The sequence below is a fragment of the Ceratotherium simum genome, chromosome 13 (genome assembly GCF_057802395.1).
Source record: "Ceratotherium simum simum isolate JZ-2026a chromosome 13, ASM5780239v1, whole genome shotgun sequence".
NCBI classification, from domain to species: domain Eukaryota; kingdom Metazoa; phylum Chordata; class Mammalia; order Perissodactyla; family Rhinocerotidae; genus Ceratotherium; species Ceratotherium simum.
In genome coordinates, this window is record NC_141912.1 from 29,525,465 (window position 1) to 29,597,553 (window position 72,089).

Below are 72,089 nucleotides of genomic sequence, written 5' to 3' on the forward strand. Positions count from 1 at the left end.
ATGTATTTTTTCCTGAAACATCTCTCCTTCTTGGATCTATGTTATGTTTCTGTGACTGTACCAAGGTCCATTTGCAACTCTTTCATGCATAGTGGCAATATTTCCCTCTGGGAATGCATATTACAGTGTTTTGCTTTCACTCTCTGTGGTTGTGCTGAGATGGCCATGCTCACAGTGATGTCTTATGACCGCTATGTGGCCATCTGCCTTCCACTGCGCTATGAAATCATCATGAATATCAGCACCTGTATTCACGGAATCTTAGCTGTCTGGATCAGTGGGGTTATCTCTGAATCATGCACACAGCCGCTACTTTCTCCATCCACTTCTGTGGTGCCAATATCTTTCACCAGTTCTTCTGTGATGTGCCTCAGCTCCTGAAACTTGCTTGCTCTAACAAGTATGTCAGTGAGCTTGGGGTCACTGGCTTCCTGTCCTTGGTGGCATTTCTTTGCTTCATCTGCATTGAACTCTCCTACACGCACATATTCTCTACCGTGCTGCTGATCCCATCTGCTGAAGGCAGAGCCAAGGCCTTTTCCACTTGCCTGCCCCACCTATCTGTTGTCCTATTGTTTATCTCTACGGGTGTCTTTGATTTTCTAAAGCCACATTCTGACTCTCCAACTGTATTAGACTTTTTGCTCACTGTTTTTTATACTGTTCTGCCTCCAACACTCAATCCAATGATCTATAGCCTGAGAAACAAAGCCATGAAGGCAGCTCTAAGAAAGGTGTTTAAAAGAAGAAAAGCCTACCTCTTTTGCTGAGTCACATCTATTCATTCCTCATTGGGAGACAAATCAAAATATGTTGGAAAAATGTTACAGAACCAATCAGGAAAATAAAGCTCAAAAAGAACTTGTTATAGGGAAAGTCATATGAATGAACTGTCTCTGAGCAATGAAAACATTGGCATAAAGTTACATAAAAATCACTCTTTTAAATACATTAGATTTAAATTTCACTCCACAATGCCAAATATAGCAAAAATGTAAATTTATTTAATTCTAAAGACTCCAACTTAATTTTCCTTCCAGGCTCATTTCTATCAAGGTGAAAGAAAACTTTTCATTTTTTCCTGAGTTACTATCAAGTGTGGGATATTACATAGTATGCAAGCATTTAGGATAACCACCTGGCTCTCAAGGTTCTCTGGCTCTTTAGGGGTCTATTAATGTTCTATTAATCTCTCAGGGCTTCAACTGGTAATACACAATGGTTACTGTGAGAAAGTATCCTTATATCATTTGTGTTGCATCTTTGCCACTCATGTGAGTGGGATGTTTAAACAATACAACAATCTTATAGTGACTCAGAAAATGAATAAAACAGGGAGGCCTAGTGGTTAAGTTCACACGTTCCACTTCGGCAACCTGGGGTTTGCCAGTTCAGATCCTGGGTCCGGACCTACTCACTGCTCATCAAGCCATGCTGAGGTGGAATCCCATATAGAAGAGCTATAACTATGACACACAACTATGTACTGGGTCTTTGGGGAGAAAAAGAAGAAAAAAAAGAGGAAGATTGGCAACAGATGGTAGTACAAGGCCAATCTTCCTCAAAAAAAAAATGAATAAAAGAAGAAATGCAAACACAAAATAATATGTTTAAAAAGTCAGACTTGAAAAATAAGCAAAAAATCTTATGTAAATATAATATATAGTGACTGAAACTTAAAACTAACTGGATGGTATAAGCAGCAGACAAAACACAAGAAAAGACATAATTAATGAACTGACAGATAGGTCCAAGAATTTCCCACAGAATGAGAAAAAAGAAATAATTTTTTAAAAAATATGAAAAAGAGATTAGGAATCACGAAAGATAGAAAAGAGGGGTTTAATATTTGTCTAATAATAGTTCCAGAAAGATTTATTGTCCATGCATTGAAGGAATGTGTTACAGGCAATATTCAGAGAAAGAACTTTTTTGTGTGTGTGAGGAGGACTAGACCTGAGCTAACATCTGATGCCAATCTTCCTCTTTTTTGCTGAGGAAGGTTGGCCCTGGGCTAACATCTGTGCCCATCTTCCTCTACTTTATATGGGACACCGCCACAGCATGGCTTAACAAGCAGTGCATCAGTGTGCGCCCGGGATCCGAACCTGTGAACCCCGGGCGGCCACAGCGGAGCACGCACACTTAACCACTGCGCAACCAGGCCATCCCCCAGAGAAATAACTATTAAGGGTTTTTTTTTCCTAGGTTTGAGAAGCACAACAAAAATTGGTTAGTATAGGTAAAATGAATACACATATAGTAATATCATCCTAAAACTAAAGAAAAATGAAAACAGAGATTTTTAAAATCTTAGAACTGATTTAAAAATAATACCATGTTTTCCTAAAAACTTTACTGTTTCACCTTTCATATTTAGTACTATAATCCACTGGAAAATAGTTTTATTGACGGTTTAAAGTAAATGTCATTGTTCATTTCACTAACTGATATCCAATTAACTAGCCTCATTAATTGGAAACCAATTTTTCCCTCAAAGAACTGCAGTTGGTGCCTATGTAATAAACTGATAACTGTATATGTGTGGGAATCTCTTATCTGTTCAATTGATCTATGTAGTCATGCTTATTCTATCAAGCTCTTTTAATTACTGTAGCTATGTAGTAGTTTTTTATATTGAGTAGTGTAAGTTTTCTAACTCTGTTCCTTTACATTTCCTGGTCTACTCTAGGTCTTTTGCTTATCCACTTAACTTTTAGAATAACGCTTTAATTTTTTAAAAATACCTACTAAGATGTTGACTGAAGTACATTGAATCCATAGATCAAATAATGGAGAATTGTATTCTTTAAAAGATTGTGTGTTTTAAATCATAAACAGGGTACTTCCTACATTTTTTTAGGTCTTTAAAAATTTTGTCTGAAATGATATATAATTTTGAGAGCAGTGGCTTTGAACATCTTTTATTAGATTTATTTCTATGTATTTGATGTTATTATACATTGCAATTTTTGAATTTAATTATCTCGTTTTTGTGATCAGATTTTAGAGATACAATTGATTTTTGTATATTGACCTTATATTCAGTGACCTTCCATTGTTACTTGTAAATTCTAATAAATCTTTAGAGATTCTTCTAAATTTCTATTTCACATTGTTATTTGTGAATAAAGATTTTCATTTCTTACTTTCTAATTTTTAAAACTTTTATTTATTTTCCTTGTTTTTGGGCTGGCTAGGAACTGTAGTCCAACATGAATAGAAGTGGTGATAGTGGTGGATAATCTTATCTTATTACAAACTCAAGAGACACACGTTCAATATTTCAAAGAGGTTACTGAAGAGGTTTTCAGTGTTGAAGCATCCCCAGTGGGCTCAGGAATGTGTCCAAAGGAAACAGTTGGCTTTAAATATCTGATATGGCCAGAGGAAACATGCCAAAGAAAGTCACTCTGCTGTTTAAATATGACTACTCTCACCCTTCACATTAACTGTCTATTAGCTTCAACTCTAACGGAATCAAAGGCAACCTAGAAAGTGTGAGAAATGGCATAGAAGTGTGAGATTGGTAAATATAAAAAATGTGACAATGAGCCCTGCACCCTCTGATGACTTCAATTCTGGAATAAGCCCAGGTTGGTTGAGGAGATAAGCTTAACTTTGCATAACATTCAATGTTTTTGATTATTACATTGAGTTTAATATATTAATTACTAACATGATACTATTCTTGCAACTAACAGTGATTGTAGGATTTTTATTAAATATGAGTGAGAAGGTTAACTACAGGGTCCCTGCAGCACCATAAATATTAATACTATAGAATATTTTTAAATGCAGCAGTGTATTGTCAAAAACAATATAGAAATCAGAGAGTGGATGTTAACAGCTGTACATGATACCAATAAAGGCAGACCATCCCAAAAGCTATGAAGGAAGATCAGAGAAAGAGACAGTAAAAGAGAGCCCAGCTAACATCATAGTCATCTCTGGTTGTCTAAAAGACTGTGCATACAAAAAAGGCACAGTCCTAGAAGGAGCAGTGAAAGAGAAAGGAGCAGAAAGCTTAGTTAAAGAAATAATGACACAAAACTTCCAAATCTGGGGACAGAAATGAACATCCAAATCCATGATGCCCAAAAACACCAAACAGAACATGAAAAGATCTTCACCAAGGCACAGTATGATCAAATTGTCAAAAGTCAATGACAGGTAGAGAACTTTAAAAGAAACAAGAGAAGTGTGACCCTCACATACAAGGGCACCCCATAAGACTATCAGTGGATTTCTCAGCAGAAACCTGCAGGCTAGGAGAATGTAGGATAATATATTGAAAATGTTGAAAGAAAAATACTGCCAACCAAGAATACTTTACTCAGCAAAATTGTCCTTCAGAAATGAAGGACAGACAAAGACTTTCCCTAGCAAACAAAAGCTAAGAGAATTCATCACCACTAGACCTGTCTTACAAGAAACGCTGAAAGAAGTTCTTCAAGCTGAAACAAAACAATGTTAATTAGCAACATGAAAACATATGAAAGTATAAAATTCACCGTAAAGTTAAAAACATAGTCAAATTCAATTCCTTTATGACACAATGCTCCAGTTCTTACTTAGATGTACATTTGGCAATGTGGTTGGAATGTATCCGGCTCAGAATGATGACATACCAAACCTCACTAAACACGTGAAGAAATTAAACAGGACTTGGATGCCAAGACGGTATCCCTAGTTCATGAGGCTGACTCCAGCACTGCCTTCTGGACATACTGATCCTACTGCTCTTGAGGGCCTCCTTTATCACCTGAACAAAATCTTTTGTTTTTATCTCCAGCCTCAGAAATTTTCTTCTTTGCTAGACCCTTCATTGCCTTAGAGTATAAATGGGGCCACCAGTTAAGAATTACCCTTACTTTTCCAATATCCTCACCTCTTCTTTTCCTGCTTTTAGCTGCTTTGGAGGTTCTAAGACTGGAATTACAGTGCTAGATTAGTAAACATGACCTTCAATCAGTAGTTTCTTCTTTATTCCTTGGGATATCTATTACCATTTTTCAAAAAAAAAAAATTGATGAGTTTTGTATAGCTGATCAGATATAAATAATTCTTATTTCATAGCTTAGCAATTATAATGGGTGTTACTACCCATTCCCCTCCCCTCTCAGCTCTAGGTAACCACTTTTCATTTCTATTGATTAACCTATTCTGGACATTTCATATATGTAGAATCCTACAATATGGAATCTTTTGTGACTGGCTTATTTCACTTAGCATGATGTTTTCAGTTCATGTATGTTGAATCAATACTCAGTATTTCATTTCTTTTTATTTTAAATAATATTTCTTTGTATGAATATACTATGTTTTGTTTACTAATTTATTGATTTATGTGCATTGGGGTTGTTTCCACTTTGGGGCTCTAATGAATAATGCAGATATGAACATTCATGTGCTTATCTTTACTGGGAGACTGGGGCTGTGTGGGGACTCTGCAATCCACATTTATGCATTGCCAACTGGTTTACTAAATTCTGCTAAAAGGAGATGATAGACAGAATTGGAAGATTTGAGGAGGGAAAAGTGATTTTTTTTCCTGCCTGTTTCATTTCCTGTGGGGCTTTTTATCTATTTCTTGTGACTTTGAGCATTATCACAGCATTGCTTCTTTACCCTGGCGGTGACAATTCCTTCTGATAGCAGGAATTGGTTTCAGCTTGTAGTTTTTTCAACACTTGCATAACTAGCTTTGTCATATCCCTTCTCAAGAACACTAGCCAAGCTATCCTTTCCTCCATTTTCATAGATCTGGGACCCAGCTACAAAGAACCACTCTTCTAAGTTTAAGGGCACGAGCACTAGCTGAGCAATACTCCATTTTAAAAGTCTGAATTACAACTCCATAGATCCTTTCCTCTAAAATTCTAAATATCAACAATTTCAATCTCTTTTCTTTGTCCCCCAGCCCTAATGGTGGCAGATGTTTCTGTAATCACTACCTCTGTGATAACTTAGTGTTTTATCTTTGTTTTTTCAGTTACTTAGTCAACAACTTTACATCTAGTTAAGAATTTTCTAGGTGACATCTCTATGCTCAAAAACTATATAGTCTGTCCTCTGATGGAAACTTTCCATTTCAGATGATTTTTCCTTCTTCCTGTAGAACACCTACCAATATTTCTTTCAGTGCAAAGTTGTTGTAAAATTGTCTCTTTTTTAGTTTGCACAAAAATATCTTTGTTTCTTTATTACAAGTTACTTTTGCTGGATACAGATTGGTAGTAAGCTCCATTCATCGCTTTAAATCAGTTGTTCAATTGTCTTCTGGAATCCATTGTTTCAAATGTGAAGTCAGCTGTCAATCTAATTGCTAGATCTTAAAAGACAATCTCTTTTTAATTCTCTGGCTATTTTTAGGATTTTCTCTTCAACTTTGGTTTTTGTCAGTTTTACTACGATATGCTTAAGTGTTGATTTCTTTTTATTTATCTAGATGATAGTTCATTGGGGGGATTGTATGGCTTCTTGGATCTGTGATTGTTCTTTGCATTTTTGGAAGAGTTCTCAGGCATTAACTTTACAAATATTGCTCTTTCTCTCATTATCTCTCTCATCTCCTTCTCACAATTATACATATAAAACTGTTTCAGTTTTTGTACTTTTCAGCTTTAGACTGTTTATGTTTTATAGTTACAAATTCCTCAATCTTATCTTATATCCCCCTGAATTTATGAGGTATGATTTTTTGTAAGTGTGTTTCTGATAACTCCAACATATAGTACTCAAGTGGTTCTGTCAAATATCATTAATATTGACTTGTATACATGTGTGCTGGTTATTTCTTTTACAAGCCAAACACTGCACTTGCAAAATTTTTTGTAGAACTAATTTGAATTACTCCAGAGAGGATTTGCATTTGTTTATGCAACGTGTTTGGGTAGTAGTATCCTGAAATCAACTCAAGTCAATCTAGGTAATAGAAATGATTTGAAGCTGTGCATCAGTCACTATGAGAATTATACTTGGAATGCAGATATTTGAGGTTTCTACACAAAGAGGTTGTAAAAATAAACCAGCTGTGCATCCACTCAGCCTTTAGCTGTCCCCTCTGAAATCAGTAAATTCTCCCCAAGAAAAAGCAGGTGCAAATATACATCTTACCTCCCTGAGCCTCCAAATTCCTCCAGACTTAGTAAGATAATTTTTCACTACTTTTTTACTCTGGGATGCCTCAGGCAGCTGTTTTAGGTGAAGAAAGAGCTGGAAAAAAAATCAAAACCTCTAGTGGCTAAGAAGCCAAAAATTAATAATAATAAACGAATTCCAGGTGAATTCATAACTGGATTTGATAGATTTTTTAAACCATTAATAATAGCTAAGCAAGTGTAGCTGACCAGTTTCCATTTTATTTAATGTAATCAATAAAATGATCACATTTTTTAAAGCAAAAACTGAAAAATAAATGGACACAAAAGCACTTCCAATAACTATTCCTCCTGCCTCAGCACAGAGCAAGTGGGCAAAAGTACCCAGCTCCCAGTTTCTCCCTGGAAAAGGCAAGAGTGCATATCTACCATCCTGACTTTTCCAACTGTTGCCTGAAGGTCAAGGTTACAATTAGCCTGTATCTGGGAGCTGATGGGGCAGGCAATTAGTAATCTCCTGGGAACCTGAATTAGCATGTGGTCGCATCCCTTATCTTCAGGGCACTGTGGGACATGGCACATCAGATCTCATGGGGTACCCTAAGAACAGTACAGTGGTTTGATAAGCAAAGGTTTCAAAAGCCCCTATAATCTTGGGCCAGGGTGATTGGTGAGATTCATCTACATGAAGCTGTAGGTGAGGAAGACAATTCCTTTACCCTCTAGGTCCTTCTGGCTGGTATAAGAATTAAATTGACATGAGACAGAATAAGAGGAGAAAATCAAACAAAGTTTAATAACATGTATACACGGGAGAAATCCAGGAAAACTGAGTAACTAGCCAGAATGGTCAAAGCCTGCCACCTTAAATACCATCTTCAGCTAAAGACAAAGATACTGGTTTGGGACTTCAAAGGGGAGGGAGGCAATTCACATGGAAATGGAAAAGCAAATGTTTGGTAGACAGAACTTTGATAAGAATGGGCTTAGCCAGGACCCCTCACTGTCTCCTGATACCCAGATTAATCCTGGGGACAGGGCTTCTATCTTAAATTCTTTGAGGCAGTTAGGGGGAAGGTCAAAGTTTCTTTCAGAGTCTCTTGTCCTTAACCAAAGAGACACATTCTGGGGTGGCCAATTCCAATCTCCCACAAAGCCAATCTGTCAAGACTGAGAGAGGTGGCTGTTTTACCTGCTACACAGAAACCAACATGGAGAGTTAAGGAAAAGGAAGAAACAAGGAAATTATATTCCAAACAAAACAAATAGCAAGAGAAAAGTGACTTAGTACGTACAAGGGACATCTAAAAGACTAATGGGTGATTTTTCAGCATAAACCTTGCAGACCAGGAGGAAATGGGATGGTGTATTCAAAGTGCTGAAAGAAAAAAACTGCCAAGCAAGAATGCTATAACCAGCAAAAATGTCTTTCAAAAATGAAGGTGAGATAAAAAATTTCTCAGACAAATAAAAGCTTAGGGGGTTTATCACAACTAGATCTGCCTTATAGGAAATGCTAAAGGAAGTTCTTCCAGTTGAAAGGATGCTAAACAGCAATACAAAAATATAAGAGAGTACGAAACTAACTAGTAAAGGTAAATATATAGAAAAAACAGAATATTTAAACTATAAAACTCCTAGAAGAAAACACAGGGAAAAATCTACTTGACACTGGCCTTGGCCATGATTTTTTGGATATGAGACCAAAAGCACAAACAACCAAAGCAAAAATCAACAAGTGGGACTACATCAAGCTAAAAAGCTTCTGCATAGCAAAAGAAACAATCAACAAAATGAAAAGACAATCTACAAAATGGGAGAAAATATTTGCAAACCATATATCTGGTAACGGGTTAAAATCCAAAAGATATAAAAAATTCATACAATTCAGTAGCAAGAAATCAAATAACCTAATTTTTAAAATGGCCAAAGGACCTGAATAGATATCTTTCCAAAGAAGACATAAAAATAGCCAACAGGTACATGAAAAGATGCTTAACATCACTAATCATCAGAGAAATGCAAATCAAAGCCACAATGAAATATAACCTCACTCCTGTTAGAATGGCTATTGTTAAACAGACAAGCGATAATAAGTGCTGATGAAGATGTGGAGGAAAAGGAACCCTTGTGCACTATTGGTGGGAAAGTAAATTGGTACAGCCACTATGGAAAACAGTATGGAGGTTTCTCAAAAAATTTACAATATAACCACCATATCATCCAGAAATCTCAGTTCTAGGTTTTATCTGAACTAAATGAAATCACTACATTGAAAATATATCTGTATCTGCCTGTTCAGTACAGCATTATTCACAATAGCCAAGACATGGAAACAGCCTAAGTGTTGATAGATGAATGGATAAAGAAAATGTGATATATATACACATGTTATTCAGCCATAAAAAATAATAATATTACGCCATTTGAGAAAACATGGATGAATCTGGTTGACATTATGCTACGTGAAATAAACCAGACATAGAAAGAAAAATACTTCTTGATTTCACTTTTATGTGGAATTCTAAAATGGTTCAATACATAGAAGCAAACAGTAGAACTTTGGTTAATTAGAGTGAGGAGGTGGGGAAATGGGGAGATGCTGGTCAAAGGGTACAACGTAGTAGTAATGTAGGATAAGTCTAGAGATCTAATGTACAGCATGATGAAAACAGTTAATAATAGTGTATTGAATACTGAAAATTTGTGGAAAGAGTAAATTGCGGGTGCTCTCACCACAAAAAAAAAGGTAACTAGGTGAGGAAATGGATATGTTAATTAGCTTCAGTGTAGTAATTTCACTATTATTTCAAATCATTGTGTTGAACACTTTAAATATATGCTTATTTTATTTTTAAAAATTTAAAATTAATAAATATTAGTATCTAAAATTATCCTCCTACGGTCTACCTAGAGTGGGCATTCATTACTTCTGTCTTCTCAACATATATGCATACTCTCACTACATTGTGATCATTCCTCAGATTTCCTAGCAGCTGGGAGCAGGCATGGGAAATCGGTTGTACCAATCTGCAATACAACACGCATGTTATCAGGCATGAATTCAGCCTTGTCTTCATGTGGCAGAGGGATATTGTCCTTCTGGGGCATCAGTGACAGATCTATAATTTAGGACCAAGAACTCTAAAAGCTGAGTAACGACAGCAGTGCTATTTTTTTCCAATAAGGCCTTCTCAGTGTTCTGGGGTCTCGTGACTGATAGAATAATTCAGAGTCTGACTCTCTTTACCTCCAGCATAGTCTGAGAGCTATCAAATATGATTTGATAAGTAATTATCAGCTTAAATTAGCCAATATGGATTATTTTGTTTGAAAACTAAAAACTCACCAAGAAAATTCACAACTCTTCTCTATGACTTAATCCTCATTTAATTAGCACACACACACAATGGTTGGACCTAAAATTTTAGCAGAAATATATGGTTTATTATACTGGAGGATCTTCTTTTTCATGATAATGGCTCTATCTTATCCAAGAAACTCAATCTCTAGGGGGAAGTTTTTGTTGAATCAGACTAATTGGCTTCTAGGCCTCCTTTCATGAGGAATGAATGATTTGTCTTTGTCTTTTTCTTAAACACAATTAGATAAGGATATAATTCTGGGTGGTGAGGTGAATTGTCCTACAACTAAATAGCTAGCTATATCCTTTAGTTCTTTATTCTCACTATTATCACTCCTCTCCCTATCTTTGAGCCTCACATAATGGAAGGAAGCTCTTACTTCTATTTGCTCATATTGGGTGAAACATCAGTAGGTACTTGCCACATGTGTGGCCACATTCTCTCCTAACATTCATCCCTAAATAAATGCTTTAGATGGCTTTTTCCCTTTCCTTCTAGACCCTAGTTGTCAGAGATAAGAATAAAAAATGGTGCTTAGCTTTCAAGTTGCTAATATTAGCCACTAGATATTTCCATAAAAGCAGTTTAACATGTAAGATATTTTCTTATAGCTGGACTTATGACATGGTTTCATCAATGTATGCCAAGGCCCTTGATTCTCTGGTCCATCCCACCTGCACACTAAGAGCATTAGATAGAATAGATATTTCTAAGATCATCATTTAGAGGGTGGATATTAGGTAAGTGTGCAAGGGGGCATTTGATAAATGGAGTAATGAGATCAGATTTCAAAGTGGACCATAGAGAGTGCAGTTCTGCATTTGGTGGGTTAGATATCCTTGAAAGTGTATTTCATTTGTGTATCTATTTCCAAAGCATTATGTAAATCAGTCCAGATATAGGAAAATATCTTACATGGTAAAACTGCTATTGTGGAAACATCTGGTAGGAAGTTGAATATATGAGTCTAGAGTTAATAAAGAAGAATTGAAAATATAATTTGATGGTTATCTGTTTATAGATATATAGAGCATGGAATTGGAAAATAGACAAGAGGAGAGGCACAAAAGTGAATAATAAGAAGGAGGAAGAACCAGCCAAGGACATGAGAAGGAGTCATCAGTGAATTAACTGGAAACCCAAGAGAGTGCAGTGTGTGTCCCGGAAGCAAGACAAGGAAAGAGTTTGAAGTAAGGAAAGAAGGATAAACTGTCTCTTTTTTTTTTTGAGGAAGATCAGCCCTGAGCTAACATCAGATGCCAATCCTCCTCTGTTTTTTTTTTTCCTACTGAGAAAGACTGGCCCTGGGCTAACATCCGTGCCCATCTTCCTCCACTTTGCATGGGATGCTGCCCCAGCATGGCTTGACAAGTGGTGCATTGGTGCGTGCCCAGGATCCGGGCCTGTGAACCCCGGGCCACCAAAGCAGAGGGTGCACACTTAACTGCTTGCGCCATGGGGCTGGCCCAAGGATGAACTGTCTTAAATCTTGTTGAGAGATCAAGTAACTTAAGGACTGAGAATTAAACTTGGACATTGACAAGACAGATTTCAGTGAAATGATAAGGACAAAATCTTGATTGAAGTGTATTCAAGAGAGAATGGAAGGCAAAACAATGAGTTTGGAAAGTAACAGACAATAAGTAGTAGAGACAATTTGAATTTGAAAACTTTGTCATAAAGAGTGAAGAAGTGGGCCACTAGCTGGAGAAGGCTGTAGGGACTCTCTAGAGTATTAGGATGGTCCATCTGAGGCTGAAATTTTAAAGATGGATAGAAAGGAACTTCACAACTTATAGATGTTAAAATATCATTTAAATAACTTCAGTACTGAGCCACACCTGGCCTGAGATCTAATGTTAACTATACATTTTCCAGACGAATATACTGGAGATGGATATAACAACAGTGAGGGAAATCAATCAAAATCAAGAAGATACAACCTGGAAGAAGATTTAAAAACATGAGAGGTTTAGCCCTCCCTAAGCTGAAGGAAGTATTGTTCAGAAGGGATAAAGGAGTAGGGCAAGACTTAATCTTGTATGTAAATGGGGAACTTCCAGTTTCCAATAAAAAAGATTGGAAACTTCCAGTTTCCAATAAAAAAGAAGTAGAAGGGGACTACTTAAAGGAGCATAATATATTCCCCTCTCTTGCCTTCAGTATCCATTAACTAACTTACTAATTTAGTAACAAATACTATCTTTTTTATTGGGGAAAATGGAAATGGAAGGAAAAGGAAAGAAAGAGTAATAGAGATAATAAAATAGTATATTATGCTATATATTTTGAATTCTATTCAGCAAACTAGTAGCATCCACATCACCTGATGTCAGAGCATGTTAGAAATGCAAATTCTCAGGCCAGCCCCATGGCCTACTGGTTAAGTCCAGCTCATTCTGCTTTGGCAGCTTGGGTTTGGATTCTAGGCACAGACCTATACCACTTGTTGGCAGCCATGCTGTGGCAGTGACCCACATACAAAATAGAGGAAGATTGGCACAGATGTTAGCTCAGGAAGAATCTGCCTCAGTGGAAAAAAAAAATAGACAAATTCTCACATCCCACCCAGAAAGTCATATGATTTCTGGCAGATGCTTGCAGCATGAATCATAGTAATTGGAATGGAATCAGTGAAGACAATCAAGCTGCTGATGAAATAAGCTAGGAATGAGTTGATGAAAGAAAGTGCAAAGAAAGTACTTGTGAAAACACTGAGAAAGAGACTGAAATCAGGAACATTTTATAGGAAATAAAAGTTATAGCACTTAGTCTGGACTTGAAGGATAAACAAAATGGATGAATCGGTATTTTCAACCCATGATGAAATATTGGTGAAATATTGAAGTAGAAGTGGACTACTTAAAGGAGCATAATATATTCCCCTCTCTTGCCTTCAGTATCCATTAACTAACTTACTAATTTAGTAACAAATACTATCTTTTGTATGCCAAGCACTGGGGACACAATGGAGAGGAAATAACTGACTTGATCTCTGCCATAACGTACCTTAGGGCCTTGTGAAGGAGACCAATATTAGTTAATGACTTAAATATTTACACAAAATAAACATGATTACATCTTCCATATTGCAGCTTTGATAATCTACGAAGGTGCTATGACAGCATAGAAAAGGTAGGGTTGCCTTAATCAAAGAAGCAAAGGGAGACTTTTCTAAGCCACCAATAGATCTGATATGGGAAAGATGAGCAGGAGTTGACCCAGAGTGAATAGAAGGAACATGGTGCACATGAGGGAGTGCAACACAACCAGTGTGCTGGGGGACAAGGAATGAGTGGACTGTGGTACAAGATGAGGCTGGTGTGATACCTTGAGGTCAAAACATAGTGAGCTTTGTTAGACATAGTAAGGTTTTGTATTTTTTATAAAAGCAATGTTTCTCCAGAGACCTACTTTTAAACAAGGAAGTGACATGATCAGATTTTCTTTTCTGAAAAGATTACTCTGGCTGTGGTGTGAATACATTGGATGGGACAGGAGTGGGCATGTTAAACTGGTTAGGAGGCTAGCAGTACTCAAGCCAATCAATGATAGCTTGAACTAGAGTAGTGACTGTGTAAATGGGTAGGAGCATTTATTGAGCTCTTACTATGTGCCAAGCACTAAGCTAAGTACAGAGATGCAGTTTTTGCCTTCAAAGACTCATGGTCTTGTGATCAAAATAGACTCACAAACAAGTAGATATACCATCCCATAATACAAAGTTCAATTAAGAGCATTCTTTCACACTTAAAGACATTCAGGAAGTCTCTGTTGTTCCCTTCATTTCCTCACCTTTGGCCTCCTCACTTTGGCCATCGTTTATGAAGACAATGCTTGTCCCTCTCATTGTTATTTTAGTTTCTTTTATCCTTTCTTCACATTGGTGGTATGAAAGAAACCCATTGGCAAGAGACGACTTCAGTTGCTATCTGCTTCAGTAGCTGACAGTCGGTGAATCCTCTTTATGCTGATTCCTTCCTTGCAGCACACCACGGCCCAGAACAAACTGCAGCAAGAACACTGACTTTGTCCTCTCAGGGCTGTCCAGTGACTCAGAGAAACGGCAGTTCCTTTTAGGTCTCTTCCTGGCCCTCTAGTTGCTGAGCCTCCTAGGGAACTTGCTAGTTCTGCTGGCTTTGGTGCTGACATCCACCTCCACACTCCCATGTACTTCTTCCTCAGCCAGCTCTCCCTGGAGGATCTCTGCTTTACTTCCACCACAGCTCCCCAAATCCTGGAGTCTTTATGGACAAGCAGCAGATCAATCTCTTTTTCTGGATGTCTGGCCCAGTCATACTTCTTTGCTGTTTTTGCTAATACGGACAACATGCTTTTGATTGCCGTGGCTATCAATCACTATGCTGCCATGGCCATCGTCTGCACTATCCACTCCTAATGACTCCTTGCAGATGTGGGCTGCTGGTTAGTGGGCCATGGAGAGTGGCCCACTCCAACTCTCTTACCCATGCCCTGTTGCTATCCTTCTATATTAATCAAGAGATTACTCACTTTTCCTGTCATCTTGGTCCACTCTTACAGCTTTCCTGCTCTAATACTCATGTAAATGAGGACCTAATGATGGTTTCAGCTGGATTAAGAATCAGCCCTTTCTTCCGTGTCATAAATTCTTATGTCCATGTTTTCCAAGCTGTAGGTAAGGTTCCATCAACATGGGAGAAAAAGAAAGCCCTGGCTCTTTGCAGCTCCCACCTCTCCATGGTCATCCTGTTTTATACTACAGTCTTTACCATCTACCTGAAGCCACCATCAACTTCTTATTCCTCTGTTTACTGCTGTAGTGTAAACCCTGGTAACTCCCACTCTCAACCTTTACATTTATAGTCTCAGAAATAAGAACATGAAGAGTTCACTGAAAAAGATTCTTGGCGTTCAGGATAGGGATATCCCTGGGGATTAGTGATAATCCCCACAAACAAACACTTTGGGAAAAATCATCCCCCACTTCCCCACCATGTTACATAGTGAGTCAGTACAAAGGCTGTCACAGAGGATTACATGATCTATTGAAAAGAACACTGAAATAGAAACCAGGCAAACAAGGTTCAAGGTCTCATTCTGGGTGGGTGTTTCGATTTATATTTTATACCTAAGGGTGGATTAGATTATCTGTTCTTTAAATTGACTTCTAAGCTAATATCATTGAAACTTGATCATCTATTGCCATCACTACCACCATTTTTCTCACCAGTGCCATTTCTATCAGTGGTTTAATAATGAAGATCCTCACTATCAGCTTTACTATAATTGATATTATCATTATTGTCATCAGAGTGACCATACAAATTATCATCTTTAATACTATTCCCATCAATACTGCCAGCACCATCACCATTAGTAAGAGTGGCAACTTATTTGCTGTTTTTCCCCTTTTAATGACTCATTTTTCAGAATATTTTATATATTTTTGTGTTTGTGCTATATTTGAGAATGCCTGTGGAGATTCTACAACTCATGGCTGAGAATTGGAAGACAGGCAAGAGTAGTATTATTTTTTTCTAATAAAATAAAAGAATATTTCCTACATGTTTTATTTGTGACTTTTGTTCTGCAAAAATAACGTGACCTATGTATCACTCAATGAATGGATTCTTCTTTCAATATAGACTGTTAAAGAGTGATACAGAGAAAGGATTTATTGCATTGCATTATAAAAACACTCTAATTCAGTCACTATATGTCAAGCTTGTCTCTCTATATATCCATGCACTGCGTCAAAGCAGAGAATATGCTTTATGTTTCTTTGTACCACCCCCTGTAGTTCATATTATTGTACATTGTGTATTATAGAGTCATATTAAACATCTGATGATTAATTCTATTCAGAAGAAGTCTAGGTAAATGGATTAGATAGAGCTCTAATTTAGGAAGGGTACCCTGAGATTTTCAGACTATAATCTCTGTTCAGAATCTGCATCTGACCTATTCTTAGCATGGACTTTCATTCTAGATCATCTAGAAGTTAATACCTTCTTTCCAAATATAACCTAATGACTTATCACAGCATGTGTCCAGAAATTATTTTGAAATGAATGATTATTTAGTAGATAATCAAAGTTGATATCTTCTTTGACTCTGCAAGTAATCCCACCTGTTCCTCAGAATCTGATGAATACAAGCATTTTTCTCTTTCTCTGAAGGTCCATCCTTCAGGCGGACAGTGGATGCCATTGAACAACAATATACTAAGGGGGATTCCACTACTGGATGTTGTGAAGGTGAGCAACAGAGGACAGAAATTCAATAAGAGTTCAGGAACTCAGTGAGGGTAACAATAATCCAGGGCATCAGTAACAGGTTAAGATATATGCCAAGTTCATTCTGTGCTTCATTGCAAGATATATTTTAGGATTCCTGAGGAAAAGAATCAAAGCCCAAATTTGGCTAGCTTGAGAATAACAAGTGAAGATAAGGGAAAACATATGGATATAGAGAAAAATTTTCCCCATAAGAATGGGTTTCTGAGAAGAACTACAAGAATCGTCTTTCTGAAGTGTCTTTAGCCTTAGAATTTTTATAAATACAGATTTTTAACTCATATTAACAGCTTATAATACCTCTGACCCAAGATGGTAAGATGGTAAAGACAGAATTATGTCTTATGAATTAAAAAACTAAAATGTATCTTGTTATTTTAGGTTGTTCATTTATAAAGATCTATACTTGTGACCTGGGATTTTGGAATCAGGACTTGACAATAACTATCACTAGTCATTTCTCATGCCTGTCCACCATCACCACAACCACATTTCTCCCCACAATCATCATTTGCCTCATCATCATTCAATACAATTTAAACCAATTCTGCAAATATATTAGAAACCTACTATGAGGAAGACATTGTAGAAACACTAAAAAGGGTGATCAGCCTTCACCATTGAAGATCTTAAATTCAGGTGCACAATTTATTATAATAACGTTTTCCATAAGAAAATTATTTTCAAAAATATTATCAGAACAATTCTATTTTAGACCATGATAGAGTAACTGGTGCTGGCCTATTCCTCCCAGCATAAGTAACTATAAAACAGAACAAAACCTATGAAGAAATTATTTTCAAGTAGTTGACAGTAGGTAATATAAGATTGCTTTCCTTAAAAGAAAGGAAGCTCCCAAGATGAGCCACACAATCACCTAGCTCTCTACGTGGGCACAATTTTCTGACTATGAGCTAAAGAAATGAAGTGCAAGCAGAGAATTATAGACAGTTCTACTGATATGAGCAAGCAGAAATCTGAGCTAATTGTGGGCAGCTGAAGCAGCTGCAAGTTGTATGGGAAATTAGAGAGGAGAGATCTGTGCAAAGGGGACCCAAAGGTACATTTGATGGGGGGAGGAGAGTCTCTGAGCTGTGACTAATAGACAGCCTCTACATATAAAGAGAAAAATCATTTGAGAGTTACCAAGGACAAGCTGCTATAGGACTGAAATGAAACAGACGATGGTGGTGAATCAGGGTTTGAGGTCAAGCAGTACCAGGAAAGTGTGCTTTTCTGGCCCTGCTGAATTGGGGAAATTTCATTAACACCTTATTACTATCACTGCCATCCAACTGAGGCACCTAATGGCCAAGTTTTAAGAGTAAAGACCACATTGTTAAGTAAGTTCTGCTCTAGGCCTAGCCTAACAAAGCCTAAAACCAAGCCCTGACAATCACCACAAGAAAGAGAAATTGGAGGTTGAGTCATGCCAAGTTAGAGATGCTTGCCAAACACTTCGGGCTTTTCATAGATCCATGCTAACAAAGCATAAAATGAAGCCTACACAAGTTCAAGATGATTCTTCTGGAATTGAAACACATCCTGGAGCTAAAACCAATGTTTCTCAGAATAAGATAACTGAATTGAGAGTTTCTACAACGTTATACATTCCCTCAAAAAATTACTAGCCATACAAAGACATGGGAAAGTCTGATGAATATTCAAGAAAAAAAGAATTCAATGAAAACTGAAGCCGATATGGCCTGAATGTGGAAATCTGCAAAGATTTTACAACTATTTAAAATATATACTCAACACATTAAAGGAAAATACATTCAAAGAAAAGATTATTCTAGGCATTAATTAAGAACTTTCATCAATGGATGGTAAAAATATTAGATGAAAAGTTAATTGAGAACTGAGAAATAGATGGATCAGACCAATGTCGCCTGAACCCACTGATCAACAGTATGAACAGCATCACTAAAAGTGAAAAAAATAAACATTGTGTGCCTCGTGATGTGATGCAATAGCAACAACATAGCAACTTTGGAATAGTCTGCCAAAAAAAGCTAACTAAGATCCAATCAAACTTCTAAATTTCAATTTATATAAAATACAAGATATAAGGATAGAAGTTAAAACCACAAGTAAACAATAAGCCTATTTAGAATATGAAACATTCTACAGAACAGATAACCCAATTTCTCCAATAAATCAATGGTATGGAAAAAAAGTGGTGGAGAGAAATGCTATGAAATAAAGGGACTAAGAAACAAAACAACAAAAAGCATACGTAAATCTTTTTATGATTCTAATTTTAAGAAATTACTTAAAGATAATTGGAGAAATTTAAATATGGCTTGTGTATTTGATGTTATGAAGGAAATATTGATAATTTTGTAAAGTATCATAATGGCAGGGTTGACATGTCTTTTTAAAAATGTCTTTATCAGTCAGAGAGCATACCAAATACTTACATATGGAATGTGTACTTACACAACACAACATCTACACAACATCTGGGATTTGTTCTAAAATTTTCCAGCAAAATAAAAAGGAACTGTAGGTTGAAACAAGATTGGCAAATGTTGATGTTGAAAATGGATGATAGCTACATGAGAGTTCATTCTGCTACTCTACTTTTGCATATGTTTGAATTTTTCTACTGTAAAAAGTTAAAATGAATAAGTAAAATGCATTCAGCTTTAAATTTTTATAAATATGTGTATCATTAGACCTGGCAATTCAACTACTAAGAATTTATTGTAGGAAAATCTGGATGTAAAAGAGATTTGTATAGCAAAAGAATCGAATACAACTAAAAATTCCCAAAAACAGATTATTTGAACATATGATGTTTAGCCATACTGTGAATCCAAGAATAAATACGTACATACTTGTTGCTTTAGGATGAAGCTCATGACTTAGTGTTCTGTGGAAAACCATATTACAAACTCCATGATATACCTTGTTATGTATATATACATATATATTATATATAATGAAATTCTGAAATATATAATGAAATATATATATATATATATATATATATATATATATATAATGAAATGTCCCATTCAACAATAGTATAGTCAATATTTCTATGTTCATTTTGGTGTTGCTGTTTTTATCTATTATTCTATACCAAATATTTATGGTCTATTGAACAAAGAAATAACAGAAGCTTAAAATAAATTGTTCAAATCTAGAATTTGAAAATTGTTGCCATTACCATCTTCACTTTTAGAGAAACTATAGAAAGGTTAGAGGGGAATGTTGGAATAGAAAAAGGTTGTTCCTCTCCAACCAATCTTGGAAGACTTCCCAATGGAGATAATTCCAAAATAAAATTTTTAACATCCTTCATCTTCAATCAAGTGTTTCAGTTTACTTATTGTAGAGAAGCCTCCTCAGTGCCTGATGAACTTCCTTGATCTGAAGGGTGTAGATAACAGGATTGAAGATGGGGCTTACCACAACGTAGAGCAGAATAAATACTTAGAGAGGAGGTGGGAGTGAATAGCACAGGGTACAATGTACAAGACCATGAGATTTCCACAGAATGTGGACATTACAGCTAGGTGGGAGGAGCATGTGGAGAGAACATTTCTCCTGCTGACCCAGCAAGAACTCTCAGCACAACCACTATAATCCAAGCATAAGATATCAAAATCAGTCCAAAGGGAACAGTGAGGCCAACCACAGAGAGAATAAATATTATCACTTGGACCACTCTGGGATCTGAACAGGCCTGGCTCATCAAAGGCATGAAGCCACAGTAAAATTAGTTGATGTGGTTCGGGCCACAGAACTTCATCTGGGCCATCAGGGCCACAACCAATCCATCTACCATGAAGCCAGAGAGCCAGGCTATGACCACCAGCCGCAAGCACCATCTGGGCCCTACCAGGAGTTAGTAGCAGAGTGGGTAGCAATCACCTGGTAGTGATTATATCCCTTAATAGCTAGCAGGAAGCATTCAGCTGTGCCTAGAGAATCAAAGATAAAGAACTGGGGCAAGCAACCAGCCACAGAAATGGCTACCTCCTACAGGAAGTCCTCCAGCATTTTCGGCATTACTTTATAAGTGTAGAGATTCTCAAGGAAAGACAGATTAGTCAGGAAGAAATATACGGATGTGTGGAGCCTCTGACAGCTAACCATGGCCACAATGATTAGCATATTCTCTATGATGATGGAGGCATAGACACCAGTGACCACAATAAAGAAGGGAGACGCAGCTCAAGTATGTCATAGAAACCTAGGAAGACGAATTCAGTAATAGTTTAGTTTCCTAGGGAGACAGTTTCTATGTGGACCTTGGATGGAAACTTGGATGTTTCTGCTTGGCAGTGTTTAGGGGAGAAATTTTAGTGTGTCATGATATCTCCTACACCGAGCCTAAGATTAGTAGAGCTAAAACAAAAAGGATAAAAGTGAGTCTCCAAAACAAGAATCACTTACATAAGTCCTCATCTGTCTCCCTTTTCAATTGCTTACTCCTTCCCCAACTCCTAGTCTTACTGCATTCCTTAATTGTGCATATTCTTCAAGGCTCAAGAGAGTTTATCTGAACTCACAATTTCAGTCTTTCAAAGCCCTGTGCCCTATTAACTCAATCTAAAAATCTTTATCCTATGAATTCCACTATCCTAATCTGTATAACCAGTCACAGCCTCCCTCATGAGCACCAGTGTAATATTCTCCAAATGCCTGTTGGACATGTCTCTTCATCAGCTCAAAATCAGCATGTTTGACAACAAACTCTTTTATCTTCCCCAAGCACAATCAACTCTGCTATGAGTGGTTTTAAAATTATGCCTGATACCCAAGCTTAATATGTCAAAGCCATTTTATTTTAACACTCTCTTTCATTCCCCATCCTCCAATCAATGAAATTTCATCAACTGTGTTTTGGACAATTCTTATATATTCATAGAATCTGATAAGGGGTTAGTATCCAAAATATACAAAGAATGTATACAATTCAATAGCAAAAAAAGCATATTAAAAAATGAGCAGAAGAACTGAATAGACATTTTTTTTTTCCAAAGAAGACATACAAATGGCCAACATGTACATGAAAGGGTCCTTGACATCAGAGGAGTGCTATTCACCATAGAAATGAAAATCAAAACCACAGTGAGATATGACATCACACCTGTTAAAATGGCTATCATCAAATAAACAACAAATAACACGTGTTGGCCAGGATGTAGAGAAAAGGAAACCCTTGTGTGCTGTTGGCAGGAATGTAAATTGGTATAGCCACTACAGAAAACAATATAGACGTTCCTCAAAAAATTAAAAATAGAACTATCACATGATCAGGCAATCTCATTTCTGGGTGTACATCCAAAGGAAATGAAAACAGGATATAGAAGAGATATCTGCACTGCCATGTATATTGCAGCATTATTTACAATAGCCAAGATATGAAAACAACATGTGTCCATCAACAGATAAATGGATTAAGAAGATGTAATATATACATATGTAGAGAAAATATTTGCATACCATATATCTGATATGGACTAATATTGAAAATATATAAGGAAATCATACAAATCAATAGCAAAGAAACAAATAACTTGATTTAAAAATGGGCTAACAACCCTAACAGACACGTCACAAAGGAAAATATACAGATTCAAGTAAGCATATGAAAAGACGCTCCACATCATGTGTCATCAGGGAAATGCAGATTAAAACAACAATGAGATACCACCATACATCTATTAAAATGGCCAAAATTCAGAACACTGACAACACCAAATGCTGACAGGAATGTGGAGCAACAGGAACTCTCAATCATTGTTGGTGGGGATACAAAACGGTACAACCACTTTGGAAGACAGTTTGGTGGTTTCTTACAAAACTAAACATGCTCTTACAATATGATCCAGCAATCATGTTCTTGGTATTCACCCAAAGGAGTCGAAAACTTATGGCCACAAAAAAACCCTGTACACAATTATTTATAGCATTTTTATTCGTAAATGCTAGAACTTGGAAGCAATCAAAATGTCCTTAAGTAGGTGAATGGATAAATAAACTATGGTACATCCAGGCAATGGAATATTATTAAGCACTAAAAGGAAATGAGTTTTCAAATGATGAAAAGACCTGGAAGAACTTTAAATGCGTATTACTAAGTAAAAGAAGTCAATCTGAAAAAGCTACAACCTGTGTGACATATGGTTGCCAGGGATTGGGGGGGGGTGATGAATAGGTGGAGCACAGAGGATTTTTAGAGCAGTGAAATTACTGTTTATGATAGTATAATGATAAATACATGTCACTATACATTTGTCCAACCCATAGAATGTATGACCCCAGAAGTGAACCCTAAATTATGGACTTTGGGTCATTATGATATATATATCAATGTAGGTTTATCAATTATAACAAATGTACTTTTTGGTGAGGGATGTTGATAATGGAGGAAGCTATGCATGTGTGAGAGCAGGGGATGTACGGGCATACTGGGTGCTTTCCTCTCAATTTTGCTGTGAACCTAAAACTGCTCTAAAAAAATCTTTTTAAAAAAATAGGCAAAGGACTGAATAGACATTTCTCGAAATAAGATATATTTATGGCCAACGGGTATATAATAATGTGCTCTACTTCATTAATTATCAGAGAAATGCTAATGAAAATCACAATGATATATCACATTACACCCGCTAAAATAGCTAAAAAGACAAAAGACAACAAATATTGATAATGATGTAGCGAAAAGGGAATCCCTGTACACTGTTGGTGGAAATATAAGTGGTACAGCCATTATGGAAAACAGTATGGAGGTTCCTCAAAAAACTAAAAATAGGACAGCTATATGATCCAGGAATCCCGCTTCTGGGTATATATTCAAAGTAAGTAAAAACAGGATATTGAAGATATATCTGAAGTGCCACGTGCTATGAATGGATTGAAAAAGTGTAGTCTATAGTCGTGCTTTGCGTAAAGCCATTTTGGTCATGACAGACCACATATGTGAGGATTGTCCCATAAGATTAGTACTACAGATCCTAGGTATGTAGTAGGCTATACCATCTAGGCTTGTGTAAGTACATTCAATGATATTTGCACAACAATGAAATCACCTAACGACTTCCCTGTATCCCTGTTAGGTGACTGTATGTATACAATGAGATATTATTCAACCTTAAAAAAAAAGAAAACCCTGCCATTTGAGACAACAGGGATGAACCTAGAGGACATTATGCTAAGTAAAGTAAGCCAGGCACAAAAAGACAAATTCTTCATGATTTTGCTTATATGTAGATTCTAAAATAGTCAAACTCAAAATTAGAGAGTAGAATGGTGGTTGCCAGGGGCTAGGAGGGGGTGGAAATGAGGAGATGTTGGTCAAGGGGTGCAAAGTTTCAGTTACGCAAGATAAATAAGTTCTGGAGATCTACTGTACACCAACGTGATTATGGTTAACAACACTGCATTGAATACTTGAAATTTACTAAGAGGGTAGATCATAACTGTCCTCACTTCCAAAAAGAAAAAGAACAGAAGGACAGTGGTAAATATGTGAGGTGATGGATGTGTTAACTTGATTGTAGTGATTATTTCACAATGTATACATACATCAAAACATCACATTGCACACTTTAAATATGTATAAATTTTACTTGTCAATTATACTGCACTACAGCTGGAAAAAAAGAGACATATCAACCAATCACAATGCATGAACTCATTTGTATCTTAATTCAAACAGATTATTGAAAATTTTTCATAAGAACTGGAGAAATATGAAAAGTGATTAAATATATTTATGATATGAATTATTGTTGAATTTTAGGTGGAATAGTGATAATGATGTTTCTTTCTTTAAATTGCCCTTATCTTTTTATATATACATAGCAAAAAATTTACCAGTGAAATGGTAAATCTCCCCATTTCCACCTCCTCCTAGCCCCCGGCAACCACCACTCTACTCTCTAATTTTGAGGTTGACTCTTTTAGAATCTACATACAAGCAAAATCATGCAGAATTTGTCTTTTTGTGGCTTAGCATAATGACCTCCAGGTTCATCCTTGTTGTCTCAAATGGCAGGGTTTTCTTTTTTTTCAAGGTTGAAAAGGGTTGAATAAAGATGATGTCTCAGATATGCTTCAAAATAATTAAAGTTGGGGAGGTAGTAGTTGAATGAAATACCAATGAAACAAGATTTTTGTCTCTGTTTGTAATTTTCTATAATAAGAAGTAAAAAGAAATAAAATTAGTATCCAACATTACCCTTCCACAATATGCCTAAAGTGGACATTCATTATTTGTGTCCTAACATCTGTGAACATCCTCACTACAATGTGATTATTTCCCGGGTTCCCCCGTAGCTGAGAGGAAAAATGGGAATAAGGTTCTACCAATCAGAAATAGCATGCATACAGAACTCAGACTTCTCTGCATAGGACAGAGGAATCTGGTTCTTCTGGGCATCAGCGACAGATCTAGAATTTAGTCTCAAGTGTTCTAAAAGCTGAATAATTACGGCACTGATATTTTCTCCAGTGTGGCCTTCTCAGTGTTCCTGAGTCTCATTCTTGGCAGGATAACTCAGAGTCTGACTCTCTTTACTTCTGGGCTACCTGTAAGCAACCAAATATGATTTAATAAATAATTATCAGCTTAAATTGGCCAAGATGGATTATGTCGTTCACAACTAAGAACACACCAAGAAAATTCACTCTCCTTTTCAATGAGTTACTCCTTGTTTTAGTTACACATAGTTACACATACAAACACACACACACTGGATGTGTGGAACCTACATGATTTTTAGCATAAACATCTGGTTTATAAAACCTAGAGGATTCTCTTTATCATTACAATGGCTCTATCTTACCCAAGAGACTCAACCTTCAAGGATCAGTTTTGTTGAATAACAACAATTGGCTTCTAGGCCTTCTCACAAGGAGTGAAAAATTGTCTTAAAAGCAGTTGGATAAGGATATAATTCTGGCTGGTAAACTAAACTGATCCTACAACTGAAATCTCTAGTTATATCTTTTTAGTCTTTTATTTTCACCATTATCACTCTTTTTCTTATCTTTTAGCCTCATATAATGGAAGGAAGCCTTTGCTTGTATTTGCTCATGTTAGGTGAAATATCAGTAGGTACCTGTCATATTTTCCCATAACATTCTTCATGAAGTAATTGCTTTGAATGGATTTTTCCTCTCTTTCTGGATCCTAAGTGTCAGGAATAGAAGAAAAACAGTTGTTGACCCAGCTTAGCCTTTTATGAGCCAGAATAATTGCTATCTGATCTTTCTTGGGTTTTTGAGAACATCCTAACATTCATATCATCTCTCCTTCACCTCTGTAAGCACAGTATATGTGGAGATAGTTTAGAATAGTTCTCTCCACCTTCAATCCACCATCTTTCCACTTAAAGAGATTGGAATGCTAAAATTCCCCTGAGGGAAGGGTTCTGATTGAAAATTAGGTTCCACCAATTAGATACACTTGCATAATATTTGTAAGGTAGAAGTAAGATTGGCACCATTTTTCCTCGGCTCTTGGTTATTGCTGCTAATGAAAAAGTATAGATTACATCTTACTTCCCCACTTCAGTAATCCAGACCCATTCTCCTGATTTCTGAATGTGAGAAGCCCCCGCAGCGTCCATGGCAACAGCAGTATCAGCAGCATGTTTTTGATTCCAGCATGGTGCCAATAATAGCTCCAACATGGTGTTCCCCCTTATGTATCTGGAATACTCTGGAGTCATGTCAAGGGACCAGTCTAGAATCTACTTATTCAGCTCCTCCAACAATTTTTCAAGCACTTAATTCCCTACATTAAATCTCTTCTTTTCTTTATTCTTTCACTGAGACTCAACTAATATGCCTTAACTTTTACATGACTAGTTGATGGGCGGGGGCCGGGAGGTGATATATGCATCCTATCATAAAATGTCTACATTTTCCAAGAATCAGGCAAAAAGAAGTTTACTTATGCTCCTGAAATTCTAAGTGACAGCTCCAGAAACAACCTCTCTAAGAAACTAGACAGAGGTCTCTAGCCACTTTAAGAGATAGCATTTCCTCATCCCAGTCAGTTTTTCTATCTCTGCCTCAGGCTACCTTACAGATAGCAAGTTAAGGAGCACAACTATCAGATGTATTTCTTTGGTCACCATTTCCTTAACCATGGTCCCTGGTCTCCTGAACAGCCTGCCATATGTCTGTTCAAAAACTAGTAAAGTGGAACAGCAAAATACAACAGTTTTAACTGTTCCAACTAGCAGGGCCTGAACCACTCATATACAATCAACTGATATGGCCTTGGCTCATCTCTCTCACAAAGGTGAGCCTTTGTTTTTTACAAACTCTAGAGAAGAAAAGTTTGAAAGGTTTGTGTTCAATCAAGCTGAGCCTGGGGAAGTGTTTCTCTTAATCTACATATGACCATTTCTTTTTTTAATTTTTATCAAAGTAAAGTAGGTATGTTTTTCTTTAAAGCTGTGAAATAGTCATGGCAGAAACTACTAGTATCCACCAGGTATTTATCATCTCCTCTTTTTTTAGTTATAATTTTATTTGAGGAGTCAAAGTGACCAGCTAAAGGATTACATTTCTCGTCCTCCCTCTCAATTGGTTAGAGTCATGAAATTAAGGCCCGGACAATTAGATGTGGAAAATTTTTTGCCTGGAAAACAGCATGATTACCAAAACTAATGTAGCTACAGCAGTTGACCTTGAGGATAAAAGCCATACACTCAGGACAAAAGGAGCTTTAACTATTATGATCCACCACATCTTCACCAGACTACCTCTGGATTTCACTTGCATGAGAAAAACATAAACTTCTACTTGTTTAAAACTCTGTATTGGCAGTTTCTAATAGCTAAATGTGATTTATATTTGAATTCAGCAAATGATATACCATACAGCAATTTATTAAAATGGTGAATATTGGATGAGAAACAAGGAGGAGGAAAGAGGTTGGAACAAAATCTCTCATTTGGATAGAATTAAATTTGAGAGGCCTGTCAGATATCTAAGGGTAGATGACATACAGGCAGTCTGAATATCTCTATCTATATTTATTTTAAAAGGGCTACTCAAAATGTAGATATCTGAATTGGAGTAGTTTCTATTAAGGGTCATGAAATGTCATGGCCATATGTCCACCTCTTCAAGTCATTCTGACTTAAAGACAAAGAGCAGTAACTAGAGACAAGTTGTGAGTTTTAAGTAATCTTTCGGATCTTACTTCTAAGTCATTGTTAATATTAGACTTCTGCTTAATTATTGATTTTATTCCTTAACACCATTTACAGGCAATTTTCTCAATGGAAAATTCCTCCAGATTTGTGAGTTACACTATCTGTGAGTTACTCACAGATAATGAATAACTCTGGGAACTGGGTTGCCAAGGCCAGCAAAGTTTCCTAATGCAAGCAAACCCCTTCTAGTCCCAAGAGAGATGAAGATTGATAATGCTCAGCTCCCAAGCTACATCTTCTCTACCTTCAGACGTGGTCTCAGCAACGTAGGCAAAGAGTCTGTATTCTCTGGACTGTTCCACCTGCTCAATAAGAGCATTGGATAGAGTACATATTTCTATGGTCATCACTTTGCTGGAGATTAGGGAAGCCAGTAGGTAGGTGTGGAAGGTAGCATTTGACAAATAGAGGAGTGGGCTCAGATTTCAAAGTGGAACATAGTGAATGGAAGTTCAGCACTTAGGGAGCTAGATCTGTATCTGTTTCCAAAGCAATATGTAAGTCAGTCTAACTGTAAGAAATATCTTACACAGTAAAATTTCTAACAGATATTCATGAGGACGTATCTAGCAGAAGGTTAAATATATGAGTCTAGGGTTTAGTAAAGAGGATGGAATTGGAATTGAAGACACAATTTAAGAATTATCTGTTTATAGATATTTAAAGCCTGGGACTGAAAAATACAAAAGAGAAGAGGTTCAAAAGTAAATAATAGGAATGAGAAGGAACCTGTCAAGGAGACTAAGAAGGAGTCATCAGTGAGATCACTGGAAGAGTGTAAAGGGTACCCAGGAGAGTGTAAAGGGTATCCTGTTAGCAAGGAAAAGAAAGTGTTTGAAATAAGAATAGAGGAATCAACTGTGTTAAGTCATGTTGAGAGATCAAGTAACTTAAGGACTGAAAATTGAACTTTGACATTGACAAGAATGATTTCAGTGGAATGATAAGGGCAAAAATTTGATTGAAGGGGGTTTAAAGGATCCTGGAAGGTAAAACAATGAATTTGGAAAGTAATGGACAATGAATGATGGAAACAATTAACTTTTTGAAGGATTTGTCATAAAGAGCAGAAAGTGGAGGAGTAGCTGGAGAAGGCTGTGGGAACACATTAGGATATTAGGATATTGTTCATCTGAGGCTAAAATTTTAGATATTTAGGACCTCACAATTTTAGATAGTTAAGACCTTTTATATTTTAGATACTGAAATATTATTCAGAAAAACTTAGTTCTTAGCCACTCCTGATCTGAGATCCAACATGAACTATATATTTTCCAGGTGAGTTACCTGGAGGTCAATATAATAGTAGTGAGATTACTCAAGCAAAATCATCAAGAAGATCCAACCTGGGAGAAGATATACAAATGTGAGAGGTATGTCCATGTCTGAGCTGAAGAAAGTACTCTTAAGAGTTAAGGAAGTAAAGGAAGCCTTAATCTTGTAGAAGGGGAATCCTCCAGTTTCCAATTTTAAAAAACCTACTAAAACAGAATCTCTTGAGTAAATCCCAGAAATCTGTGACTTAACTAGCTCTCCAGGTGAAAGTTTGAGAAGCTCTTTTCTCAGGTAATAAAATATGCTCTGCATAAAGAGGGAAAAGATTACATCTTTTTATCCTAAATCAACTATCCATTGGAACATTTAAAGATTACTAACAACTAGGAGGTAATGAGTGTATAAATGGAAAAGAAAAGGAAACTGTGCCACATAATCAGAAAGCAGTCATTGAACAATAATCCTTGGGACAGACCACGTGCTCAACTTTTTGGCTGGTGCTATAAAGAGCTTAAAAAACAAACAAACAAAGAAAACGTGCTTCGTATTCTCAAGGTATTTACAATATAATTAATAACAGAAAATTTATATGTCATAAAAATTAAAAAAAACCTCCAGGCAATATTCAATTAAGGGCTAGACCATCCTATCTATATATTCCAGAAGATATAAAATAATGACAGATAGAATAGTCTAGAAAAATGGTGGTGAAGAGGGTAAAAAAATTTTTTTTGATGAGGAAGATTGTCCCTGAGCTAACATCTGTGCCAATCTTCCTCTTTTTTTATGTGGGACACCTCTACAGCATGGCTTGATGAGTGGTGCATAGGTCCATGCCCAGGATCTGAACTGCAAACCCTGGGCCACCAAAGTGGAGTGCACAAACTTAATCACTACACCCCAGGCCAGCCCCAAAGAGGGTAAAATTTTAACTGAGCCTTGAAGTTTTGGTAATATTTGGGTGAGGAGGAAAGACATCAGGAGAGAAGAGGAGCAGAGGTTAAATTCAAGGACAGTAAGTGTGTGAAGGCAGAAATGAGCACATTCTGGGAGCTGTGAGGTGATCAACCAAAAGAAAAAGGAAACTGAATGCTGATGAGCAGTGGGAAATCATATTTTGTAGGTGGCTGGGTCCAGAGGTAGAAGCTCTTGATAACCAGGCACAGATGGGCATAGGTGACGCAATAGGAAATAAGATATTAAAGGTATTTGAGCAAGGGAGAATCAGGCCAAAAGCAGAAAGTTGTACAATTTCTGGAAAATGATTTCAGCACAAATCAAAATAATTAGAATAGAATCAATGAAGCCAGTTAAACTGCTGATGAAATAAGCTGGGAGCGAGTTGATGATAGAAAGTCCAAAGAAGGTGACTGTGAAAATAGTGAGCAAGAGACTGAAATGAGGAACATTTTATAGGAAAAAAAAAGTGTTATAGCACTACTCTGGATTTTAGGGATGAAAGAAACAGATGACTCAGTTTCCAACCCGTATGACTAGAAGAATATTTGGAGGAAAAAATTTTGTTCATAAAATGTTGAAATGGAAGGAGACTACCTGGTGGAGGGCGGGGGGGACAACATATTGCTCTCTCCTGTCTTTGGTCTCCATTAATTAATTAATTCACTTATTTTGTGACAAATACTTACTGACTTTTTTATGCCAAACACTGAGGATACAATGGAGAAGAAAACCAGATGCAGTCTCTACCACAATGCACCTGATGGCCTTGTAAGGGAGTCCAACATTAACTAAATATCTTAAATAATATTTAAACAAAATAAATATAAATTACATCATCCATATTACGACTGTAGTAAATTCTATGAAGGTGCTATGATAGCATATAAAAAGTAGGCTTGACTTAATCAAAGAAGCAAGGAAATATTTCCCTAAGAAAGTCACCAATCGATCTGAGATTGCAAGGATGAGCAGGAGTTGGCTCAGAATGAAAAGAAGGAACATGGTGCATGTGAGGCAATACAATGCAGCTGGAGTGACTGGTGAGCAGAGAATGAGTGGACTGTGGTTCAAGAAGAGGCTGGTGAAATAGGTCAAAACACATTGAGCTTTGTTAGACATTGTGTGGATTTTTGTATTTTCATAAGACTAATGGTTCTCCAGACACCTATTTTTAAACAAATAAGAGACGTGATCAGATTTTCTTTTTTTGAAAAGATCACTCTGGCTACAATGTAGAGAATATATTGGATGACGCAAGAATGGGCATATTAAACCAGCTAGGAGGCTAGCAGTGTTCCAGTCATCAACAACAGCTTGAACTAGAGTAATGACCATGTATATGGATAGAAGCATTTACTGAGCTTCTACTATGTACCAAGAAGTAAGCTAAATACTGAGCTGCAGTTTCTGTCTTCAAAGACTCATGGTCTTGTGATGAAAACAGATTCATAAACAAGTAGTTATATTATCCCATGACACAAATTTTAAGAGAAACTATACACTTAAAGAACTCCAGGAAGCCTCTGTTGTTTCATTCATTCTCTCATCTTTGTGCCTCTTCACTTAGACTATTGTTTATAAAGTCCAAATCTTGTCCCTTCCACTGCTATTTTAGTTTCTTTTCTCCATTCTTCACATTGGTGGTATAATGAAAACATATTGCCAAGAGACAGGACAGGCTCCAGTTACTATCCACTCAGTCCCTGATGGTGAGTTAATCCTCTTCATGCTGATTTCTCTCTTGTAGCACACCTAGTCCCAAATGAACTGCAGCAAGAACCCTGACTTTGTCATCTCAGGGCTGTCCAGTGACACAGAGAAATGGCAGTTCCTCTTTGGTCTCTTCTTGGTCCTCTACTTTCTGAGCCTCCTAGGGAACTTGCTACTTCTTCTGGCCATTGGTGCTGATATCCGCCTCCACACTCCCATGTACTTCTTCCTCAGCCAGCTCTCCCTGGTAGATCTCTGCTTCACTACCACCACAGCCCCCAAAATGCTGGAGGATTTGTGGACCAGCAATGGATCCGTCTCTTTCTCCAGATGTCTGACCCAATTATATTTCTTTGCTGTTTTTGCTGATATGGACAACCTGCTTTTGACTGCCATGGCTATCGACCGCTACACTGCCATCTGTCATCCTCTGCACTATCCACTGCTAATGACTCCTTGCAGATGTGGGCTACTGGTGGGTGGGTCATGGGGAGTGGCCCACTGTGTCTCTCTTGTCCATGCCCTGTTGCTATCTCAACTGTCTTTCTATACTAACGAAGAGATTTCCCACTTTTTCTGTGATTTTGGCCCACTTTTTCAATTTTCTTGTTCTGATGCTCACCTCAATGAGGAACTGAAGTTGGCTTTGACAGGGTTTTTAGGAATCAGTCCTCTCCTCTGCATCATAAGTTCTTATGTCCATATTTTCCATGCTGTAGCTAGGGTTCCATCAAAACAGGGGAAAAAGAAAGCCCTGACCACATGCAGCTCCCACTTCTCCACGGTCATGCTCTTCTACAGCACAGTCTTTGCCACCTACCTGAAGCCCCTATCAACTTCTCACTCCTCTGGGGAACTGGTTGCTGCTGTCATGTATACCCTGGTAACTCCTACTCTCAACCCGTTTATTTATAGTCTGAGAAATAAGGATGTGAAGACTTCACTGAAAAGAGTTCTGGGCATAGAGAGTTTGTGGAATTAGGAATAATCCCCATAACCAAGCATTTTGGGAAAAATCCTTCCCTACTTTACCACTGCATTTACAAAGTGAGTCAGTTAACACCAAGGCTGTCACAGAGCATTATATGATATATTGGAAAGAACACTATACAGAAATTAGGAGAACTAGGTTCTAGGTCCCACTCAAGGTGTGAGTTTATTTATACACAGTAAGTTTCAATAATATTAGTGTTAGAAGGCTATTAAAGAACAGCTAATCCAATCCAGTTTTAGGTATATATATATATATATACCTAAATGCTGTGTGAATACAAATATTTTTCTTTTTCTCTGACTGTCCATCCTTCAGCTGGACACTGGATGGCACTGAACAACAACATATCAAAGAGTGATAATATATAAATGCTGATGAATATACATAAAATGTAATTATTATATCAAAAATTATATCAATATGTCAAAGGGAATATAATATATATTACATTATAATATAATACATGTAATTAGGTATTTCACATAGATATAATGTACCTGAGGGTGGATTGTATGAGCTGTAACACTAATATTATTAAAACTTGATCATCTATTGCTATCACTACCACCATTTTGATTACCATTGCCATTTCTAGCAGTAGTTTAATAACAAAGATCCTCACCATCAGCTTTACTATAGTCACTACCATCTTTGTCAACAGAGTCACTATACAAATTACCATCTTCAGTACTATTCCCATAAATTCTACTGGTAACATCACCATGAGTAAGAGAGTGGAAACTTGTTTTTCCCCTTTTAATGCCTCATTTTCAAAATGTTTTATCTATTTGTGTGTTTGTGCTATATTTGAAGGAGTCTGCAGAGATTCTACCAGTCATTGCTGAGAATTGAAACACTGGCAATAATAGGATGATTTTTAAGAAATATTCTTGTTTATGCTTAATAGAATTAAAGAATATTTCCCATAAAAGTTTGTGTGTGTGTGTTTTCCACACCAGCAGTAAACATTTATTGACTATTTACTATGCACTGCTAATTTTTATGCATGCAGTTTTTTTTATTTACGTAAAATTGGTATTTAATATTATGTAAGTTTCAAGTGTACAACTTTATAACTTGACATCTATATACACTACAAAGTGATCACCACCAAAAGTCTAGATACTATGTATCACCATACAATTGACCCATGCAAGTTTTATTCATAACTTCTGTTTTGCAAAAATAGAGTATCTATGTATCAGTCAAAAACTGGATTCTTCTTTCTGATATAGATTGTCAAAGATGCAGAGAAAAGATTGATTGCATTGTATTATATACAGAAAATGCACTCTAACCAGTTCTGTCACTATTAGTCCAGCTTGTCTCTCTATATATATCATTCACTGTATCAAAGCAGAGAATATGAATTATGTTTCTCTGTGCTATCCTCTATAGTTCATGCTATTGTACACTGCACATTGTGGACTCTACGTACCTGATAATTAATTCTATTCAGGAAAACAACTCTAGCTACATGGATTAGATACAGCCCTAATTTAGAAGAATAACCCTGATGAAGCAGCTGGAGGCTACAGTATGAGGCGTTAGAGTGCAGGAAGCTGTTGCTCCGGGAGCCCAGAAGTACTTTTGAATTGGGGAGAGGTCTGTAAGCTGTGACTGATAGCCAGACATGTGAAGGGAAAGACTATTTGAGACTTAGCAGGGACAAGCTGCTACAGGATTGAAATAAAAAAAAGTCACGAGTGGTGGGGCACAGCTTGGGGAAGAGCAGTACCAGGAGAATGTGTTATTCTGACTCTGCTGAACTGGGGAAATCTCATTAACACTTCATTAACACCACTGCCATCCAGCTGAGACACAGAATGGCCAAGCTTTAAGAGTAAAAACCACATCCTTGAGTAATATCTGTTCTACACCTGGCTTAACAAAGCCTAAAAACAAGTCCTAACAATGTCCACAGGGAAGAGTGAAACTGGAAGTTGAGTCAAGCCAAGTTAGAGAGGCTTGAAAAACACCTTGGGCTTACATAGACACACACTATTACAGCATAAAATCAAGACTACTCAAGTTCAAGTAGATTTTTCTAGAATTGAAAAGCTTTCTAGAACAAAAACTAGCATTCTTCAAAAAAAATAACAGAATCTAGAGTTTCTACAATGACTGATATTCACTCAAAAAATTACTATTCATATAAACTCATGGGAAAATCTGATCAATATTCAAGAAAAAATAAATCAATAAAACTGAATCTGATGTGACCCAAATGGAGGAATCTGTAGACAAAGATTTTATAACAGCTATTTAAACTTGAAATCAGTGGTCAATGCTATGAATAGCACCACTAAAAGTGGGAAAAACAAACATTGTGTGCCTCATGATATAATGCAACAGCAATAACATAGCAAACTTGGTATACTCTGCTGAAAAAAGTTAACCAAGATCTAATCAAGCTTCTATTGAACTTTCAATTTATATAAAATACAAGATATTAAGGATAGAAGTAAAACATAACCACTAGTAAGCAATAAACGTAATTTGGAACATGAAACATTCTACAGGACAGATAACCCAACTTCGGCAATGAGTCAATGGCACAAAAAAAAAAAAATGTGAAATAAATGTACTAAGAAACATAACATAAGACACATCGTGTGAACCTTGTTTGGATCCTAATTTTAAGAAATTACTTAAAGATAAATGGAGAAATTTAAACATTATATATTTGATGATAAGAAAATATTGATAATTGTGTTAAGTATCATAATGGCATGATGGACATGATTTTTTGAAATGTCTTTGTCAGTTTGAGAGCATACTAAATACTTATATGCGGAATACATCCTTACACAATTTATACAACACAACGCTTACACAACATCTAAAACTTGCTTTAAAATTTTCCAGCAAAAAAAAAAGGAACTGTAGGTAGTTGAAACAATATTGGCAAAAGGTTGATGTCAAAGCCAGATAATAGCTACATAAGGGTTCATTACGCTACTCTCTCTACTTTTCTGGATGTTTGAAGTTTTCTACAATAAAAAGTTAAAATGAATAAGTAAAATGCATTCAGCTTTAAATTTTTAAATATATACATATCCTTAGACCTGACAATTCATGTGCTAAGAATATATCAAAGTAAAATATGGACATAAATGATGTTTTTATAATGAAAGAATTGAATACAACTAAAAATTCCCAATAATAGAAGATTATTTAAACACATCATGTTCAGCCATACTATGAAACCCAGAAGAATAAAAACGTACATACTTATTGACCTTGAAAGATGTTCATGACATAGTGTTCACTGGAAAACTAGATTACAAACTCACCGATCCAACTTGTTTATGTAAAACAAAAATCTGATGTCATACAACAATAATATAAATAGCCAATATTTCTAGGTTTCCTTTGGTGTTACAGTATTTGTTGAACTATTTTTCTATATTAAATATCCATGGCCTATTTAATAAAGAAATAATAGAATTTAAAATAAAATTTGTAAATCTAGCACTTGAAAATTGCCATACCACCCTCTCTTTTAGTGGAACTACAGAAGGGTTAGAGGGCAACAACAAAATAGACAAAGTTATTCTTCTCCAAACAATCTTGGAAGACTTTGCAATGGAGAGATCTGAACTGCAAAATAAAATCTTCAACTTCCTCTTTCTTAAATCAAGTGTTTCAATTTCCACACGTAGAGACACCTTCTCAGCGGCTAATGAATCATCTTATTCCAAAGAATGCAGATCACAGGATTGAAGATGGTAGTGACCATAGTGTAGGGCAGGGTAAAGATCTTGGAGAGGATCTAGGAGCGGATAGCAGAAGATGCAATGTACAAGACCATGAGAATTCCGTAGAATGTAGATACTACAGGTGGAAGGAGCATGTGGAGAAACTTTTCAGCTGCTAACTCCAGCAGGAGCATCCAGCACAGCCACCACAATCCAGGATAAGAAGTCAGAATCAGTCCAAAGGGAACAATGAGGCAGACCACAGAGAGAATGAATAATGTCACCTGGGCCACTCTGGGATCCGAGCAAGCCAGGACCGTCAAAGGCATAAAGTCACAGTAAAATTGGTCAATGTGATTGAAGCCACAGAACATCAGATGGGCTATTAGGGCCACAACTAGTCCACTTACCATGACGCCAGAGAGCTGGGCTGTGACCATCAGCTCCAAGCACCATCTGGGTCACATAAGGAATGGGTTGCAAAGTGGGTAGCTGATCTCCAGACAGCAATCATTTGCCATGACAGCCAGCAGGAAGCAATCGGCTATGGTGAGGGAAGAAAAGATATAGAACTAGCACAAGCAACCAGCCACAGAGATGGATGCCTCCTACAGGAAGACTTCCCACATTTTTGGCACCACTTTACAGATTATCAAGAAAGGACAGATTACTGTAGAGATTTTCAAGGAAAGACAGATTAATCAGGAAGAAATACATGGTTGTGTGGAGCCTCTGGCAGCTAACCATGACCACAATAATTAGCATATTCCCTATGATGATGTAAGCATAGAAGACAGTGATCACAATAAAGAAGGGAGATGCAGCTCAAGTATGTCATAGAAACCAAGGAGGACAAATTCAGTAATAGTTTTGTTTGCTATGGGGACAATTTCCATGTGGACCATCCAAGTTTCTGCTTGGTAGTGTTTAGGGGAGAATTTTTAATGTGTCTCTATATCTTCTATACCAAGCCTAAGATTAGTAAGACTAAAACAAAAAGATAAAAGTGAGCCTCCAAAACAAGGATCATTTACACAAGTCTTCATTTTTCCTCCTTTTTAGTTGCTTACTCCTTCCCCAACTCCTATTCTTCCCTGCATTCCTTAATTAAGCTTACTTTTCAAGGCTCAAGAGAATTTATCCAAAATTACAATTTCAGTCTTTCAAAACCCTTTACCTTATTAATTCAATCGAATGTCTCTATGATATAATAAATTCCACTCTGTTAATCTGTATAAACAGTCATATAGACTTCCTCATGAGCAACCATGTAATATCCTCTAAATGCCTGCTAGGCATATCCCATCATAAGCTCAAAATCAGTATGACTAAAAACAAACTCTTGTCTCTTCCTCAAGCACAATCAACTCCACTAGAGTGGTTTGAAAATTATGCCTGAAACCCAAGCTTACTATATCACAGTCACCTTTATTTCAACACTCTCTTTCATTCCTCATTCCCCAAACAGTGAAATTTCATCAACTGTTCCTTGGAAAATTCTTATGTATTTCTTCCTCTCTATCCTATGCTTATCTTAGCACAGTGTCCCACAGTTTGGCCTTTTAGTTTCTAGTTTTTTCTTTCCCTTATCAAAATAATCTTCCTTAAATACTGGCTTCACCAGATCATTCAAGATTCTATGGCAGAAATACGACAAATGATAATGTCACGGGAAGTGCAGATGCTGTGGGAGCAGTGAGAGACCAAACTCATACTGGAGTTGTGATGGGATAAGGGGAGGGCAAGGGGAAACAAAGTCAGAGAAAGTTTCCTAAAGAAGGTAGCAAGTAGGCTAAGTTTTAAAGAAGAGGAAACAATTAGCCAGGCAAAAGACGAGGAGTAAAGAGGACATTCCAGATAGGAGAAGCATATGTGAAAGCAAAGATGTGTAATTGACATGGCACTTTGAGGATCCAAAAATGAGTCTGTGTACCTGTAGAGAAAATCTCACATGCTATCCAGAGAGATGTGTTTTACACTGAAGACAATGAAAAAACATCAATGTTTGGGAGCAGAAGGGAATGATATTGAAAAAAATATATATGTAAATGTAGATGTAGATATAGATATAAACATGCAGATACATACAAAATCTCGTCAGTGTTTTCTCAAATTGTTGAATTAATAAAGGAACTTCAAAACAGTTAGAAAGTAATTAACAAAATGGTAATAGTAAGTCTTTACTTATCAATACTTTAAATATAAATGGATTAAATTATCCAATCAAAAGACACAAAGTGGTTTAATGATAAAAAAGCAAGATCCAGCATTATGCTTCATACAAGAGACCCACTTTAGGAAACACATAGGCTGAAAGTGAAGGGATGGAATAAGATATCTTATGTAAATGGTAACCAAAAGAGAGCAGGTACGAATTTGTAATCATACAAAATACACTTGCGTGATGCAAAATAGACTTTCTGTCAAAGTCGGTCACAATAGACATAAAAGATTGCTGTATAACGATAAATGAGTCCATTCATCAGGAAGATATAACAATTATAACTACATTGGAGCACTTACATAAAGCAAATATTAAAATAATTAAAAGGAGAAATAGACAACAATACAACACTAGGGGACTTCAATACCCTATATTCAACAATGGATAGATTACTGGATAGATAATCAATAACGAAAGTGGATTTGAGTAAGAATATAGAACGAATGGACTTAACAGACATATACAAAACAGTCCCACCCACAGCAGCAGAATATAAATTCTTCTCAGTTAAACATGGAACATTCCCCAAGACAGATCACATGTTAGGCACAAAACAAGTTTTCATAAATTTAAGATGATTGAAAATATATCAAGTTATCTTCTGACCACAATGGTATTCAAACTAACAATGGTAACAGGAAGAAAAATGGAAAATTTTTAAACATGTGGAAATTAAACAACACGCTACAACCAATGAGTCAAAGAAAAAAATCAAAAAGGATATCAAAAAGAACTTTGAGGCAAACAAATATGGAAACACAACATACCGAAACTTACAGGATGAAGCAAAGCAGATCTAAGAGAGAAATTTATAGCAATAAGTGCCTACATTAAGAAATAAAGATCTCAAATAAACAACCTAACTTTACACCTCAAGGAACTAGAAAAAAAGAAGAGCAAATTAACCCCAAAGTTAGCAGAAGGAACGAAATAATACAGATTAGGGCAGAAATAAATGAAAAAGAAACTAGAAAGACAATAGAGAAGATCAATGAAATTAAGAGTTGGTTTTTTTGAAAGAAAAAAATTAACAAACTTTTACCTTGACTAACCAAGAAAAATAAAGAGTCCTCAAATAAATAAAACTATAAATGGAATAGGAGACTTTCCAACTGATACAAAAGAAATACAAAGGATTATAAGAGACTACTGTCAGCAATGATACACCAACAAATTGGATAACCTAGAATAAATGAATAAATTCCTAAACATACAACCTACCAAGACTGAATCATGAAAAAATAGGACATCTGAACAGAACAATGATGCATAAGGAGATTGACCAGTAATCAAAGCCTTCCAACAAAGAAGCCTCCCAACACTGAAAATGCTGGTTTCACCGGTAAATCTACCAAATATTTCAAGATTTGACACCAATTCTTCTAATGGTCTTCCAAAAAACTGGAGAGGAGGGAACACTTCCAAAATCATTTTACATGGTCACTATTACTCAGATACAAAAGCCAGAACACTACAAGAAAAGAAAATTACAGACCAGTATTTCTGATGAACATAGATGCAAAAATCCTCAAGAAATACTAGCAAACCAAATTTAAGAGCATATTCAAAGGATCATAACCGTGAACAAGTAGGATTTACCCTTGGCATGCAAGAAAGGTTCAACATATGCAAATCAATAAATGTGATACACCACATTAACAGAATTAAGGATAAAAATCGTATGATCATCTCAATAGACGAAGTAAAAGCATTTGACTAAATTCAATATCCTTTCATGATAAAAACTCTCAACAAATTAAGTAGAGAAGGAACATATTTCAATACAATAAATGCCATATATGACACCCTACAGCTAACATCATACTCAATGGTGAAAAGATGAAAGTTTTTCTTCTAATATTATTTAAAATGTCTACTAGTGAAATAAGTCAGACGGAGAAGGTCAAATACCGTATGATCTCACTCAGAAGATAAAAACAACAACAAACAAACACATAGAGACAGAGATTGGGTTGGTGGTTACCAGAGGGGAAGGTGGGTGGGAGGAGGGCAAAAGGGATGATTAGGCACATGTTTGTGGTGATGGAATGTAATTAGTCTTCAAGTGGTGAACATGATGTAATCTATGCAGAAATCGAAGTATAATGATGTACATCTGAAATTTACCTAATGTTATAAACCAGTGTTACTGCAATAAAAAAAAAGACACACACACACACATATCATACAATCCAGCAAAAAAAAAAAGTTTACTTTTCCCTTCTTTATATTGAAATATAATTTTGCACAAAGGTCTATTTATTTTTAGATTTCAATCACATTTTCACATCAGTGTTATTTTTTTAATAATTCCAGCCAACAGTCAGCACTAGATTTGGTCCAAAAGCTTGGAGTAAAAGAGAGAGAGCCTGGTCTGCCCCTCATAGCCCCTCCTCTTCCTGTTCCTTTTATTCTGGTATTGGGGAGGTGAGGAAGGAGAGGAACAACATGCTGGTCAAGTTGCATCCTCTTCTAGGTTGGTGGTAACTTCTGCTCTAGCTCTTTGTGTGATTAATTTAGTCAAGGGTGACCAGTTCTCCTAAGCCTAGGCCACCTACTCAACTTCATCTTGCAGCTGACTTCCATCTGGTGGCCTCATACTAAATTCTTGATGTGCAAAATTCTTTGCCCAATGATCCAGTATAGCCCATAATATCATCTTCCTTCACAACCCTAACTCTGGGGCCTATACCCATGGGTGGGATCCATCTCCATATCCCTGGGAAAGCAGTCATTCCAGGAAGCAGGGTCTGTCTTACCCCATCAGAAAGTCATAGAGGTGAATAGCCTGTATACACAAACCCTGCTTTCCCTACTAGAGTTCCCACCTCTTCCATCCAGCCCTCCCCTTAAATGAACTAGAGACTGAAGATGGTGGAGAGGTAGTCCTGTTTCTTCTAACATAACCTCACAGCTATCCTTGCTGGAAGAGAGCAGGCTGTCTCAGAAAGTTTGAATCTAGGGTGAGCTCTTGGGAAATAGGAAAAAACTAGTAAACTTAAAACTATACTTTTATAGACACATGGTGTCAAACAAATTTTGCAGGATCTGAAGAGGAATGCTAAGCAAGAGAATTGGAACCTGATATAATATGTTATAGGGAGTCATTGTGCGTTAAGCAGGAGAATGATAGAATGAAAGTTGTGTCCAGAGAAATCCATCTGGCAGGGAATTTAGGACACTTTGAAGGAGAAAGAAACCGGATAACAGTTAGGAAGCAGCTTCTATGCTGTATCTATTAATTCCTCAACTCCACATTCAGTTTTTACTGCTCTGTCTTCCAGGCAGTATCCTAGGCTCTGAGAATCCAACCATGAGTAATATAGAGCTTCTGCCTTTGAGGAGTTCAGATCTAATAGTGGAAACATAGATATAAAAAAACATGTCATGAAGCATTTTGGTAAGTGTCATGAATATGGACTAGAAAAAGTGCTGTAAGGAAACACCCAGGATGAGGATTTGACTGTTGAGAAGCAAATAAAGATTTCACAGAGGAGGTCAAATTCAACATCAGTCTTAATGGACAAAAAGGAGATTTTAGGGAGCGAGGAATAGAGTGTTTGCAAAGGCATGGAGACATGAAATGAAAACTGTGAGGAGTTCCATATAGCCATGTTACCAGAGCTTGATGTGGGGGTTATGCATGAGACTGAAAAGGTAGGTGGGGTCCATATTATGAAGGATCTTACATTCTCTACTAAGGAGTATGGACCTGATCATCTAGACAGCCTGGTTTATAGAAACACTGGAGGCCTCAGAACGACAAACACCTGGGTTTGAGTCATGGTTCCACCTCTTACTAAATACTCTGAGTGTCAATTTTTCATCTATGTCTTGAAGACAATAATACCTATTTTGCCGGCTTTTTGTGAAGACTAGATAGTACATGTGGGATGTACATTAAACATATTTATACCATAAAAAATGTGAAGTTCCAGAAATCTCCAAAAATTATAATTACTATGTTTCAGTAGTATAAAATCAATAGAGAATTTTAAGCATAGAAATAGCATGAAAAAACGGGAAGATTGATAATTGAGAATAACGTGACTGATTAGTTTCAGAGAGCTGTTGCATTAGTCAAGGTAAATGATGATCAGGATTTATTTTAAATTGTTGCAATAGGAGCAGAAAAGAGGGACCAAATTGAGAAATTTTCTGGGATCAAATCAACAGAATTTTTCAAAAGATTGACATAGGCCAGAAAAAGAGAGAGAGTGAGAGGTCATTGAACATGAATCCATATTTTTAGTGTGGGGAACTTGATGTGTGGTGCCATCATGAACAAAAGAGATGGTAGTAAGGACCTAGACCAGGATGGCAATGGGAGAACAGAAAGTAAAGGATGAACAATTAAGATCTTTCTTTTTACGCTTTCAAATGCACATTTCTCTGTGTATGTGTGTGTGTAAATACCAGCAGGAAAATAAAATCACTTTTAAGTAAAGACTCCAATAAAAATAATGTTTATTACTAAATGGAAAAAAAATCCAATGATTCTTATTTTCTTCTTAATATTTGTCAATTTTTCTAGTTTTTTTCAACTAACAATATATTTCTGACATAAAAATAAAATAAATATTTTAATAGCAAAATAAAACAATCTCTTTTGGCATTAAAAGTATATTTATTATAAAATATTTGGTAACACAAAACTTTATATTTAAAAAGTCACTGGAAATTGGACTTCTTAGGAATAGGTACCAGATAATACTGAATATTGGATTTAGCATCATACCTTTCCGTTACTTTATTTGTGTCAAAACATTTTCTCATGCATAGAAAATGTATTTTCTATAGAGTTATAGTGTATTAACTTTACTCCTACTGATGAATATATTTAATATTTCCATTTTTTGAGACTCTTCCAAGTAAGGAATCCGCAAGATTGGAAGTTTATGTAAAATTCAAGTTTTGATCATCATCTTCATCCAACAAACCCAATGTTAACTTTAATTACGCAAGCTGACTATCCGCTGAGGCTTACTTTTCTGATCAGTTTGGGTTGAAGCACATATTAATAACACTTGTCTTTCTTTCAAAGGTCCAATCCATCCCAATATTCCCTCCTGTATATCCAAGTCTGAATTCATTTATCACTCTAAAATGTGTTCCCCTCCTTACCGTATGTTGAGCAAGATCTCTCCTACTCTGCCAATGATACTCAGAATCAAGAAGTCTCCATGAAGTGCCTCTATACAGTCCTGTGTTGAAAACTGTACAAAAGAAAACACACTTACTCTATCCTCACCCTCTGATATCTGATGGCACTCAATTACATCTTCTCAGGAGATATTTTTATTTTTAGATTTCAGAATCTAAGCTACAACAGAGGAACGCTTTATAATCTTCCTCTCTATGTGGGTGGACTTTGGTCTATCACACACCCCTTTCACTACAATATCATCTTTCAAGAATCCTGGCTTTACCCAAGGATCTCAATTTTAATCCACTACCATGTGCTGGCCTTAGATCTCTGTTCTATAAATGAAGTTGCCTATAACGTATGAAATTGCTTGGGAAATAAGCTGTCAAAACTCCTCAGGGCATTTTTACAAAAGAAGAGTAAAGATTGGATCCATTCTATAAGATATTAAGACCTAAAATAAAATAATATTACTTGAAATGCAGCTTGTTCAATGGGGAAAAAATGGAAGAATAGACTATGTATTTGGGGGAACTTGGAATTTTATAGAGATGGCATCATATATCTGTGAAGAAAGAACAGCTAGTTTGTCTACACAGAGACCAAGTAGAGCAAATTTTCACTGATTATCTCACAGCATGTAAACGTGAACTCTATAATTATAGAGTATAGTTCTAAATAGCAAATATAAAACTCTACCTCTAATAAACAGGACCAGTTACATAATTTGAGGGGCTCAGTGAAAATAAAAAAGCAGGATCTCTTGTTTAAATTCAAGATGGTGAAAGAAAAGATTAAACCAAGCTTGGGCCTCTACTAAGCATGGAGCCCCGAGGGACTGCATAGGTCATGTGCCCGTGAAGCTTGCCTTGTAATAAAAGAATATTTAAAACAATTTAATTTTGAGTGGAGGAGAAAAATAATTTATAAACAAGACCTCAGAGAGACAAAACAGAGAGAGGAAAATCACTGGTCATGACTTCTTCAAAATGATGGATGGCTAGACAACTGAGAAACTGTAGATAAAATTCAGATGGGTGATATTTTGAAAGAATGGAGAACACATTGAGGTTATCTCTAAAACTAGGGAGCCTCAGTTTGAATTCTATTTTCACAAATTATTGCAAAACAGGGAAATTTAATGGTGACTATAGTCAATAATACGATATTGAATACTTGAAAGTTGCTGAGAGTACATCTTAAGCATTCTCACTAGACACACACAAAAAAGTTAACGATGTGAGCTGATAGATGTGTTAATTATCTAGATGCTAATAATCTCTCCACAATGTATATGTAAATCAAATCATCACATTATACACTTTAAATATATTTAACCATATTTGTCAATTATTCCTCAATATAATTTGGGCAAAAAAACAGCAAAGTTTACTTAAATCCTTTGAGACTTGGTTTTCTTGTAGCAAAGTAGGAATGATTTTAGTACTTCCTTCACTAGATGTTTGAAAGAATAAATGAGATAATACATGTGAAGAACGCAGAGGAATAACTTACATGTTGAGCACACAATAAATGTTATTTATTTCTATTATATTCATAACATATAACAAGGAATCATCAATATGATGAATATATAATCCTTCAAAGCAACAAGAATGGACTTCAATAGAAAGTGGACAAAGTACATGGTATTTATAACTATTATTAGAAAGCTTGGATAGATGTCAGATTGCATATTGATGTTCTTTGGAAAGCAAACAGAATATTTTCACCTAAAGGATTCAGCAAGAAGCAAGGATACACATTGGAGAGACCAACTTCATTCTCCCAGAGAGAAATGTGAGCTTTGGGATCCCAAAATAAATGAAAATCATCTAGTGTTATTACCAACAGTGAAGGGTCAGGTTAGAAGGAACCAAAGCAATTCTCTCTATTCCTCTTTCTTTGATTTCTATAGAACCACAGTCATAAATGAGTAGAATATTAAAGATAACCATCTTTCTGTACAGATCAATAGGATGTGACTGGCCGCCATTCCTTAACTGTCATTACCAAATTTCTTCCCATTTTATACATAGAGTTTTTCAAGGGAAGTCTCCATGATGAGAATGTGTATCCACACTTCTCTCCAAGGAAATAAAAGATAATTTAACTAAGAAAACACAGGAGTCCATTGAGACTTGTGCTATTTGTGGTCCTGAGACTAAGGAAGAAACATAGGAAAGAAAATAGGAACAATGAAAAAAAAATGGAACTCAAGATAGGAATTTCCCAAAGGAAATTCTCTCATGTTGCAGGTATGGAAATGTACCCTGTTTATTCTTATGGCAATCCGTCTCAGACCCAGGGGACACACTCTCTCAGGATTTGTATGTCTAGAAAACTGTGGCTTGTAAATGGGAGGCAGAATTTCAGAAAGAGAGGAAGCGGTTTTTGAAGATGAAGAGTTTATGTTGCAATCCCAATATGAAATGTCAGTTCAAAAATTTTTCTAACATTTATAATCACTGGAAATGTAAACCTGAAAAGCTTTCTTAGCTGTGAATTTGAGCACACAGTCAGGTAAGAGAATTAAATAGGAGACTGGTTGAGCGGTTGCCCATATTTTTGGCTACTTGCTACTATCAAACTTTAATGTCCAGGATTTAGAGCTGGTTTGTCATCTTATGATGGGCCCCTCATTGTGTTTGTGAATCATGAAGGCTCTTTACTTCCTACATCTTTATTGCCATATCTCATTCTCAATTCAACATGCTTGACTCTAGATATTCTCCAAAGTAAATATGTAATCTCTAAATATTGCAGTGAAATAAGTCATTTAGTACAGATAAGTCTGATTGATAATGTTCTTTAAATGGCAGGAAAAGTTTTTTTCCCCAAAGGAATTTTTGATATAAGTTTGTTTTGTGGGTCAGAGAAATGAAAATGATACTTGGCATATCATTTGTATCTTAACAGGAGCAGTAAATTTTAACAATATACAAAATATACGTGGCTGTCAAAGAAAACTACTCTGAATTGCTTGAAGCCAGCCTTTCATGGAGGTGTAGTAGAGGTAGGTAATTTCTCACAATTTCCTCCAGCTATAATGCCTGGAGTCGCATGGGTTTCCCTAGTTATATAAGTGTTCCCTAATTATATGAGCTTTTATTCTATTCACATCAAATTTTTTTCTTCTCCTCTCAGCAATTGTCCAAACCTTGACTGATTCCCCTTCTATAGGAAGCACTCCAATCTCTGCACTTCTATTAGATTTCCTTATAGGTCTTATTCTTCTCTCCCTGTCTACTTTTTCTCAAGTAAAAACCCCTTAGGTGGTTTCTTACTAGGTCAAGAGACAGCAGTGTGGTGGAGTACTTAAAATTTTGCTCCCTGTTAATGCCAACTCAGGAGATGCAAGGAAAATTGTATCAGAAGGTAGATGTTCACAGTCAAAGAATATGATAGTCTGGCAACATGCTCTGAATCTCTAGAAGAAAGAAAAATATTAATGATAAGTTTAATGACAAAAAAAAAGATTGAGTTACAGTCCATAACCACCATGTAACCTTAATATTTAATAGCCAAAATATTGTACAACCTCTGAAGCTGGGACTACGTAAAACAATAATGCTCTCCTTCAAAATATTGTTGTCTTGGTAGTAACATTCTAGACTGAAAAGACTCTAATTCCCATCAGAGAGAGCATTCCATATATTCTTTTGTCTTTTCTTTTAAGTGATGCTGAATCAAACCTCAGTCACTGAATTTCTCCTCCTTGGAATAACAGACATCCAAGTACTTCAGCCTTTTCTCTTCATGATTTTCCTTGCAATTTACGTTCTCATTGTGGCTGGAAATGGAGCCATCCTGGTGATTGTCATCTTAGATCCAAGACTGCATTCACCTATGTATTTCTTCCTGGGCAATCTGTCATGTCTAGATATCTGCTACTCCACAGTGACACTGCCAAAGATGCTGGAGAACTTCCTCTCTACACATAAAGCAATTTCTTTCTTGGGATGCATAAGCCAGCTTCACTTCTTCCACTTTCTGGGCAGCACTGAGGCCATGTTGTTGGCCGTAATGGCCTTTGACCGCTTTGTGGCTATCTGCAAACCACTGCGTTACCCTCTTATCATGAATCATCAGCTCTGTACCCAGATGGCTATCACTATCTGGTCCATTGGTTTTTTCCATGCCATGCTGCACTCCATAATGACCTCTCACTTGAAATTCTGTGGTTCCAACCATATCCACCACTTCTTCTGTGATGTTAAGCCATTGCTGGAGTTGGCCTGTGGGAACACTGAGCTCAACCAGTGGCTGCTCAATACTGTCACAGGGACCATTGGCATGGGCCCATTCTTTTTAACACTTCTCTCCTATTTCTACATTATCATGTATCTTTTCTTAAAGACCCATTCTTGCAGCATGCTTCACAAAGCACTGTCCACTTGTGCCTCCCACTTCATGGTAGTTATTCTTTTGTATGCTCCTGTTATCTTCACTTATATTCGTCCCACCTCAGGTAGCTCAATGGACCAGGACCGGATCTTGGCCATTATGTACAGTGTGGTCACTCCTGTACTAAATCCACTGATCTATACTTTGAGGAACAAGGAAGTGAAGGGGGCTTTGAGTAGAGTGATTAGAAGGAGGCTCTAACTTGAAAAAAATCTAGATAACTCTTCTGAGGCATAAATAAACAGGGAATGAGAAAGCTGAGATGTGAAATTGTACCGCTTCTCAAACGTTTACAATATATATAACCGAGGGAACTGAATAAAGGAAAAATAAGTGGGATTGTCCGGTCTAGCTGTGTTAAATAACACATTTGTGGGTAATATATAAGAAACTTGAACAAACAGAATTCCAGCCATGGAACCCTAATGTTGAATTTGCTTTAAGAATATCAGTTGATACAACTGATTTGTTGTGTATTCTTATATGTTCTTGAATGAAATCAGGAATAGAAATATGCCTATATTAACCATGTATTCAGCAGTTGGATAGTACTTAGGCCTGTTTGTCTGTGTTCTCCCTCTAAGTAAACTTATTTTATTGTGAGCAATAAAATTATTATGCTAATATATATTAAAGATTTGAATTTAGGGCCATGATTACTCAATTGGAAAAGTAAATGCTAACTCACATGGGAGTCAAAGGAAAATTTTAAGCAGTATGTCATTATTTCTTTTTTCTCCAAGCATGGAGGAAAGCAAGTAATTAAAACAAATAATGTTGTAATCACTAATTAACAAAGATAAAATAACCAATGGTTTATCTAAAGAGTTTTAGAACTTCTATCTCCAGAGATGTTTTATAAATCAACTGGACAAACTTCAAGGATTACTGTAAAATATTGATAAAACAGGAGGCAGATTGTCTCCTGTTTTATCAATTCCATCTCAAGAATGTCTTTCTAGCTCATTAGTGTCTTATTTTCCCCTCAGTCTTTGGTTATGGAGAATTATGAGTTTTATAACTTTTCCTATGTTTTGTTTTGTTTTCCCATTTCTATACTTATTTTCACAGATTGTAATGTGATGTAACATGATGTAATACCAGTGAAATATGAAAACTTCTTCAAAATTTTGTGTTGTTTTCCTTATTTGTCACCAAACTCATACTAAGTGAAAGCTATTAAATCATAATTGCTGAGGTATTTTTGGAGCTAACACATAAGAGGTACTAGGTTCCTTATTTTCAAAGTTCCTAGAAATGGCTGCTGGGCCTTGAAGGATTGTGAGTGTCAGCATTTATAACTATTTAGAGGCACAGACAGACAAGAATATTTTGAGTTCAAATTCTCTTCATTCATTTTTGTAAATCTGAACTATTTTATTCTGACCTCACTCCCATGCTGCTTCTATCTTCCAACTCCACCTTCTTTGGTCCTTCAATCCAGTTTTGTTTAAAAACAAATGTGGCCCTGATACACTCCTTCATCACTGATGCCTCAATAGACTTTTATATGGGAGCCAACATATAAGGCAAAAGCTACCAGTCATCTCACAGACAAACACAAGGATCAATATTAACATCATTTTTACCATACTTTTTTGGTCAAAATAGTCACAAGCCAACCAAGCTTCATAGAGAGAGGAAATCATTCTTACATCTCATTGGATACAGATTCAAAGATTTTGCTAACATCCTTAATCCACCACAGTCCCAACTCTGGCTACTAATAATTTCCATTGTGCCCACATACAAAGTACACTTACTCTCCCTCCAAATAATCCTAAAATTTCATCCCATAATTGCATCAGTTCAAAGTCTAGGTCTTTTCATCTAAATCAGGTCAAACTACAGATGGGGCTTCTTTTTTGATCTGAAGATCTCTAAACTAAAAGCTCAAATTATTTGCCCATCACAGAGGCAACACATAATGGTAAGATAGTACAGAATGAGCACCAAAGAAAATCTCATTCCAAAAGGGAAAATGTGAGGCACATAACAGTAATGTAGCAGTTGTGAAATCCAGCTGGGGACATTTTTCTAACTCTGTTCCCTACTGCCCAAGGTGATGAAATTCAAGTGATGATGCCAATGAAATTCTCTTTAAAATATTTTAGGGTCTTATTATTCTTGTTGAGGTTTACTCAGTAGACAAATGCCACATTAACAAATCTCTTTGAGGCAGGGCTCTCTCTGCCTAGGATGAGAGTCAGGTTATTGTGGGACAACACCCTTAAACTTCTTGGACACACTTTCATCTGGTTGAAAGTGTCTATAAGACATGTTTTTAAGATTCTTAGGGGCCTTCTGATCTAGCATAGAGGGTCTAGGAGGCCTGATCATGTGATTTTTAGAAACTTTTCTAGGCTATCCCTTTATCTTTCTGAGGTTTCAACAAAGGATCTACACCCAGACCTTTGAGATCTTTACCTAAAGTCATAATTTATTAACAGCATGCTGTATTTTAATCTTTGTCCAGAAGCCATTTCTTACTTCAAGAATCTTCTGCCACCTAGAGTTACTAGGACTGGTATACAGTTTAACTTTTTAAGCCTCAGAAGTCCCGACTCCCATATTTTTTTATCATTTTGCTTGAAAATTGAATGCTTTGTTTCTTTAGTTCATCTCATTCTTCCCTATTTTATAATAATCAACTAAAATAAGTTTCAACTGGCACTTTCACCATTCTTTCTGGTAATCTCACTAGAAAGATTCACGGGTTCCATAGATACCCATTCTATCTTTCATATTACCATAGACAACACTGTATATCTTTTCTTGCTTCCAAGCCAATGATTAGAATTAAGTCTCTGCGTAAGTTAAAAAATGATGCCCTGGGGCTATTAAGGATGGAAAAGAGATTAAACCCAAAGGAGCACAAGTATTAGCCAGCACGTGCCAGTAGGAGTAATCACAGGATTGGATTTTGAGAGTGCTTAATCAAGAGACTGGAAGATAAAACTGAATAAATAATAATGCATTAACTTGGGGACATTGAATTCTTAGGCATGGACCCCAGGAGATGTGGTAAATTTGCTGCTAAGATGACTCTTAGTAGCCTAGAGAAGTCAGTAGAACATGCTAATCAATGTTGAAATGACTGAGTTGCCCTGGCAGACCACAGAGAAAGGAATAAATTCAAGGAAAATGGAGATATTGGAATGGACATATCATGTGATGCCAAATAATCCACCATAATATTATGTTACATGAGAGAGGCTAGAGGAGATACACCATTCACTGAGGCAATTATGCTTGGTGGAGGAGTACTAAAATTATGAAGAAGTTCAGTGGTGACTCTCCTCTGTAGAACAGGGCTGATGATTGGAGAGGTAATAACACAGCTGGATCATTAATAGTGATGTAGAAGCAGGGGATCTAAGGCAATAGAGAACAGATAGTAGGACTGAACCATCAGAATCCAGCAATTTCCATAACTAACAGTGAAGTCAGAGGATCAGCCAAGAAGACTTGACCCACAGGGAGCTGCAGAAATAGTTAATGCAATATAGTGTCCCTAAAGGCAAAGTTAGTGAGCAATGAATGAGGATTTTGTTTGACATCTACAGTCAGAAGGCAAGATTGTAGGGGGAGGAGACTGAGAGTACACTCCCGCAATAAAATGTCACAATTCCCTGCTCAGTCCCTTGACCTAAGCCAATTTACAGATAAAGAACACATTGCCTAAAAATATATCCATGTCTCCCAGGAAGAAGTGGCATGCAACACCATGGCAAGCATTTATGGAAAAGCTATCCCAAGTTCTTCCACAAAAGGAAATACCTCCACCCCTCCCCTCTGGTAACCAACAATCCAATCTCTGTCTCTATGTGATTGTTTGCTGTGGTTTTATCTTTTACTTATGAGTGAGATCATACAGTATTTGACTTCCTCCCTCTGACTTATTTCACTTAGCATAATACTCTCAAGGTCCATCCATCTTGTCACAAATGTCCGGATTTCACCATTTCTTAGAGCTGAGTAGTATTCCACTGTCTACATATACCACATCATCTGTATCCATTCGTTGCTTGATGGGCACCTAAGTTGCTTCCAAGTCTTGGCTATTGTGAATAATGCTGCAATGAACATACGGGTGCATGTATCTTTATGCATTTGTGTTTTCACATTCTTTGGATAAATACTCAGCAGTGGAATATCTGGATTGTATGGTAGTTCTATTCTTAATTTTTTGCGAAATCTCCATGCTGTTTTCCATAGTGGCCGCAGCAGTTGGCATTCCCATCAGCAGTGTATGAGAGTTCCCTTCTCTCCACATCCTCTCCAAAACTGGTTGTTGCCTATCTTGTTAATTATAGCCATTCTGACGGGAGTGAGGTGGTATCTTATTGTAGTTTTGATTTGCATTTCCCTGATAGTTAATGATGTTGAACATCTTTTCATGTGCCTGTTGGCCATCTGTATATCTTCTTTGGAGAAATGTCTGTTCAGGTCTTTTGCCCATTTTTTAATTGGGTTGTTAGTTTTTTTGTTGTTGAGATGTATGAGTTCTTTATATATTTTGGAGATTAACTCCTTATCAGATATATGATTTGCAAATATCTTCTCCCAATCGTTAGGTTGTCTTTTCATTTTGTTGATGATTTCCTTTGCTGTGCAGAAGCTTTTTAGTTTGAGGTAGCCCCATTTGTTTATTTTTCTTATTGTTTCCCTTGCCCAGTTAGGCCTGGTACTTGAAAATATGCTGCTAAGAACGATGTCGAAGAGTGTATTGCCTATGTTTTCTTCCAGAAGTTTATGGTTTCAGGTCTTACATTCAAGTCTTTAATCCATTTTGAGTTAATTTTTGTGTGTGGTGTAAGATAATGGTCTACTTGCATTCTCTCCTTGTGGCTCTCCAGTTTTCCCAACACCATTTATTGAAGAGATTTTCCTTTCTCCATTGTATGTTCTTGGCTCCCTTGTTGAAAATTAGCTGTCAATAGATGTGTGGGTTTATTTCTGGGATCTCAATTCTGTTCCACTGATCCGTGTATCTGCCTTTGTGCCAGTACCATGATGTTTTTCATTACTACAGCTTTGTAGTATATTTTGAAATTAGGGAGTGTGATACCTCCAGCTTTGTTCTTTTTTCTCAGGATTCCTTTGGCTGTTCTGAGTCTTTTGTTGTTCCATATAAATTTCAGGATTCTTTGTCCTATTTCTTTGAAAAATGTTGTTGGGACTTTGATAGGGATTGCATTGAATCTATAGATTGCTTTAGGAAGTGTGGACATTTTAACTATGTTAATTTTTCCAATCCAAGAGCATGGAACAACTTTCCATTTGTTTGTGTCTTCTTCAATTTCTTTCAACAGTGTTTTACAGTTTTTAGTGTACAGATCTTTCATTTCTTTGGTTAAGTCTATTCCTAGGTATTTTATTCTTTTTGTTGCAATTGTAAATGGGATTGCATTCTTAATTTCTCTTTCTGCTACTTCGTTGCTAGTGTATAGAAACCCAACTGATTTTTGTATGTTGACTTTGTATCCTGCAACTTTGTTGTATTAAGTTATTATTTTAAAGTTTTTAGGTGTATTCTTTAGGGTTTTCTACATATAAAATCATGTCATCTGCTGGTAGTGCTTCCTTCCCGCCATCAGTTCCAAATGTTGCAGAGGTGAACCCCATGTGGGCTATGTTTGTCCATCTGTTGTGGCATGGTTGTTCTTACTGTAGGTGCCCAGGGAGGCTGGCCTGTCCCTCTGGCTGGGTTGTAGTAATGCTCAGCTACATGTGGCTGCTGTGGACAGTTCAGTCTCTTTATCTGGTGTGGGGAGCGCCAGGATAGTTGGCTTTAAGGTCTAATAGCACATTCCTGTTGCAATTTTTCTGTTAAGTGAGTAGGCCCCTAGCGTGGCTGGTTGTTAGGCTCAGGGGCTTACAATTGCTGTTAGCCTCTGGCCTATAAGGCTCGTGTCAGCTCTCTCAGGATTGCGGCTGGGTGGAGCTGGCCCAGGGAAAGAGAGCGCCCAATTGTCTCAGGCTTTGGAGGATGGGGCTGATCCCTTATGTGGCTGTTTGAGAAACACAACTCTTCTGCAGCTGACAATCCCCACGATCCACAGGGCCACACACACCATCAACACGGTCCTGCGCCTGTGCCTGACCCTCTGAAGCATACCCAGTCACCCCACCGCAGAGGCCCCACACACCCCATCAATGCCCCATAGAGTCTACCCACTTCTCGCACAATCTCTGTCCCACAGTGGTGGAGCCACTCGCCCAGCTGCAGAGAATCCAGTCACCTGGCCTATGCAGGACCACAAGTTGCCCGAGGACTTGCTGTTGGGTTGGACAGTCCCTAGGGCAGGCTTCATTCCCTGGTTGAGCTGGATTAAATCAGTGCTCTAGTGGGTGCGGCAGACCCTGGGCTGATGCAGAGGAAGATCTCCAATGGCATCTGCCAGCCTCTGTGTCAGCACACCTGCACCAGGTCACAACAATGGCTACCACCAATGTCTCAGTTCCTGGAGAGATCTCACCTCTCCCCAAGATGCACCCAGAGCCTATCAGGTGACCCTCTTTTCACCAAAGGACTGTGCACACTTCTTTCTGGTGGTTTGAGGTTGCTTTCTGAAACGGGTGAATTTGTGGGTGGGCCCGTTATGAGCTGGGTTTTTTTTCCCCTTTTGTCTGATAGCTTTTCTGGGGGTATTCCCTGTCATTGTTAGTAGTCAGCAAGTCCAGATATTATGATGCTCGTCTTGGTTGTGCTGTGTCCAAAAAATGCTTATAGCTGCAATGCTCCCCAGCTCAGGTCCCCCACTCCTCCAGGGAAGGCTGTGTACCTTTGAATTGCTCCCAGGCGGCCATGAACCTCTGTGGCTTGTGAAGGTGGCTTTTTTTTCTCTCCAGAGGGTTTTTCTGCCTCTTCCACCTCAGTCAGGACTGTGGCTTGTTGCAGGGGTTCTTCTTATCCAGTTTTCAGTACTCTCTCAGGGGTAGTTGTTCCAAGAGTAATTGTAGATCTGTTGTCTGTGGGAGGAGGTGAGTTCAGAGTCTGCCTACACCACCATCTTGACAGCCTCCCATCATTTCTTTAAATAAGCTTTTTGTACCTTTCTCTGTCTTTTATCCTGGAACTCCAATAATGTGAATGTTGTTTTGCTTGATGGTGTTCATAAATCATAAGGCTTTCTTCACTCTTTTTCATTCTAATTTAGTTTTTCTCTTCTGACTGGATAATATCAAGAGATATGTCTTCAAGTTCACAAATTCCTTCCTCTGCCTAATTGAGCCTGATGTTGAAGGTTTCTATTGCATTTTTCATTCATTCATTGTATTCTTCAGCTTCAGAATTTCTGTTTGGTTCTTTTTTATGATTTCTATCTTTTTTTGAACTTCTCATTTGTTCATGCATTTTTTTCCTGAGTTCATTGTGATGCCTATCTGTGTTCTCTTGAATCCAGTTGACTTTCCTTAAAATAATAATTTGAATTCTTTTTCAGGTAACTTGCTAAAAGCCACTTCTTTGGGGTCAGTTTCTGGAAAATTATTTTGTTCTTTTGGTGGTGTCATGTTACTTGCTTTTTCATGTTTCCAAAGTCTTTCCAATGATTATTGCACATTTTAGGAAGCAGTCACCTCTTCCAGCCTTTTTGGATTGGCTTTGGGTGGAAAACTTTTTACCTAAAGGTAGCTGTGAGGGCATTGGCTGGGCAGGATGCAACATCTTGGGTTCCTGGGAGGGCAGAGTGGTGTAATCTTTGTGCAGCTCCATCAGCTGAGGTCAATATCAGCACAGACTGTGGAGATCTTCTGTGGCCAAGACTGTGAAGCTCCTGTAGGTGACACAAGTGGCTAGGGCTATTGGGATCCTCAGACAAAAAGGCTGCTGTGCTCTTCCTGTTTACCTTTTTTTTAGCCCATGGAAGGAAGTTCTAGCTGAAGGGATCCCTCTTGGTGCCTGGTCTGGTGAGCTGGTGCTCAGAGCAGTAGGACTGGGGTCCTCGCATCAAGAACACATAAAACTTCTCAGTACCTAGGTTCTGGGGCACAAGTGCAGTTGCTGTAGCAGGGCACTGGTGTGTAAGGTGCAGACATGTGCAGATCTCCCATGGAACTGCAGTCACATGTCTCTGGGTTTGTTGCTGTGACTCAGATAATGGGGATGGGGAGAACTCAGCAGTGGCACAGGCCCCAAGATGACAGATTGCAGTGGTGGCTTTGGTCCCAGTGGGCAAGGGGCAATAGCAGCAGAGCCTAGGAATGATTGGTCAAAGTCCCAATTCATGACCCAGAGGGTAGATGCAGAACAGCAGCATCACATCCCTGGTAGTGGCCATTAAAGCTTTTTATTGGGACTTGCGGTGCAGGGCTCAAAACAATGACAGCACAGCCCCAGCAACGACTGGCCAGAGCCTTGACATGAGACCCAGAGGTGAGGTTCAGAGTAGTGACAGCTTGGCCCCAGCAATGGCAGTCAAAGTACAATCTACAACCCAGGAGGGCAGGGCTCAGAGCAGTGGCAGCTGCCCCAGTTATGGCAGGATGAGGGGCTGGTGATGGGGAGCAGTGCAGCAGCAATGCACTGGTCCCATATATGGTGAGGAGCTGTGGCAACCTGATTCCAGAAACCGGGCAGTTTCTGCAGTTGGTTTCACCACAGCAACAGCTCCAGCTCTGAGGAGGAGATGCAGCAGTGGAAACTCCAGACAGCTCTATCAGCTGGGATAAGCCTTGGCTGAGTCCTGAGTAGCAACGGCTACAAACGTGCGGCTACCTAGGGTTCTTCTGCTCTCCTTTTCCACATAGAATAAAATTCCTCCAAGTGGATCCCTCCTGGCACAAAGCTGCTCTGGACTGGGGGTTAGGTTGATGCAGTAAAATGCTTTCTATGCTTCTCTAGGTGGCTATCATTGGTTTTTGAGTTCCACGGGGTTTTTGATGCTTCTTCATCATAGTCTAGAGCTTTCCCTGAGCTAGTCTGGTCAGTTTGTAGTTGATTATTAATTGTTTTTCTTGGTATGGGGGGAGAAGATGAGTGTAGGTACCTCCTAGCCCTCCATCTTGCTGGCATCACCCCAGGTCATATCGAATATCAGGTTTTGCTTCATACCTTTTCCTCACTTTATATTATGTCAAGGCAATATCCCATTTGGTTTATGTATAGTATATTAACTTTAGACCTAGTGATGAGTATTTTTAATATTTCTATTTTTAGAGACACTCCTAAGGAAGGAAACCTCAAGAATCAGAAATCTATGTTAAATTCATGTCCTGATAACATCAATACTATCATCTTCATCCATCAAAATGTTAACTATAACTCTGCATGCCTGAGTTTCCTCTAAGGCTTGCTTTTCTGTTTGTTCAGCTTGGGTTAGTATATATCATTATTGAAGGGAGTGGTTCTCCCTTTAAAGAACTTAGGGCATCCCACAATTCCCAACGGGGAGTCCCAGATAAAATTTACCCTTTCACTCTTAAGTATGTTCCATCCTTAATCCACTGGGCAAGATCTCATCTACTCTGCCTCAGGTATTCAGAATATAGACGTCTCCATGAAGTGCCTCTCCCACCCTATATTAGAACCTGTACAAAGCAAACACACTCACTCTATCCCAACTTTCTGATATCTGATTGCATAAGACAGAGCCACTGACTCAGAGTCACATATCCAGAACAAGCAGATAAAAGAACAGTAAGATTCCATATCTTCTGCAAGCCTGAAGGTTAAGATTCTTAACGTGAGAGAGAGCTCAACAGTACATACTAAATAAATCTTAAACATTTTAGGGCAAATAATATGAAATTGCTGTTTCTGAAGTCAGAATAAAGTTGAATATCTACAATTACATATGGTTCAACCTATACATGGGAGCAGAGTATGTTAAATGTTTCAGTCTGGCTAGAACCATAATGCTAAGTCTCTAATCAATCTGAAAAAAAATTCTTAAAAAATGTGGCATTTTAGGACTGATTTTAGTTAAGGAATGGCCTTCAATGTTCACTGTCCTTTTTAAAAAAAATGTAGAGAATTTTACTTTGGGGAAGCTGAAAGCCAGCCAAGAAATTAAAAGGAATAATGAGAGTGTGTGAAAATCCAAATGGTGGGATAAAGCTGGAGAAGAAGCACATATCTGAGGACATCTTAAGATCTTCCTATAGATCTTCCTCCTCTTCTTCCCCCGCTGACCTACAGGCTGAATGGAGAGAGCCAACCACATATTGGTCACTGAATTTGTCTTCCTAAGATTTTCCAACTCCTCATGTCTCCCTCTTCTCGCTCTTCCTCTTAGTCTACCTCTTATCCCTGGTGGGCAATGCACTCATTGTGCTCATTGTGATGCTGGATGGGTGCCACCAAACTCCCATGACTTCTTGATTTGTAATTTCTCCTTGGTAGAGCTCTGGTACACCATGGTCACTGTGCCTAAAATGCTGGCCAATTTTCTATGTTCCCAAGGGGTCATCTCAATTCTCAGCTGCATCACTCACTACTACTTCTTCTCTTTGGCTGCCACTGAGCTCTTCATCCTCACCACCATGGCATTTGACTGCTATGCTGCCATCTGCTGACCATCTCACTACCCACTGTTGCTCACCTCCCAAATTTTTGGTACTCTGGCCAGTGTCTGTTGGTCTTTGATTCCTCTGCCCCATGTTCCCCTCATTTCTCCTTGTGCAAATCTCCTTCTGCACCCTCAACCAGATTCACCACTTCTGTGATGCAGATTAGATTTTCCACCTTTTCTTCACAGACACATATGCCATCCAAGTGGAGGATTATGCCTTTAGCACCGTCATTATTCTAGGACTGCTGGTCTTTACCATGGCTTCTTATGCCACAATTCTGGTCACAATTCTAGCCATAGTTTACACTGCTGCTCAACACAACGCCTTTTTTTTTTTAAATTTTTTGTTTATTGCAGTAACATTGGTTTATAACATTGTATAAATTTCAGGTGTACATCATTATACTTCTATTTCTGCATAGATTACATCATGTTCACCACCCAAATACTAATTATAACCTATCACCACACACATGTGTCGAATTACCCCTTTCACCCTCCTCCTTCCCCTCTTCCCCTCTGGTAACCACCAATCCAATCTCTGTCTCTATGTGTTTGTTTATTGTTGTTATTATCTACTGTTTAATGATGGAAATCATATGGTATTTGACCTTCTCCCTCTGACTTATTTCAGTTTGCATAATACCCTCAGTGTCCATCCATGTTGTCACAAATGGCTGGATTTCATCGTTTCTTATGGCTGAGTAGTATTCCATTGTGTATATATACCACATCTTATTTTGCACATGCACAGCCCACCTTTCCCTGGTCATCATCTATCTACTTTGGCACTCATATTAATTTATGCCCACCCAGCAGTAAAAAATGTTTCAAATATCAACAAGATTATGGCCATTTTCTACTCAGTCATCACTCTACTTCTCAGTATTCTCATCTATACACTCTGCAACAAAGATATCAAAGAAGCTCTGAAGATGTTGGTGTCCTGGATCTGAAGGGTCTGCCACCCAACCAGACTCAGTAATGGTGCCACATGAGAAACCAGAAGAAAGAAAAGCTGGTGGAATATCCAAATAGAAAATAATCCCTAACCATTGCCTTTTACCTGTGCAATGTAGCTTTTTAAAGAATTAAGTTCATGTATTTGTTTTTTGTGAGTTTTCTGTGGCACATTTCAAATAAGAGTTGCTTCTCCTGACACCCAGTATCTCCATATGCTGCCTGTTCCTTCAATTATTCAGCTTCTCCAGAGGTAAAAGGAGTAGATAATCTTATGTTAATACTAGTGCAGAGAAATAGCACAGGCTTTGTAGTCCATGCATCTGGATTGGATGTTCTCCCCCTTTCTAGCATCAGTTAGATAAGACACTGAGCAAATGAGAGTTCTGCACAGGTAAATAAAGAACAATGAAACCACTGTACTTCCCTCAGAGGGTTGTTCTGCCATTCAATTGACCTAATAACATGTAGAGTAATGAACAAGAGTTTGTTTATTTTATTACACGAGCCTTCATCAAGCACAAATATGAAGATTATAGACTTCTGCCAAAATATTTATTTTTTCACAAAATGAATTTTTTCCTGATTATAAGAATAACACATGCTCATTACAAAAAAGTCAAATAATACAGGGCTGCATGATATAGAAAGTAAGAGATTGTCTTCTAGCTAAATCAAGAAAAATTTTAACTTTAAGTAGCATCCTTAATGGTACTGCAGGACCTTCAACTAAAAGAAATTTTTTATTCCTTTGCTAAAAATATCTGCCAGATAAGCTAAACCTAGATAAAAATACTTATTCCAAAGTGTTCCAAATGTGGAAGCTTAGTTTAAAAAATTAGACTTCTGAAAGCCAGACAGATTGTACCTGTTTGACAAGATCTTCGTCTTAATGCACGCATTTCATACAAATTTTTTTTAAATCAATGATACAGAGCCCTGCTTCTGCTTATTTGATGGTTGTTTTGACTGTGGATTTCAGTGTTGTTGGAAACGTAGCTAGAGCATGCCTGTGTAAAGTGCAATGAATGATAAGAATTCAGGAGCTTCCTTCACTAAAGTATCAAAACCAGATGCATCACCACACATTGCAGAAACTCCATCTGAGCTGTGTGTGAAGATTTTCTTTAAAAAGTTTTCTTTAAAACAAAAACAAAAATTTTCATTATTTCCAAAACATCAATAACTTTAATAGTTTATGAAGAAAACTCATAAATTAGGAATTCTCTGATAACATCCGCTTGAACAGAGCAAACGGAAAAGCAGAGCCTGTACCTTGAGAGATGTCTGCAGTTTCACCCAGTTGCTCATTGAAGAGGAATGGGAAGGCTGCTGTTCCTTGATGATCTACTTCAAAATGTTTAAAGAAATATCATCTACTCCAGAATAGATTTCATCTTTAACAAAGAAATAGCTTCCATCTTTTCCTCAGTTCCCTTCCATAAAACACCCGCCCCATTTCCAGGGCATCTGCCTTCACTAAATCTCCTCCATCAGGCTTCTTTTGTTTGGCAATTTGAAAGCAACTTTATAGTGTGCTCTAAGAAAAGGTTTTTGAGAATTAGAAAATACTAGTTTGTAAGTGTCCCAGCTTTTCAAAGTTGAGTTCTCTTCACACGAAAAATATAAATGCCAAACCTTGTTTTGATGCATTTTCAGGATAAACAGACCTGATGTGCTCTTTCAAGTTGGCTGACTTCGTAGTTTTATTCACAAGAATGTTTTCACCCTATAAACACAAAATGTAATAGGAAATTAAATCAGTTAATTACATGAGGTATTTCACTTAAAGAATTTTCTGAGTTCTTTATTTATTTATTTTTTTTTTGTTTGTTTTTTTGTGAGGAGATCAGCCCTGTGCTAACATCCGCCAATCCTCTTTTTTTACTGAGGAAGACTGGCCACGGGCTAACATCCGTGCCTATCTTCCTCCACTTTATATGGGACGCCAGCACAGCACGGCCTGCCAAGCAGCGCATCGATGTGTGCCCAGGATCCGAACCAGCGAACCCGGGCTGCCGCAGAGGAGCGTGCGCACTTAACCGCTTGCGCCATCTGGCCAGCCCCATAAGTTCTTTAATTATAAAGATATTGAACATATAAAATTTTCAAAGTATAAACTAGAAAATTTTTAGTGAATTTATTTCAGTTCAGCAGAGGCTGGTAAAGGTTTCATCTACAAAAACAGTATTGGGGGTTGGCCCTGTGGCTTGGCAGTTAAGTGTGCACACTCCGCTACTGGTGGACCGGGTTCAGATCTTGGGCATGCACAGACGCACCACTTGTCCGGCCGTGCTGAGGCAGTGTCCCACATACAGCAACCAGAAGGGTGTGCAGCTATGACATACAACTATCTACTAGGGCTTTGGGGAGAAAAAGGGAAAAAAAGGAGAAGGACTGGCAATAGATGTTAGCCCAGGGCTGGTCTTCCTCAGCAAAAAGAGGAGGATTGGCATGGACATTAGCTCAGGGCTGATCTTGCTCACAAAAAAAAAAAAACAAAACAGTATTGATAATGTCAAGAAAAATTATATAGAGATTAATCCACAGGTAAACTAATGACTACGAATTTAACAGGAAATTTGTTGTCAAGTTTGTTACTCTTCTTTGTGTCAAATTATGGAATTAATAGAGCATCATTGACCTAAAAACAGTCATAAGAATCTAATGATCATGGGAGAAATCCTCTAAAATCAATGAATTATTTGGAACTTATTCAAATGACTTGGATAATAATTTGTTTGTAATTATGTCACCCAGGAAGTAGTTCTATACTATATATTTTTGTTCAGCTAGAAGATCATATGATACATAATAAATAAATTATTTAAGATACTGATTGTCAAATATTCTTTATGATATCTCTGAATGTATACCTTCAGAAGTGTGTTCTTCATCCACATGGTCCAGGGATATAATCATCCTAAGAACAATGTTTATGCTAAATCTTGTCTTGAGAGTTCCTGTAGGTATGGAGTGGTATAAATTCAAACTGTAAACACTACAAAGAGTAAATGTTCAGTTATAGCTTCTCAGGAGACACCTTTTATTTTTAAATTTCAGAACCTAAGCTACAACAGAGGAACTCTTTGTCATCTTGTTCCATATGTGGGTAGACTTGTGTCTACTGTACACCCCTTTCATTACAGTATCATCTTTTAAGAATCCTGGCTTTACCCAAAGATCTCAAGTTTAACCCACTACCATGTGCTGGTTTTAGGTCTCTCTTCCATAAACAAAGTTGTCTATAATGTTGAAATAGCTTAGGAAATGAGTTGTCAAAACTCCTCAAGCCTTATTTACAAAAAAAAAGAATAAAGATTGGATCCATTATATGAGATATTAAGACCTAAAATAAAATAATATTAATTAAAATGTAGCTTGTTCAATGGGAAAAAATGGAGGAATAGACCATGTATTTTGGGAAACTTGGAATTTTATAGAGATGGCATCATAAATTTGTGAAGAAAGAATAGCTAGCTTGTCTGTCTACACAGAGACCAAGTAGAGCCAATCCTTGATTATCTCACAGCACGTAAACATGAACTCTATAACACTATACTTCTAAATAGCAAATTTAAAACTCTAACTCTAATAAATTGGACCAATTACATAATTTGTAGAGCTCAGTTCAAAATAAAAAAGCCAGGTCTCTTGTTCAAATATTAGTAAGAATTTCAAGATGGTAAGAGAAAAGTGTTAAATCAAGCAGGGGGCCCTACTAAGTGTGAAGCCCTGAGAGACTGCATAGCTCACATGCCCAGGAAGCTTGCCTTGTAATAAAAGAATATTTAAAGCAATTTTATTTTGATTTGAGAAGGAAAATAATTTATAAACAAGACCTCAGAGAAACAAAACATAGAGAGGAAAATCACTGGTCATGACTTCTTCAAAATGATGGATTGCTAGACAACTGAGAAACTGTAAATAAAACTCAGATGGGTGATATTTTGAAAGAATGGAGAATACACTGCAGTTATCTTTAGAACTAGAGAGCCTCAGTTTGAATTCTGGTTTCACAATTTATTGCAAAACAGGGAAATTTAATGGGGACTATAGTTAATAATATGATACTGTACACTTGAAAGTTGCAGACAGTAGATTTTAAGCATTCTCACTAGACACACAAAAAAAGAGCAAATGATGTGAGGTGATGGATGTGTTAATTATTTAGCTGGTGATAATCTCTCCACAATGTATACTTAAATCAAATCATCACATTGTACACTTTAAATAAATACAACTGTATTTCTCAATTATTCCTCAATAAAGTTTGGGGAAGAAAACAGCAAAGTATACTTAAATCCTTTAAGCCCTAGTTTTCTTGTGTTAAAGTAGGAATAATTTCAGTATTCCTTTAACTTGGTGTTCGAAAGAATTAAATGAGCTAATATATGTAAAGAACTCAGAATAGTAACTTACATGATCAGCACACAAAAAATGTTATTTATTTGTATTATACTCATAGCATATATTATAACACAGAATTATTAATATAATGAATATAATGAATTAACTCCTACAAAGCAAAAAAAATGGTTCTCTATAGAAAAGTGGACAAAGTATATGGAATTTATAACTTTCATTAGAAAGTTTGGATAGATGTCAGATCCTATATTAATATTCCTTGGATGAAGCAGGTAGAATATTTTTAACTAAAGGATACAGAAAGAAGCAAGGATACACATTGTAGAAACCAGCCTCATTCCCCCAGAGGGAAAAGTGAGCTTTAGGATCCAAAAATTAAAGAAAATAATTTCGTATTATTACCAACAGCGAAGAGTCAGATTTAGAAGCAACAAAAGCAATACTACTTCTCTATATTCCCTTTTCCTTGTTTTCCATAGAACCATAGTAATAAATAAGTAGAATATTAAAGATAATCATCTTTCTGAATGGATCAATGGGATATGACTGTCCCTCATTCCTTAACTTTCATTGCCAAATTTCTTCCCATTTTATACACAGAGTTTTTCCAAGGAAGTCTCCACCATGAGAATGGTGTATCCATACCCCTCTCCCAGGAAATAAAAGATAATTAAACTAAGAAAACATATGAGACAATTGAGGCTTGTATCATCCATGGTTCTGAAAAACAGGGCGAAACATAGTAAGGAAAGTAAATAGGAACAATAGAAAAATGAAACCCAGAGAGGAATTCCCCAAAGGGAATTCCTTTCTGTTGCAGGTATGGAAATGTGTCCTGTTTACTCTTACAAGAATCCTTCTCAGACCCAGGGGATATGATCTCTCAGGATTTGTCTAGAGATCTAGGGCTCATAAAAGGCAGGAAGAATTTTATAAAGAGAGGAAGAGGTTTTGAAGTTGAAGAGCTTGTGCTGCGTCGTGAATAGGAATAGCGTGAACTGTAACTGCACATGTTTTTCTACCATTTATAATCACTGGAGTGTAACCCTGAAAAGCTTTCTTAGCTGTAAATTTGAACACTCAGTCGGGTAAGAGAGTGAAATAGGAGACAGGTTGAGCACTTGCCCCTATTTTTTGTTTGCTTTCTATTATTAAAGTTTAATACTCACAATTTAAAGCTGATATCTTATGACGAACCTTTCATTGTGTCTGTGAATTATGAAAGCATTTTACATCCTACATTTTTATTGCCATATCTCATTCTCAATTCAACATGCCTGAGTCTCTAGATATTCTCCAAAGTAAAAATGTAATCTCTAAATATTGGAATTGCAGTTAAACAAGTCATTTAGTACAAATAAGTCTGATTGATAATGTTCTTTAAATGGCAAAAGTTTTTTTCCCCCAAAGGAATTTTTGATATAACTTTGTTTTGTGGGTCAGAGAAACGAAAATGATATTTGGCATAACATTTGTATCTTAAACAGGAGTGGTGAATTTTAACAATATACAAAGTATGCATGGCTATCAAAGAAAGCTACTCTGAATTGCTTGAAGCCTGTCTTTCATGGAGGTGTAGTGGACGTTAGATAATTTCTCATAATTTCCTCCAGCTATAAAGCCTAAAATCCCATGGCATCCCTAGAAGTGTTCATAGTTAAAGCACTTTTCTATTCTAGTCATGTCAAATCTTTTTCTTCTCCCCTCAGGGAATTTCCAAACTGAATGATTCCCCTTGTGTAGGAAGAACTCCAATGTCTGCACTTCTATTAGATTTCCTTATCGTTCTTATTATTCTCTCCTTGTCTAGTTTCTAGACAAACCTCTTTTGGTGGTTTCTTACTAGGTCATGAGATAGCAGTGTGGTGGAGTACTTAAAATTTTGCCTCCTGTTAGAGCCACTTAGGAAGATGAAAGGAAAATTGTATCAGAAGATAGATGTCCACAGTCAGAGAAGATGATAGGTTGGCAACATGCTCTAAATTTTTGGAATGAAGAAAAATATTAATGATAAATTTAATAATGAAAAAAATGGTTGAGTCACAGCACATAATCAATATGTAACCTTAATATTTGATAGTCTAATGATCCAAGTATAGTATAACCTCTGAGGTTGGGGCTATTTAAAACAACAATGCTCTCCTTCAAAATATTGTCATCTAGGAGGGAAAATTCTAGGCTGAAAAGACTCCAATTCCCCCCAGAGATCATTCCGTATATTCTTTTGTCTTTCCTTTTAAGTGATGCCGAATCAAGCCTCAGTCACTGAATTTCTCCTCCTGGGAGTAACAGACATCCAAGTACCGCAGCCTTTTCTCTTTGTGGTTTTCCTCGCAACTTACTTTCTCAATGTGGCTGGGAATGGAGCCATTCTGATGGTTGTCATCTATGATTCAAGACTCCATTCACCTATGTATGTCTTCCTGGGAAATCTGTCATGTTTAGATATCTGTTACTCCATGGTGACACTGCCAAAAATGCTGGAGAACTTCCTCTCTACACACAAAGCAATTTATTTCTTGGGATGTATAAGCCAGCTTCACTTCTTCCACTTTCTGGGCAGCACTGAGGCCATGTTGTTGGCCGTAATGGCTTTTGACAGCTTTGTGGCTACCTGCAAACCACTTCATTGCCCTCTTACCATGAATCGTCAGCTCTGTACCCAGATGGCTATCTTTATCTACTTCATTGGTTTTTTCCATGCCTTGCTGCACTCTATAATGACCTCTCGCTTGAGTTTCTGTGGTTCCAACCATATCCATCACTTCTTCTGTGATGTTAAGCCATTGCTGAAGCTGGCCTGTGGGAACATTGAGCTCAACCAGTGGCTACTCAGTACTGTCACAGTGACGATTGCCATGGGCACTTTCTTACTAACACTTCTTTCCTATTTATACATTGTCACCCATCTCTTCTGCAAGACCCTTTCTTGCAGCATGCTTTACAAAGCACTGTCTACTTGTGGCTCCCACTTAATCGTAGTTATTCTTTTCTATGCTCCTGTTCTCTTCCGGTAGCTCCACGGACCAGGATCGGATCATTGCCATCATGAATGGCGAGGTCACTATGGTACTAAATACACTGATCTATACTTTGAGGAACAAGGAAGTGAAGTGTACCTTGAGTAGGGTGATCACAAGGAGGGTCTGACTTGAGGAAATCTAGAGAACCCTTCTGAGGGATAAACAGGCAAGGAGAAAGTTGAGATGTGAAATTGTACTGCTTCTCAAATTGTTTACAATATGTTTAACAGAGGGAACTGAATAAAGGAAAAATAAATGGGAAAGTCCAGTCCAGTTTGCTGAAAAATGCATTCTGAAATAAGAAACTTTTGTATTTTCAAGTATATTGGAAAGCCATTCTGGTTTGAACCTGCTCTGGCCTGAATTTTGTTTGATCCAAAGAAGGCTGACTTACAGCCTCTCAAACATACATTGTACATTTGCTTTAATCATTGCCCTAAAGTAAAAAAAAAAATAAAGAAGAAAATGTACTCTTTGAAGATAAGAATGAATGCTTCCCTTCTTATCATACCAGTACTCTTTAAAGATAAAAATTAATGTTTCCCTTCCTACGATGCCGGGGTTGTGTTGACCCATTGTGTATGTGCTAATCTGTAACACACATCTCCTCGAATCATTAAAGGAATGTACGCCTGTCATGTTTGATGTATACATTTTTTTTGAAATGGTATATAACCTGCTGAAAATTATTTTTCTCCAGAGCACTTTCTTCCCCTATGAAAGCTATAAGTTCTGGGCCACAGTCCTCAGTTTGTCTCAAATACAACTCTCCACTATAGAATGATTATTTGCATTGACATTTCTTGGCATAGCTGGCAGGATTTTAGAGAAACTCATCTGAGACCACTTGGAGCCCACTTTGAACTAGCACTTGGTACCAGCATGGGTCCATCGTTACCCCCTGGCTTCACTGTACTTTTCAGGTATTTCAGTGAGCTTTCCTGAAATCCAGACCTCCTTATTTAAGTTGAAAGTCCTGACTTGTATTCAAGCTGTTTTCAGTCTTAGGACCCAATGTCTGAAGGGTGGACCAGTACTTTTCTTGGTAAGGGGAACCTAGGGGGAAATTTGGAGTGAACTGGGTTGGCTCACCTTTCAATTTGGCTTATAATTGGGAAAGATTTATAAAGTCTGAACAAATTGTTTGACAGCAAAATGAGAGGCTGAACTCATTCAGCTCCAAAGAAAAGGGTTACTTGAACCTTCCAGCCACAAATTGTTCTCAGGTAACTGAGATGCTAGTGGAAGTGTTTGAGGTCAATCCTCCCAATGTGCAGCAGCCCATAGGGAACTCTGTCATGATCATTCACATTAAATAATTAATGGCTTTCCAGAGATGCACACATAAGGATTGGTCATCCAGTACTCTGAGCCCCCATGGCAGTTTTAGACTGCCAGTGGGAGAAACTGAGACACATAAGAGAGTGTTCACAGCCTTCTAGGAAATGACTCTCACAAGCAGCACATTTTTGACCCACTACACTACCCTTAGGAATTGTTCAAACTTTATATTAAAATGAAACTAAAAGAAAATGGGAAACCATGCTTCTAAAGCTGACAAGCTCCCAGATGGGCAGCCACTCACTGGAACTCCAGCTGCCTTTATGTACAATATGTATGAAGCCTTTACTTGCAAGTACTTAACAAAACGGGAAAATTTGACAAAAGATAATTTAAGTCTTAGATTGTCAAAATGGGGAACAATTGTTCTAGAGCAACCATATATGATCAATCTCCCTCAGGAACTCCAGCTGGTTTTATATTTAAGAACTATGGTCCTTCCTCTTATAAATTTTTGTCACAGTGGACCAATAATACTAAAGATGATTTAAAATGACAGTGGCCACTTTGGGGCTCCTTTTAACTTCCAAAACTTGTGTTTTCGTGCACTACATTTGAGAACTATGAGACAGATTAAATGCAATCTTTCATCTCTAAAGAGTCAAACAAACCACCTTCTGGCGCACCTGCTTAAAACCATGGTCTTGGAAGCTGTAAATATTTACAAAGAACAACAAAATCTTACTAGGCTTGTTTTGTGTCGTGAGAGCTTAGCTTGGTAACTGTCAGGTTGAGTGCCCTAAAATATGGTTGGACAGAAATGTGATTACACCCTATTTGCAGTCAGATATGGCTGTACAGAAATGTGGGTTAAACTTTATTTGCAGCTAGGGTCCTACCAAACTGCTGCCAGGCTCAGGGGAATTATATTGGCCATGAGAAGGAACATTCTAATTAGATAAGGTCATTTAAGACGTTCATTTAAAAGCAAAGCCTTCAAATAAAAAAATATCCTTATTGAAAGTTTTGTTGCAAAAAGCTAATGAAAAATTAAGTTACAAGACGTACCTAAAAGAAAAGACTGTATAAAAGTATAAAGACTGTATAAAATTATGGCATTACAGATATCCTCATAATCTACTTTCGAAGGAGGGCCCAGTATGAGCCCTTCCCAGAGTTGATGAGACTCTGAGGTTTTCTGGGAAACTGCTACATTTTTCCCTTAAACACTCAAGAGGAAACTAAAATTAAAAATTAATGGACTTGGTTAATACTGCCAGAAATATTTACCGTTTGTTCTGGCTGAAACCTGCCAAGATATTTGAAAGGAATTAGCAACTATGATTAAAAATTCAGGCAAGGGCCGGCCCGGTGGCTTAGCGGTTAAGTGCGTGCTCTCTGCTACTGGCGGTCTGGGTTCGGATCCCAGGCGCGCACCGACGCAGCGCTTCTCTGGCCATGCTGAGGCCGCGTCCCACATACAGCAACTAGAAGGATGTGCAACTATGACATACAACTATCTACTGGGGCTTTGGGGAAAAAAAAAAAGGAGGAGGATTGGCAATAGATGTTAGCTCAGAGCCGGTCTTCCTCAGCAAAAAAGGAGGAGGATTAGCACGGATGTTAGCTCAGGGCTGATCTTCCTCACAAAAAAAAAAAAAAAATTCAGGCAAATTGGTAGCTGATATTCAAAGCCTGATAGAGTTTTTTTACATATATAGGCCTTCTTTCCCAAGTTAAAATAAAGCTATGTACCCAGAGAGAAAGAAGCAAATGAGGGATGATATAGTAGGAAAGGTAGATCAACCTATAATGTCATTTAAGTTACAATCCAATTTCTGATGAATTGAGAGCAACTGTCCCTATCTCACAAATCCTTGCAAAACTGGAAATGCAGCTCTAGAGGCAGCTCAGATTTTACCCATCCCCATTCACTAATCCCCAAAACCTCTCCTATTTATCTCAAAACGCTTGTAACCTCTCCAGGAACTCTTATCTAGACCATCACCAATTCCTAAGCAGATAACCTTGATTTATTTTATCTTCTAGAAACACAGTTTGGATCCAACTATTCCTTTATAAATAGTGAGTTTTGTATTGTATCTAATTCACAGCAAAAATTTAATGAAAACTACTTAAAGTCTCTGCTTGTGTCTGTCTATGTATCTATGTGTGTCTATATGTTATATATATGTGATATTTTTCTACCTCTGAATGGCATAACTTCTAAAAGAGTTCTATTTAATTGGTTTAAAGTAAGCACTTATATAAGTTATTTCTAAATGTAATAGAAAGTAACCCAAATTTTTTTTAAATTAACATGATATAAAATAATCTTTAGTAAATAAAAGCTTATTTAAGTTTGTTGGTTTGATTGAAATAAGCATGTTTTCAGAGTTACCAGCATTGGATATGATACAGACATGTTATCTCTTTTACAAAATTTGTCAGCAAAAATAACTTAGAATGACAGCTGATTTTGCCTAATGTCTCATGAAGATTTTGTAGACAGTCTAAACATAATTATTGGAAACAAATAAACTAAATAGACATAATAAAGATGAAAGTTTTGGGGTAAACTTTTATCAATAATTATGTGCTATGGTATAGGTACATAAAAATAACTTCAAAACCTTTTCATAACTTAAAACCTTAGAGTTTTGCTAAATTAAGTTAAATGATATAAACTTATTGAGTATCTAGATCATTTCCACATAAAATAAAATATTAAAAATTAATTAGTAAACATAGATTTATCTACTTTTGGTTTCTTGTTTCAGAGAAACTAGAAAAATACTTGCATTTATTAATAACCGTATTTTGTGCCACACTGAGAAATTTTTCGTGAGAAAGCACATGTTTCTAGACAGTATTTATAAGTCTTCCAATCTACAGGATGCTAATATAAAAGAATAATAGAAACATCTCTGTATACAAGGAAAGTAAGATTCATGTTTTCAGTAAAGAAGGTATAAGGAAGAGAGACATTTTTGCTTGTTTGTTAAGAAAGTAAATTGTACTAAAGTACTAGGAAGGAGGAAAGGCATGGGACAAATTCTGAATGTAAAAAAGAAAGTTATAGAAGGTTTGTGGAAGAGAAACCCTGAGGAAAAAGTTATATGCATGGTCAAGTTGGCTAAGATTGAAATAAATTTAATTAAGTAAATGAGTTTTAATATCAAAAGTAAGCTGTTGCAAAAATTAGAATTTTGCTTTCTCTCTCTCCTAAAATTATAGTTTTATTGGACTACTTTGATTAAGATGTTATGAAAGATTTTCTTCACCTTTGAGTAAGTCTACCTAAAAAACAAGGTTTCTATTTTGTCATAATAATTTCCTATGTTAAAAAAGCTGAGGTCTCTATTAAGAGAGCTAAGGTTTTTTTCATAATTGTTTAACTTTCTCTGTTTGTCTTTAATATCTTCTGTTGTCACTTTGGTTAAATGGATAACTTAACATTGTTTCATAGTGACCTATGATCCTATTTTATCAAGTGTTTTAAAACCTTTTGATATTTTTTACAAACTGCCACAAAATTCAAATTCTAAATAAAGCCTTTCTTTTGACCTGAAAGTAACT

At 37.0% G+C, this 72,089-nt stretch overlaps 3 protein-coding genes and 5 pseudogenes across 3 annotated transcripts in view; 6 read left to right on the forward strand and 2 right to left on the reverse strand.

Moving 5' to 3' along the window:
- Nucleotides 1–770, forward strand: part of LOC101401891 (olfactory receptor 14J1-like) — a 938-nt gene extending 168 nt beyond the window's left edge. Inside the window, 2 exon segments of the mRNA XM_014796259.2 lie at nucleotides 1–289; nucleotides 292–770. The exon segment at nucleotides 1–289 is cut by the window's left edge and continues 168 nt beyond it. Of these exon segments, the coding sequence (XP_014651745.2) occupies nucleotides 1–289; nucleotides 292–770 (768 nt within the window).
- A 3,788-nt stretch (nucleotides 771–4,558) lies between these two features.
- LOC147915627 (short transmembrane mitochondrial protein 1 pseudogene) lies at nucleotides 4,559–4,734 on the forward strand (annotated as a pseudogene).
- Nucleotides 4,735–9,702: 4,968 nt separating this feature from the next.
- LOC101401637 (olfactory receptor 1f45-like) lies at nucleotides 9,703–15,389 on the forward strand (annotated as a pseudogene).
- A 4,672-nt stretch (nucleotides 15,390–20,061) lies between these two features.
- Nucleotides 20,062–28,291, reverse strand: LOC101401372 (olfactory receptor 11A1-like; annotated as a pseudogene).
- A 3,569-nt stretch (nucleotides 28,292–31,860) lies between these two features.
- LOC101401109 (olfactory receptor 1f45-like) lies at nucleotides 31,861–32,871 on the forward strand. Its single transcript, XM_004441782.2, has one exon. The coding sequence runs from the start codon at nucleotides 31,942–31,944 to the stop codon at nucleotides 32,869–32,871; it is 930 nt and encodes a 309-aa protein (XP_004441839.2). The 5' UTR covers nucleotides 31,861–31,941.
- Nucleotides 32,872–36,565: 3,694 nt separating this feature from the next.
- Nucleotides 36,566–37,480, reverse strand: LOC101400842 (olfactory receptor 11A1-like; annotated as a pseudogene).
- Nucleotides 37,481–47,614: 10,134 nt separating this feature from the next.
- On the forward strand, nucleotides 47,615–48,562 carry LOC101405721 (olfactory receptor 12D1). The gene has a single exon (XM_004441727.2). The coding sequence runs from the start codon at nucleotides 47,636–47,638 to the stop codon at nucleotides 48,560–48,562; it is 927 nt and encodes a 308-aa protein (XP_004441784.2). The 5' UTR covers nucleotides 47,615–47,635.
- Nucleotides 48,563–66,449: 17,887 nt separating this feature from the next.
- Nucleotides 66,450–67,356, forward strand: LOC101405464 (olfactory receptor 12D1-like; annotated as a pseudogene).
- The last annotated feature ends 4,733 nt before the right edge of the window (nucleotides 67,357–72,089 follow it).

What these genes read in the sequence shown, in the direction of transcription:
- LOC101401109 (XM_004441782.2), top strand. Translation starts at nt 31,942, where the DNA reads ATGAACTGCAGCAAGAACCCTGACTTTGTCATCTCAGGGCTGTCCAGT.
- LOC101405721 (XM_004441727.2), top strand. Translation starts at nt 47,636, where the DNA reads ATGCTGAATCAAACCTCAGTCACTGAATTTCTCCTCCTTGGAATAACA.